This window comes from Nannobrachium achirus, assembly GCF_963921795.1.
Source record: "Nannobrachium achirus genome assembly, chromosome: 6".
Lineage (NCBI taxonomy): Eukaryota > Metazoa > Chordata > Actinopteri > Myctophiformes > Myctophidae > Nannobrachium > Nannobrachium achirus.
The window spans coordinates 39,531,919-39,588,369 of record NC_137815.1 but is presented as its reverse complement, the minus strand read 5'-3'; the positions used below and the strand labels follow the sequence as shown (position 1 = coordinate 39,588,369).

Below are 56,451 nucleotides of genomic sequence, written 5' to 3'. Positions count from 1 at the left end.
CTGGTCAAGCAGGGTGATGAGAGTACAGTTCATATATTGTAAACCTTGTTCAATAAAAGACAGGAGTCCAAATTGGCAAAATGAACATTTTAGTTTCAACTCAACCCTGAATTAAAGTAGCTGTTACAGTAAAACTGTTATATCGAACTATAGCTGGCTTCAGAGAATACACTAAAATACTCAAAATATTATATTTTCTTAAGCAGGCTGGAACAGCGTGATCCATGAGCTCCTGTTTAAGAACATTGGCATGGCACGTCTAGTCAGTAATGGATGCCATGATCATGGACACTTCAGAGACATCACCAGCTAATGACTGTCATGGAAAATGTGGGCGTGCTCATTGTGGAGACCAGTAAAATACTTCAAATGAAAGCTGAAAACAGGCAATAGTGATGTATTTTTGTAAAAGGCCTAAAATAAGGCTCTACCTGCTGTGTGACAAGAAAGCTCAGGCTATGCAAAGCAAGCTTACTTGATATGGTGCAATAGATTAAAAAATAATGTATTTGCACCAATAATAGTTGTAGTGACCTGATGAAGATGAAATATCTAGCATTTATGGATGAATGTTTGATACTTCCTGTAGGATCATCTTGATTGTGAGAAGGTTGCACTACGGTGTGAGCCTCATGCTCAGTGGGTGTGGTGTAGTGGCAGAAGACTACAACCTACTACAGCATGCCCTATGGTGAAAATAAGCACTTGCAGCTGTCAATAGAGCCCCAAATGTCTTTTCTCTCATTGTCGTCCAGCTTCATGGTTACCCACAGTTCGCATGAATCTTCTGAGAACTCTTTCTTTCACCAGCCTTAGAGCTGTTTTGTTGCTCTTCTGATTTGTTGGGTTTCCGACTGAATGTTGAATCACACCCCAGTTTCAACTTCTCCTCTTCCTGATAATGACAAGAATCACTGTCATTACAACGGTACGGCCAGGAGCAGGCTGACAGCTCACTGTGCTGTCCATGGCTTAGTGATGGCCCATAGATATCTGCCATCAGTACACAGTTCTCTGTGATGTGTGTGTGTGTGTGTGTGTGTGTGTGTGTGTGTGTGTGTGTGTGTGTGTGTGTGTGTGTGTGTGTGTGTGTGTGTGTGTGTGTATGTGCGCGCGCGCGCCTGTACGTGGGCCTGTACGTGTGCCTGCAAGCGCATGTTTGTGTGTGTGTGTGTGTGTGTGTGTGTGTGTGTGGCCCTATCAATCATGGCTATCTGTCCTTAAAAGTGTTTGTCATTGCAGCTACTCTCGCTGGGGACACAAATAAGAGTCAGCCAGCTCAACACATTCTGAGAAGGGTTTCACATAAGGAAATGTAATATGCTCATTAGTGCTCATAGATGGTGTGAATGTGTAGACTACAGTAGCCTATACATGTGTTTGCAGCATCAGAATATAACTCTTGAGTTCCTCAATTAAATGTTAAAAATGTTTAGTGAGTGAGTGCTGACATGTGGCATTCAATGCTAAAAACAAAACAAAAACAAGGGCCATTGGCAGCACATTCAGTTAGTCACTAAATCCTGCCTAAAGTGGAATGCTAATATGCTAACTCAGAGAAACAGGCAGGTAGACATTCCCTTGGCAGTATGACCAAAACAAAGGACTAACAAAGGAACACATGGCATCGGGAGACTACTGTAGCTCATGCAGACATTAGGCAACTGATAGAAAGAGGAAAGAGAGGGCAAAGCTGTAGTTTTATGTGGCTGTCGAAATTCTATCCTAAACAACAACAAGCAAGGAAAGATGATGAAAGGGTGAACTCAGAACAGAGAAATCAAACATACAGCAGCCTACCATTATCTTTCATTCACAAGCATACAGGCACACTCAGAGCTTACTCGTTGAACACTGTCACGATTGCACATCTTACACACATTTGCAGAAATTCAAATCTACCATACCACAGTCAAAAAGATCACACATATTGGGTGGAAAAGTTAGGTAGAAAGTAAATGCATGGGCACACACACTGTATGAAACACACTGGTCATGTACACATATTAGAGTGGTGGCCAATGTCTGTCTGTCTCTCTGTCTGTCTAACTCTGAGAGGAGCAGCGCTGAGCACTGTGAAACAATATAGGTGTTTATGCTGTATAGCGTGCAATACATTGTCCTATCAGGGCTGTGAAGGTCAAAAGAGACAATAAGTGACTGTGTGAGAATGTGAGTGGTTAAGTGCGTGTGTGTGAGGTAAATTAAGGGCCTGTTTCTAAATGTGCACCAATAGTGGCTGGGTCTCGCTTTCGGGGGGCTCACCCTCAGCGGGGGGCAGGTGGTACACCACGCAGAGGGAGGAGTACAGACAGCCCACGAATGACATCACGCTGGAAAAGTACATCACTCCCTGGGCCCCGCCCACCAGCGAGGTCAGAGGTCCCATCAACACCGACACCAGGATCTGAGCCAGGAAGTACTGACAGCTCAGCAGAGAGATGTCCACCCCCATCCCACGCCTGGTCCCTTCTTCAGTGGAGCCACAAAACTAAGACAAACACAAATACGCACATGCAATTCCAGTTAGCATTGTCACTTTATATACAGTATACTGTATATGACTAATATACACTTATACAGACTCCATTGGTACTATAATATACTGTTGCAAACTCTTAAGCACAAACCTACATGCATTGGTATTTGCTGTTAATGATGTATCTCACTTGCACAAGTGACAGTGATTCTATATCTGCTATACAGTAGCTTCTACCTGCTGCAGAGTTGCGGTGGCCTGCCTTTTTCATTTTCTTTTTTGACCATTCACCTTAGATATTTGACATTGTGTCTTGTCATCTGTCTTTGCTTCCTTTGTTTCTTTCTCTATTCTCTATTATATGGCAATTTATTTTAAACTGTTGGGAGCTTCAAAAAATGACTTCACCCACTCTTTATACCTGCACACTTGCAATGTGACAATAAAGTTCATTTACACATGTCATCTGCAAAGCTGTGCACAAATGACTCTAGGCAACTGTGACAATTGTATCCCTGAAAATGACATAAAGATGATTAATTGTGTACCGTAATTATAATACTGTACATCTTTATATTGACTGACCTGAGGGCTCTGGTAGTATTCACACAGCAGCGAATAAGGCAGCGTGCACAGAGAGGAGAAGAGCACCCCGTAAGTGACACAGAGAGACAGTACCACGTAGAGGTTGTTGGAGAGCGTGGCCAGGCCCGTTCCCAAACCAAACGCCAGGTAGGCAAAAAAATAAAGAGACCGGAGAGAGAAACGCTCCTCCAGCTTCTCTAGTATGGCTGGAATTAAGCAGATGAAGAAAGGAGAATTAGAAGAAGCAAAAGGCGAATGGAAAGTAATAGGTGCCAGCTGCACTTATTAAGGAAGGAAAATTTAAGTCTAACTAGGGTAATAACTACCAGACAGGGGTCATCAATGTGTGCGTATACGGACATATGTGTATGTGGCAAAGACTTGGTCTTCATGTCCGTGGCAAATTTTAGATCTTATTTTTTTATCATTATAATGTTCTTATTTTGATCATAAGACCCCATTACTGAATGTCAAGTCTCCAGGTTTTCTTCAGAATATGTATGACAGTGATTTACTACGACACTATAGCACATTAGGAGTCCATTAGTACTAGTGGTTCTCAAACGGTTTATTTGCAAGGACCCCCACAATCCCCCTCTGGTCACAATCTTTTATGGCCAGTGGTGTTATATTTTATCTGTGCTCCTGGTCTAGCTGAATTAAATACACACATTTAATTTTGATAAATGTAGAAGCCTGTCTGTTATGTTTGATATTTATATTATCACAGTTTAACAATTGCAGTAAAACCACAATAACCATGTTGGGTTAAGAAAGTGGCTAAGGAAATGTATCCCCCCACTGTTTTATTTTATTTATTTTGTATTATTTTGTATTTATTTTTTCAACTCGAACCCTGATCATTTCCCTATCCAGGCCAGCACTAGATACCTGGGGGGGCTCTGTACCTGAATAGAAGGCAGCACTGAATGCATAGATGCACATGCCCCAGCAGCCCATGCTGACCCCAGCATTGTAACGTTGGTAGGCCTCTGAGTCGTGGGGCGCTTTGGGGTCTCCTTCAAACACCACCTCCCCCATGAAGTCAGTGTAAAACAGCAGCATCCCCTCAAAGGACAGCCAGCCTATACAACCCAGACAGAAACTAACAGGATTTAGTTACATTTATCTTGTACATTTTTTTGTTGTTGTTGTGTGGTACAAGGATGATGAGTTTCAACATAAAAGGCATTAGACACATACTGTGAAATACTGTATGAGTGTAAAAAGTGATTTTTGCACTCTGAGTTAAAGTAACACTGATGGTTTTATTGTATTGTAAATATGTATCAAATATGATGCCATATTGAATAAAATGGCATCATATTTAGCTACTTGCTAGCTCACAAAGCGTTGCTTGTTCAAGTTGTTCAACACGATACACAATCAAGTATAAATCAGGGATTATTGTTCTTACCCAAGAAATGATTAGTGCACAAGCTGCGAAGTGAGGGAGGCATTCTGTAAATGGCCACACACAGCAGCCTCATTGACATCTGGGAGTCTGCTGTCTCCACATGCTCACTCAGATCACTCTCATAGCGGACTCCATTCAGCAGAATGTTTGCGACCTTCATTAAAAAAAACAGTGATGTAGGCTGCAGCATATGTAGAATGTGTATAGAACTTATCAGAGGAATAATAATAATCGATAGATAACTGTTTGACGTGAATTGTACATCAAAATTAAATGATGTAACTGAGAATGTAAGAAGTATTTCACTGTTTAAAAAACGCTTAAACCCTATATACAGTATGTAATTGAACAGCATGCACCAGGGGTCTGAACTTCTCTCCTTTTGTCCCTCTACACAAAATCTCTGCCGAAAATAGCAATATATAGCCGATCTACAAGCTAACAATGCGATGCGTTATGAGCTTGTAGATCGCTGAATGTTTGCCTACTTTCACTGAATATTCATCTATTATGACATGCCAGAATAGGAATGCTAGAATTCATGCGGCTAATTGAAAACACGGCAGACCTGCTGACTGAAGGTCACCGTCCTTCTGCGTCCATTTTCCAGACCAACAGTCTGGGTTGCCAGTGCAGGGTCCTCCATTAGTGCAAGACTCTGGGGACGCTTCAGGATGGAGCCTCGCTGCGAGCCTTCTCCGGGCTGAGAGCCAGCTCCACTTTGAGCGTCTTCTTCAAGCTGCTCTGTTTCATGCTGAGCCTCTGCACCTGGCTGAGTCCTTCCTTCAGGCTGAGCATCTCCCAGAGAAAGGGACCCTTCTGGCCCTTGTGTACTAGGCTCCTGATGAGGAGAGTCCCCTGGAGGCAGGGCTCTGGCTGTAGAGTCAGCCTCCATGGGCTGTGGTGTCTGCTGACCTGTGTAGCAGTCTATCAGAACACTGTCTATATAGGAGGTTCCCAAAGAGGAGGCAAACTCATTGATGCCAGTGAGAGAGTTGTCTCTACTTATAAAGCTGCCGTACTTAGGAGTCAGGGGGCTAAGAGGGGAAATAGGACTAGTGAGGCCGGCACAGAGGCGCGCATTGGCACTGCACGAGTGACCCATGGGGTCAACATGACGTGGACGGGAGTCAGCGAATTGATAGCTGTAAGGCTCTTCATCTTCCCCTTCAAAGCCGCCTGGGGGCACAGGGGGCGAAGGAGGAAGAGCGAGGCTGGGGCTTTTCAAGTGGTTTTTGCCAGAGGTTTTCTGTGGCTGGGTCTTTGGCAGCTGGCGTTCAGGGATACTGGTCAGAGTCATTGCCGTGGCAACCACCAAGGTTACACTAGTGAACATGTATATGACCCGAAGCTGACCTCCCATTGACCTTCCAAACTCTGTGTGGTCCCAGTTGATTCCACCCACAATGTAGCCGAATCCGCCACCCAGTCCTGCGAAGCATTGACACATGCAAGATACACACACAAAGCATATAAGATTAATAAATCTAGGACTACCTGCAACTGTCTGCAACTGATTATTTTCTTACTGAGTATTCTATTGATTACTTGTTTGATTAATTTAATAATTGAGAAGCACATTGTTTCTATACTTTATTATATATATTTCTTTTTGTATAAATGAATCAGCACAAAACTAAATTGATTGACTTTTATTAGAATGTATATTTCGAAATAATTAATTCAATCCATAGTTCGAGGAGCTGTTACACCCCTAAATAAATCCATCTGAAATGTCCAAATTACAATGCTACTGATGACAAAGTAAATATAAGTTTGCATGATTGCTACTTCAGTATAGTTCTCTCTGACCTGCCAAGAGTGCATGGATGTTTAGCCCTCTGTCCTGATCTTCTGGGCTACACACATCCATCATGTATGCATGGCTTGGGTTGTCAGCTGAGTCAGCGCTGAAGTCCATTAGGACCACTCCACAAATGGTCAGGACAATTCCCCACTTGTGGTTAGATGCTGTATCTGCTATTGCACCGCCAATGTCCCGCCCATTCAGCACCAGAGTTAGACCAAGTAATGCTCCTAGAGTGAAAAGGCAGAGGGAGCAAATGTTCTAAATCCATGCTATAGTTTAGTGCTGTGGTTCTCAAAGTGGGGTCCGGTGGGGATCCAGGGGGTCCCTGAAAATGATATAGTTATGGGGACCGTAACTCAGAGAGTGTACTCAAAATGTATAGTCTCAGTTATGGGGGTCCATTGCCTAATGCACATAACTGGGAGTCCTTTAAATTAAAAACATTTGAAAATCACTGGTCTGTTGGAAGAGCATTATAGGAATATCAACAGCATTTCTCACCTATGGCCAGAGCAAAAATGAAGGGTCTTCTGCGTCCAAATCGGGATGTGCACCGATCACTCCAAGCTCCAAGGAGAGGCTGAACAAGGAATCCTTAAATCCAAAATGAGCATACAGTTATGGGCCACTGAATAAACAATAGATAAGAACAGAGTTATTCAGAATCACAGTGTATCAGCTTTCATTCTTGTGCAACTCAGGATATATGATAGTATCGAAGAAATGTTACACAATGAAAACTGATACACTTTGAACATAGATACGTATATTCATATTCTACTGTATCTCAACGCTCACTGCCTTTCATTTACCCAGAATAGGGCTAATGAACCACACAAGGCTGTAGAACTGGTCAGGGAGACCCATCTGCAGGAGCACGGGCGTCACATAGGCCGTCTCCATGGCATAGCTGAACTCGATGCCGAACAGGACGCAGCCGTTGAAGAGCAACTCGGGGAAAGTTCGTCTTGGGGGGAGCTCGCTGAGGTCCAGCTGGTCGAGGGGGCAAGGCGTGTTCGGTGGCGGAGGGGGCGAAGGTCTGATCAGTTTCCGACGCTTTGGGTGTCTTTGGAAGTTGTTGGCGCGGTGGCTGAGGTGCCGAGTGGTGGACGTTGGGAAGCTGGCCGTTTTGGGTAGCGTGCTCCTCCAGATGCCCTCCAGAGGTGCAGCGGACCTCCCCCCTGGGCTGGCCAAGAGGGGGTCACTGGAGGTACCCATGCCTGGAGATGACATCACTCTTGACCAAGCTTACTCTGCAAAGCAGACAAAAGGTGATTTAGAGCAGTGGTTCTCAACCTGCGGGTTCCCCAAATTATTTTGGGGGGTCCCCAGATGATTAGCTTAATGTGCAATTTGTTTTCTCACTCCACAGTAAACAAACCAACATAACGTTTAAGTGTATACTGAGGGTATCTGCTCATCTCTAAAGTGACAAGGACTTTTAAAACCTCTAAAATGACAAATTAAACATTGGCCAACGCAAGGCGTTGTGAGCATGTAGATCTGCTATTTTCACAACAGAACCATGTTATCCAAAATGTAATGCCTCAACTCTTAGTGGTCATCAGTGTGGGAGGGTCCCCAGTTAAAACATGATTAATTTGGGGGTCACGGCCTGAAAAGGTTGAGAACCACTGTCTTAGAGCAGGATGATAACATCATCAACCTTACATTATCAGTAAAATGCTTGTTTGATACTGCAAGTATAGCCTAACTACAGTGAATTAGACATGCATGGGCTGTGCTGCTAAAAGGCTGATTAAGACATTATCATATTCAACATCATTGCACGGCTCGAGGCAATGCTAACTATTTTTGCTGACATAAACATTACCGTCCATAACATAGCAAAGCCACTGAGGACACTGCAGTCTCTATCAGGCAGCAGAATTGGCAGCACTCCTCGTGGGCACGAAGCACTGCAACCTAATGCGCATGTTGATAGTGAACAGTGGTGTAAAGTAACCAAGTACTTTTACTTAAGTACTGTACTTAAGTACAATTTTCGGGTATTTGTACTTTACTTGAGTATTTCCAATTTCCAATATACTTTTACTTCTACTCCACTACATCTCGGATCCAAATATTGTATTTCTACTCCACTACAAAATATTTGACAGCTTTAGTTACTTTGTAGATTTTGATCATTATCACAAAATATACATGACCACTTCGGCCATTTGAGAATAGCTGATCTACAAGCTTACATACAGTGAGTTGCAAAGCGATGCCATTGTTGTGAGCTTGCAGATCTGCTAGGCCTATGTTCAAAAGATTTGAAAACTTGAATATAGGAAATTCTGCCAAATGAATACTTTTACCTTTGGTACTTTAAGTACTTTTGATGCCAATACTTTTGTGCTTTTACTCAAGTAATTTTTTAATTCTGGACTTTTACTTGCAAAGGAGTATTTCTATATTGCAGTATTGATAGTGTACTTTTACTTGAGTAAAAAAAGTGAGTACATATTTCCACCACTGATAGTGGAGAGCGGTGCGCAAAGCCCATGTGCTCGGCGTGGCAGAGGCTCAATACAGCGGTATGCGGCACCACCGTCAGCACCACATCTCTAGACAGTTTCCATTTTAATTTTTCATGGAGGAAGAACAGAATCGGAAACAAAGGAACCGCTGGGGGATGTGGTCATGGTTCTCACAACATATTACAATGATAGAAATGTGAAATTATGGCACAATTTAAAATTGAAACGTTTAAGTATAGGCTTATAATGATAAGAAAGCTCGGCTGTTATGTAGCCAGTAGGAGGATTTGTTGGTTTACACTTTTCTATAATGATCCTCGATATCTTGCTCGAATTGACTTGACATCTGGCGGTCAAGGTGAAGATCATAGCCTACAATCGAAATGAAGTTATTTCCCTAGTAGATGAGGAAAGGACGTGCAAATTGAAACGCGTAAAGATAATTACCTTATCGGGGTGGCTGGTCATTTATTGCGGCATACAGTGTAGCCCTAGTTGTAGGCTATGGTGAACAGATCAACCACATTTAATAATGCTTTATAAAAATGTCAGATGATGAATAACAGGAGTCATGCTTTTTATTTTCCTTTGATGCAGTCATCTTTCTCCTACAGCCCCGTCTTCCCCCTCTTCTTTTCTCCCCCTTCGCCTGGTCCTCCCGGTCTCTCCCGTGACGTCACGCCCCCACCCGTGCGTGGCCGAGACCTGCAGCATCAGCACCATGGACAGCAGGTCTCATCATCATGTAGTACACAATTTACACCACTGTTCTCAAACACTTTCGAGTCCAGTGGACCCCCAAAATTGATGCATAAGCTATTTCAGTGGTTCTCAAACTTTTTCATGTCAAGGACCCCCAAATGGCTACTTAGGCTATTTTCCCGCCGACCCCCATTTGAAAAGATATTATGCTTGGGACCCCCGTAAGAGAAGATTTTTTACGGCTATAGCAGTGATTCTTAACCATTTTAATTTCAAGGACACCCAGTTTGACATGCATCTGGCTACGGACCCCCATTTAATGGCATTTCTATCTCTGGAACCCCATTTTATTTATATTGTAAAATCAATGTTAATTTAACTCTGAAAGTGTACATAACATGGAGCTGAATGAGTTACAGACCCATAAGGGTCCATTTGGTTCCTAACTATCATTTAGCTGGGGATCCCCTGGAACTCCCTCAAGGACCCCTGGGGGTCCCGGGCTTCACTTTGAGAACCAATGAGCTATTTGGCTGCGCTAGTTAATGTTAACCTACCGGCTGCTACATTAAAGATGAAGCTAATTTTGAATGACTGGATAACTTAAATAACCTATACAAAATGTTATCTTAATTTATTAGTTCATACAAAGTTACTAGTAACTAAAGCTGTCAAATGAATTAGTGGAGCAAAAGAAGTAGCCTACAAAATGTATTTCTGAAATGTGGTATTGGCCTAGGCTCAGGCCTACAAGTTGGCTCAAAATTGCATACATTTTATTGTATGTACTTTAGTTACAACCCACCTGGCCAACACTACTGGTACAGTTGGACAATAAACATCTTCACCTTTGAGCCCACCATCTCTGGCAGTTTGTGAACCCAGCACAGACAGTCAGGTCTGTTCAGATTTGGAGACTAATGTTAATTTATTTTAAACCGAGCATTGGCTTACAGACTATGGAAGCGGTACAGACAGTAGTGGTGGTGGTGGTGGTAGTAGTAGACTGTCAGTCAGTCAGTAGTACAGTATACACAATGTTTGTTTGTTTACAAGGGAATCAAGGAAGGAACATTTGTGACAACCGGTAGACTTTGCACGTGTTCGTAAACCCCGCCTCCAGTCAGTAAAGGTCCTGTGATTGGAGGGGCTTGGAACACCAGCCGAGATCTGACTGGACGTCAGTGTGGAGGGGGCGTGTCAAGGTGTTGTCTGTTGTGTCGTGTGTGTGTTTAACAAGAGTTGCTCCCAGTCCCGACCTAACCTAAATAACATTCTAATATTTGGAATAATAACTTATTTGGAATATTTTTAGCTACATAATAACGTGTTACTCATTCGCTGAAGATGGCAACGTTCGACATGGCGAAAGTTGGAGCGAATGTATTGAAGAATGCAGCTACTGGAGAGGTAGGGAACAGAGATAACGTTCAGACAGGTTAAATTGATTGATTGATTGAAGACTTTATTAGAAGTTTGCATAGGAAAAGGTACAGTTTCATGACGGTACAGTTCACTGGTACAAGGTCTACTAAAAGGAGATCCATGAAAAGACTAAGCTTATTTCCACTGGAAACCATTGAAGTATCTCATATAACATTGAATGACAGACAAATAGAACACAGTACTATGCAGTAGATATGTAAAGAAAAAACAAAATAGAAGACAGTAAGTCAAAACAAACAGTATATACAAAGAAGGGGCAGGGGAGGGTAGGGTTGGGCTAGATTCTTTTTTACCAGTTGCGAACGGCTGCTGCCTGTAAGTGGTTTTTCAGGGCAATTTTAAAGGATGCTAGTGATCCACACTCCTTTGTGGCCTTCGGTAAGGCTTTCCACATTTTGGTGGTATAGCAGAAAAAAGAGTTTGACCCTTTGTTGGTTTTGACTCTGGGTTGAAAGTGATCTGTGGCGCTGCCTCTGGTGTTGTAATTATGGACATCCTTAATGTTTATAAAGTATTTTGACAGGTAGGCCTACTTGGGTATCATAGTGGTGTAGTGTATCTTGTACACCAGGCCCATTGCAAGTTGCTGTACTCTGTCAACTACTCTGAGCCACCCCACTCTTAACTGGTGAGTAGCGGTGAGGTGAGTCTGATAAAAAAGTCTGATAAAAACCTTTGTCATCTCTGTCGATGTCATTTCAGTTTGATCATGCTATAGCTGAAATGAAAACTTGCCTGGTATGATAAATGCACCATACTGAGGTTGTTAATATAGCCATTCCCAGTTCCACCGAGAAACAGGAAGTCATGCTCCAATCTTATCTAACAGTGTGTTATATTGGTTGCAGTTGAACGTGCCCGCCGCTGGGTGGCGCAATTATCATAATGACATTACATTCTGCAGGGTATATAGAAACTACAGTAATAATGTTATACATCCTATGATGGTGTAGGCATGGTTTGTGATATAGCTCTATGAGTTTAGGTGGCTTTTTTTTTCAATTTTGTTCTTTTTGCTTCAGATATCTGAACCCTCTTTCCCTGATTACTAAATCCAAGGACTACACCCTTTTGCATTTTCCTGAGCAGATTTAATCTAAACATTCCAGTTAAGTCCAGTGGTGTGAACTCCAAATAAGTATTGCTTGCTTTTCAAAAGTCTGTTTTTGATTGAGTTTGGTTTAACGATCAGCATGTCCATGTAAAGTTTGTCAAATGTTTTGTCATCACAGGTGACAACTGAACAGTAAAATAAACGAAATAAACACATGCCACACGTACCACATGTAGTAGCTCCGCATACCCCCTACTAGAGGTACATGTACCCACATTTGAGAAACACTGACGTAGACTACACCTATTTACTAAAGGCATCAGTGCATCTCAGACTCCACTGAGTGTGTTGATGCCTAATCTGATAAGTGTGTCAACTCCTTCCTGCGTCCAGATTGTAGAACTGCAGTCTCTATGGCAGAACCAGACAGTGGTACTGTTCTTCCTGCGAAGGTTTGGCTGCCAAGTATGCCGATGGACGGCGTCAGAAATCAGCAAACTAGAGCCAGACCTTAAGGCCAACGGTGTCGGGCTGGTGGGCATCGGACCAGAGGAGACTGGCCTCAAAGACTTCAGCGAGGGAGGGTTCTTTAAAGGAGGTAAGCAGCAATATTGTAATGGTAAACAAACAAGTGTCACATAAAACTCTAATGTGAAAATAATTAAATTACAATTTAGCAAATATGGTGAAATGTCACATATTTGTTTTTAACCATCAATGTAGGTAACCTGACTTTCGCCAGATAGTTGCAGCAGTGCGTAACGCTCTGCCTTACATCTGGGCTCTCTCAGGCAGACTCGATGTAAGGGGCGGGCCATTTTTTGAATTTCTGTAGCAGGTGATTGGATGTGGCCGTTTCTATCACAGTCTGGGAGTGCCAACTCCAACCACTCATATTGGCCTGTCTGCATGACGTTGCATCCAGAATCCGCCTCCTGGGTTTCCACGTGGTCTGCAATCAGACTCTATTGGCTCAGAGCCGCTCAGAGCCCGCCCATAGCTGCCGCTGATTGGTCCGGCCCGGGACTTTACGAGTGTTATCAACTCTGGCCGAGCAAGCCCAGATGGTAAAAGCAGAGCGTTATATACGCAATGCTGCCACCATCTGGTGAAAGTCAGGTTACAATGTAGGATGATATAGGATGATATAAACAGAATATGAAAAGCATAATTCCAAACTACTGATCTCCATATATGAGAATACAATTTGAAAGCATGTTTTTCAATTACTCCTTCAGCCAGCTTTAGCAATTCCACTCATACAAACATAAATGTCAGGAGTCAGGACTGAAACCCAGGTAGGACCCATGTGCAGAGCACGAATACAAGAAACAGGGATAACCCAAAAGCAAACTTTTACTTGGAAATGTATCTTAAAGTACACCTTTCTCAGGGAAACACAACACTCAAGGACAACTCACAACTTGGAAATAACTCTGTCTGTCTACCTGTGTCCCTTTTATGCCAATACTGTATAGGGAGATCTCTATACGTCTATCTATCTGTATCCCTTTCATGCCCATATATGGAGATCCCTGATGTCATCAGTATATGCCCATTATATTGGCATGGCGATATATGGGCATATCGGTTGGATCTGGAGAACCGTGTATCCGAACGAGTCGACGGCGGGCACCACACTCCATTGAGTCCTTGCCGATGTGTGCACATATATGAACATGACCATATATGGGCATAGCGGTCGGATCTGTGGTTCTGGACAACCGGGTCTCCATATATGCCTTTATATGGGCTTATTGGGTGCTACTGCTAACATGTTCAGACAATGGTGTATTGATATGCATATAGGCTCATCTCTTTGTTAAATCACCCTGCGGTGACAAAACGTTGTTAGGAATTTGGGGGTTATTTTGAATCGACACATGCCCCTGTGCGTGAGAGGCGGGACACTGGTCAGAAAAGATATGGGGTGGCGCGTACGCAATATAAATAATGTCTAGGATATATGTGGTAAGAGAGGTTTGGAACTGGACGTGTGTGTGCTGGTTTATGGACAATAACAGCCTAGTATTGCAGGATTATAAGCAGACAATATTAATTCATAGTCATCTTTTTCTTTTATAGCTCTTTACATTGATGAGAAAAAGAAAAGCTACAAGGATTTAGGCTTCAAGAGGTAAGCATGGCAGACCTGTGTGACTGTGTCCCCTGCATAATGTGCATATGACAATGTTTAGATTAGATGATGATACGTGCTACGCATGCTGAGTTTGAAATCGATCGGTCGGGCAGCACACCCACACACCCACACACCCACTCACTCACTCACCCACTCACTCACTCACTCACTCACTCACTCACTCACACACACACACACACACACACACACACACACACACACACACACACACACACACACACACACACACACACACACACTACAGAGTAATCAGGCTTCTTAAGTGTGCACTGACGTTGAATAAAATGTGTTCCTTTTTTCAAAGTTTGTTCATCAGTACTAGCAGAATTGTCAGAAATATTAGGTTTTCCATAGTGTATATTTTTTGTCTTTTGCAGAAACTACACTGCTTGGTTTTGTATAATTCATGAATAATAGTTGTCTCCCTCAGGTACACTGCCTTAAGTGTAGTCCCAGCTGGACTGGGGAAGAAAGTACGAGATGTTATTGCCAAAGTATGTATCTTCACAACTGTGCCATTTTTCATCATGTTGAAAACATTTTAGTTCTTTGTTCATCACATTGTAGACATGGTCAGAGAATTTGGCATTCTTTCTTGGTTTAGACCTTGTACTTTGCACGTCTATGCTTGTTAAGTCTGCTATTTTCGTCCAGTGACATAAATTAGGCCTGAATGCACAATTGATGAAGTAGATTAAAGTTTAAAACGCTGACTATGTTCTTTCAGGCCAATGCTGTAGGAATCCAGGGGAACTTCAGTGGAGATCTGCTACAAAGTGGAGGCATGCTCATTGTGGCCAAAGGTAGGTCCCAGGCGTAGTGTAGGAAGGTTGAAGTTCAACTGAGATATGCACCAGAGGAGGCATATTATCTGAATGGGACAGTGGTATCTTATTGGTGTTATGACCCATGGGATTTAACATAAACAACAATGGAAGATTACACTAATGTTAGCAGAATACAAGCAAGGGAACCTAATCCAAGTAACACAAAACTATAAATCTAATCTAAACACAACCAAACATATTAATACAAATTCAAGGGCAACATATTACTACAACTATAAAGAATCAAAGGCTTGATTTTGATTAGCAATTGTAGCTTCTCCACTAGAGGGCACTGCAGTATTACATTATATACCTGTATTTCAAAGTGCCAGTTCAAAGTATTATTTCTTGTAACATCTCAGAGTTACCACCAAATTACCTTAAAGTAATGGAGTTTTTAATATTTCTTTGCACGTTGAAGGTGGGGAGAAGGTCTTGCTGCATTTTGTACAGGATTCACCAGGTGACTATGTGCCTTTAGAAGATATTGGCAAGGCTCTTGGTGTCTCATCCAACGCACAAGCAGGGAAGATGCCAGTGGTAAGTCACTTTATAAAGTCCCCACAGTCAAATTTCATTACTTGTATGAGAAATGCCATAGACCGGTTAACATACTAATAAAGTCTGCAGTTTATCTCATGCATAAGTGCCTGTTGCACCAGTTGTTACTTTTCACAAAATTCATATTCATGTCTTTATTATCATTCTTTAATTTATCTTTCTTGTTGAATGTAATTGAGACCAAGCTTACTATACTGAGGGATTTTATAGGGTAATGGCAATTCATGGTATCTTCCATGATCCTTGTCATCTGCAAAAGCACAGAGTGAAACCTTGGCTTCTGGGTATGACATCTGCTCTTGACCTGCAGCTCAAAGATAAGAGTTGTCAAGAGCCAAATGTGTTCATATAAGCCGTGTGGTACAGGAAATGTGAACATTTATCTATTTTCAACCTGGTGTTGCTATTTTGGGCATGACATTATTATAGGGGGATTAAAAAGAATTTGCATACCTACAATCTCACAACGTGTTGCGTTCTGAGCATTTAGATGGGCGTAGGTATAAAATAGGGCATAGCATGCATCAGAGCAGCTCCGTTATTGACAGTTTCACATTTTATTATCCCAAGAACGTTTTCATTTTAGTGTCATATGCACCACATTCCTTTAAACGTCAAATGATTGGCACGTCCGGTTTTGCCAATGTCTTGTACAAAACAAGAAAAAACAAAACACCAACAACAACAAAATGTCATTAAAAGCTTCCCATATAAACCTGATTACTTACCACTGTTATGGAATCTAGAAGAATATAGTTATAGATAAGCTTCAAGTTTGCATACTCTCACATTATCAAATATTTTGAGAATGAGACTCCAATAATGTTCATGTAAGAATGTAGTATCTTACAGAGGAATTAGATGTAATATGTAATTATTCACTAATAAAACCAAAAGGCTGTTTTGTTTAAATGTGTGAAACATTAAGATGAATGATAATGTGAACGTAAGAGGTGAAATGTGGAAATCAAAATTAGATCGCAATGTGCTGTACATTACATTTCCCTGGATTCGTTAAAACAAACCAAATAGCAACATTTTGAAGCTAATTGCTGAAAGCCCAGTCCAGAGTTATAATGTCATAACAATCAGCGGGTCGCATTGTGACGAGACGCACTTCAGCTTTTGGATCGTCTAATTGCTGTGCAGGACACTATCATATGCTAAAGTATAACTCAGGCTTAACGGTGACCCTGTATGTGGGCATCCAGACCTTTGGCAGAACCTTTGGACCTTGTGCGTTCCCCAAACCGTGACAGGTCTGAAGATAAACAGATGTCCCACCATCTAGCCCCTATGGTTTGTCTCTCGCAAACCATAGGGGCTAGAGTTTCAAGACTTGGAGAGGAGGTTCATAATGATTTCAAGGATTAAATAAAAAAAAATTGTGTCATTTGGCCGCATGGTGGCGCTATAACACCCCACTTTACGTTTTGGCCTGTAACTCTTGAACCGTAGGTCGGAAAATTAAAAATATTTTTTCCCTGGATTCCTTGGGTCATGACGCATCTCCCCATATAGGCCACGCCCATTTGCGCCATGATAGATTTTCCGCCATCTTGAATTTTCTCCAAAACACACTTTTTGCTCCTTTTCCTACATATTTTCTTCAAATGTCACAAAAATCGGTACACATGATCCACACACACACACACACACACACACACACACACACACACACACACACACACACACACACACACACACACAGCTCCACTTCACACGGGTGTGATTTTTTTATTTCAACTTTGTGTCCCTATTTTGGGTCAAAATAGGCAATTGTATAATTAAAGTTAAATGTTATTTTAACTCTTTGAGTGCCTATCCCGAACTAGTTCGGGATATTCGGGATCAAAAACAATTTTTTATTTGCTATTTTACTTACCCCGAGCTGCTTGGAGCAACGTGGGTGGTCCCGGCTCGCCCAGCGCTCACCAACGAGAGACGCTAGATGCTCCGACGATTTATTCCATTAAAAATGGTTTAAAATAAAGTTTAGACCCCCCCCAATGTTCACCCAATGTTCATTGTAGGCGGCGCGACGTATTCCAGGGTGCCTATCCCGAACTAGTCCGGGATATTTAATGAAATGGAATAAAATGATAAGAGGCCTTCTGAAGCCTGGCCTGATTTTTCTAGCTACTAGCCGAAAGCTAGCAACGTCCCGGCCGGACGTTATTTGCGAACGAAATCGCCAATCGCCGCCTAATCCAATGAAAGACCACATCTTTGAAGGCTTATATCTCTGGATTGTGGCTTTAGGGAAGCGGCGCAAGGTTTATTTACGGCGAAATCGCCCAAAAATGATCTTTTAGATGACAAAATGGGAATAGCCATTCTGTTAGCATTATCATCCGGGAACTTTCCATGACGTGCATGAACGTGAGCACGTGAGGTCCTGGAAGGTGAGGTCCTGGAAGCTAAAGCGCTCGCCTATGAGAGATACCCTGGCATTCTATGGCCCCTAGAGGGCGCTGGCACCAAATGAGTTAATAAATTATATTGAATGCTAATATACTTTATTTATGTATCAAAAAGGCATTTTTTTTGTTATTTTTTTTGTTTGCTTTAAGTGTTCTCAAACCTAAGATTTTCAAATACATTTCAATAGTTTGCAAATCTTTACAAAATATCGGTCAAACCATCTGTGATCTGTGATCTAGGACTCTAAAATCGGGGTTGGCATTGGGCCCCAAATATCTGGCAAGGGTCGGCCTCTAACTGTAACATCCCTGACTGTGTTCTGGCTGGGGAACTGTGATGCATGGATGTGGTTAAAGCAGGCACCCACCTGCAAAAGCCACTGTGAATCGTCACCTTTCGTCACTTTTAGTTGCAGAGCTATACAATGGTGTGACATTTGAAATTAGATAGCCCCCTCTGTCTCTGGTTATAGGAGACAGTGATGAAATGCGTGCAGTCTTGAGTCTCCCAGGGTGGAATATATTTCAATGCTGTCCTCCTATAAATGCATGGTAAAATAACTCTAGCCTTCCACTGTTTACTGCTATTTGACCCCTATAAAACATGATAAAGAATGGTCCGGGTCAAGGCGGCCCGTTGTGTTTCTGACTGCAAGATTCACTGTATTTTTAAGCAAAACTGGCGGCTCTTCCACTGCCAGTTGGCTTTAAATATTCCCTGAAGCTTTTCTTTTGACTGCAGAGAAGAAATACGTAAGTCTTAAAGGGGCCCCACCATGAATTTCACATTTTTCTGTTTTCTGTTTTTTGGTCTTCCCAGTGTCTCTTCCAGCCCCCAAAAAACCCATTCATTATTTCTAAGCCTTGCTTTCATTTCAGTGATTTTTTTAATGGGCTTGTGTAGCAAGTAGCAACTCATAATGAAATAACGGCTCATAATGTAATAAGGGCTTATAATGTAATATTAAAAAAATAAATCATAATGTAATAATCAGCTCATAATGTAATAAAAAAACAAGCGCGTACAGCGTGTTTGACCGGTACTCTTTTGAAATCGGCCCCATGCTATGTCACAGGGGGCTCATTTCCTATTGGCCCCCCTTGAGAAGGGGGCGGTACTTTTTGGGAGGCTATATTCTATTAGATTAGATTACGGTTGGTTGACTCTACTTGGTTCTCAACGTGGTTCTCTAATATTTTCTGTAGCGTTCCAATTTTAGCCCAACGACAGCACCCCGTTTGGCATTTTGGTATTGCATCTGAAACGGCTTGGAATTAGAGACAGACAGAACATGAAATTTCAATACCAGAGTGGTTGTTTAGGCTAAAACCTGTATAAAACCGTATTATCGACCAATATTTATATAAAATATATATTTTGAAAAGCATGGGGGGGGGGGGGCCTTTAAGTCTCATGAGGCCACATGCTTTACTGCAATTCTATGTGAGCTCTTGAAGCTGAACACAGGCGTGAGGAGTTTGGAGGCACCATAGTAGTGGGAGCTGTTTCATTCAAGACACTTTATTTACAAGGCCCCTACTGATACGCATATCAGTCTCATGTCATGTGACGTACGAGAGAAGATAAAAGTGAAATGAAAACGCCTTTGAAAGACCCCTCATGTTCAGTCACAACATTTTCAAGACATAAACAAAACTATAATTTTACATGATGCCTGAACATCGATTTTAGCTTTTTTGCCATTCTTCTCTGAGCCAGAACTGTGTGATTGCGCAATGTGAAGCAGACTACATGCTCCAAGGTGTACACAAAACTAAATAGGATAGCCTGCATGAAGCTGAACACAGCTTCAGGAACAAAGGGAAGGATATTTTTCACTTTTCTGATATTTCTCGTGTATTACACCGACTCGTGCCTCAGCTCACCATGGCATGCAGAGAAAATGGATACAGTGGATTATGTGCAGAACAGAGAGGAATCTCACTGTGATTTTTACCTCCACGATGGATCGGAACTGAAACACCTCTACAAACTGGCTATCCTAGGCTCGCTGATAACACCAAAAAACAGACCCCCGGTTGGTAGAATGGACAGACGGTCCTTTATTTACTTTTTTCTACTACTCTCGGGTGATATTCACGTTCACCCAGGCCCAGCGATCACTCGACAAACAACCGCTCGTCTGGCGAGAGAACAGATGTTTTCCCTGACCAAGAGTGAATCCGTAGCTGAGACAGAAGACCTCCCGGCCGCTACGAGGTCAGCTGGTGAGTCCTATGCTAAAAACAATGGCTCTCCAGCCGGCTCTCTGCAATACGATCGCCCAGCGGTTGCCGTGGCTACATACGACGACGCGAGAGAGGATCCCTGCATGAACCCTGCACGCATCGGCGAGGTTTCGGTCGTTGAGCCGCCTGACAACAGCAGCGCCGAGGCGCCTGGCGGCAAACCCCCGGTTCCCGACGGTGTCCAAGTCACAGACGACCCCCCGCCGACTTCCCCACTAAACACCCAGGGACCACCCGACCCACGGAGCGACTCGGACGACGGCATGTCCAACCCCGCACCACCAGACATCGAGGCTGCTGGTGCCCAGTTCGCGGAGATTACCATCGAGCAGGATGCCCCCCCGCTGGCCCCGTCACCCCCCAGGGATCATAACCAGTCGTGGCTGTTGACACGTCTCGGCTTTGATACAATCTGCGCCGACACCTCCCCCCCTCGTGCCGTGGAGAGAAGCTGGATATCCTGGTGTCTAGGTTCACAGACAACAAAGGGACATGACCTCCCCCCCCTACCCCCACCCCCACTACCACTACAGACGGATGTGGACTCACACACAGCAGAAACCCCCAGCCCTGATAATGGCTATTTGATCACCTCAAATATGAAAGAAACATTTGTAAAAAGAGGACTGAAAATGATCCATCTCAACGTCAACAGTTTGGAACCCAAACTGGAACAAATCAAAGCTATGTTTTTTGATGGTAAGGTCCAAATTTTAACCTTCTCAGAAACTAAACTCGATGACTCATTCTCAGATGCTAGAATTGAAATAGCCAATTACACTGTCATTAGGAATGATAGGAACAGGAAAGGAGGTGGTGTTTGCATGTATATTCACAATGATTTAAATTTTATCATTCGCCCAGACCTACACCACAGCTCTCTTGAAACTGTATGGGTCGAGATAATTTTTGAACATGCTAAAAATATACTAATATGTGCTGTCTATAGACCCCCTGACCAGAATGATTTCTTTGAGCTGTTTGATGAGAGCTTAGCTAAGGTGGACGGTATTGAGTACTACGCTCTGGGCGACTTTAATTGTGACGCTTTACGTAAAGAAGCACCCCTGTTCAAGTCCTTTAATGGGTTATGTAATCAATATGGCCTCACTCAGCTTGTTACTAGTGATCATTACATGATCTACTGTACGCGTAAAATACACAAACCCAAGGCTAGTGGCCACAAAACAGTTGTAGCTAGAAGCCTCAAAAACTACTCCAGTGAGGCTTTAAATAACACTCTAGCGAATACAGACTTTTCCTCTGAACTGCAGTGTACAAATGTCGAAGGAGCATGGTGTGGTTTTAAAACCAAATTGACCGATGCTCTAGACATCGTGGCCCCCTTGAATACCACCAGGGTTAAAGCCCGCCAAGAGCCATGGTATAACTCAGATATTGCTGAATCAGCTAAACTCAGAGACAAAAAGTACGATGAAAAACGTAAGTGCTGCAAAAAACTTAAAAAAAAATTCAACCCTGACCTCAATATCCAAATCAAGCATCTTACTGCTCAGTGCAAGAAGCTTAGAAACCAGACAACTGCCTATATTAGAGCCGCCCAAAAAAACTACATTGATGAAAAAATCGACGAATTCAAAAACAAACCACGAGACCTATGGAAGTTGCTTAACAACACATTAGGCTTAAAACCTAAAACCATAGGCCACAGCATAAACATCAAAACGGACACCGCTCTCATTTCTGACAAATGTGAAGTGGCTACCCATCTTAACGAAACCTTTACCACCGTGGCCCGTTCGCTGGTTGAAAAACTGGTCGCCCCATCTGGGCGGTATGGTGTAAAATTTGTTAAGAAATTCTACAATAAACTGGGCGTCAGAAAAGACAGTTTTAAACTTGCCACAGTGACAACTGATGAAGTGTTTAAAAAACTGAGTGCCCTACCTCAACACAAGGCCACTGGCCTTGATAAAATTCCAGCTAGATTTCTCAGAGATTCAGCCGCCACCATTGCTCCAATAATTACCCACATAATTAACCTTTCCATCGAACAGGGTCATGTCCCACAGATTCAGATTCAGATTCAGATTCAGATTCCTTTATTTACCATTGTGTATCACACATAGGAATTTGCTTTGGTAACATACCAGTGTGCATTCAATATTTTTTTCACAGATAACATGAAAAACAACAAACACAAAACAACACCGTGCAGAAATAAATAATAAATAATATAAATAAAGTGCAGTAGTGTTCAATAGTGCAACATATTGCTGATGTCCCTAAGGGGCAAGGGAAAAAGGGAAACCAGCGTCATCCAGCAGCCTGGCAGCTGAGGGGAAAAAACTGTTTTTGTGGCGCTCTGTCTTGGCCCCTAGGTGCCGCATCCTTCTCCCAGAGGGGAGCAGGGTGAGGAGGCCGTGACCAGGGTGGGAGGGGTCGGCCATGATCTTTCTTGCCCTCCTCAGCGCCCTGGAGTCGTGCAGGGACTTGAGGGAGGGCAGGGGACGGCCAATCACCCTCTCTGCAGAGCGTATCACCCGCTGCAGCTTGACCAGGTCTTTTGCGCATGCAGCGGGGAACCAAGTGATGATAGAGTGAGTGAGGATGGACTCTATGATGGCCGTGTAGAACTGCGTCATCATGGCCCTCGACAGTCTGTATTTACGCAGCTGCCGAAGAAAGTACATCCTTTGCTGGGCCTTTCTCAGGAGGGCAGTGATATTGAGTTCCCACTTCAGGTCCCTGGAGATGATCATCCCCAGGAACTTGCAGGACTCAACATAGTCCACCTGAGTGCCACCCAGCATGATGGGAAGGGGCGGGGCTGGGTCCTTCCGGAAGTCCACCACCATCTCCACTGTCTTAAGGGCATTTAGCTCCAGGTTGTTAATTTCACACCAGCTTCGCAGCCGCTCGATCTCCCCCCTGTAGGCCGACTCGTCCCCCTTGGAGATGAGGCCCACCAAGGTGGTGTCGTCAGCAAACTTGAGGAGCTTGACCGACGGGTGGAGGGAAACACAGCTGTTGGTGTACAGGGAAAACAGTAGTGGGGACAGGACACAGCCCTGCGGGGAACCGGTGCTGGTGGACCTGGAGCTGGAAATGTTCTTCCCCAGCTTCACCCGCTGCGACCTGTTGGTTAAAAAGTCCGTAATCCACTTGCGAGTGGAGGCAGGCACTTGCAGCAGGGACAGCTGGTGCTCCAGGATGCATGGTAGGATGGTGTTGAAGGCCGAACTGAAGTCGACGAACAGGATCCTGGCATAGCTGCCGGTAGTGTCCAGATGTTTTAGAGTGTGGTACAGAGCCATGTTCACGGCGTCCTCCGTGGATCTATTCGCTCTGTACGCGAACTGCAGCGGGTCCAGCACAGGATCAGTAATGCCCTTCAGATGGGCCAGGACAAGGCGCTCCAGGACCTTCATGACCACAGAGGTCAGGGCGACGGGTCTATAGTCATTTAGGCCTGTGACCTTGGCCTTCTTGGGGACGGGAATGATGGTCGAGGCCTTGAAGCATGCTGGTACCTGACCGAGCTCCAGCGAGGTGTTAAAGATGTTGGTGAACACCGGGGCGAGCTGGTCAGCACAGTGCTTCAGGACGGAGGGGGAGACAGAATCCGGGCCGGACGCCTTCCGGGGGTTCTGGCTCCTGAACAGCAGCTTAACCTCTCTCTCTGTGACAGTGAGAGGTGGTGGGGTTGGGGGGGAGAAGAGTGGTTGTGTCCGGGGGGGGTGGAGGGGGAGGGCAGGGGGGAAACTCTCCCTCTCAAAGCGGCAGTAAAACTCATTGAGCTCGTTGGCGAGAGGGAGGTTGTCAGACGCCTGTGGGGACCTGGACTTATAGTTGGTGATGGTTTTAAGTCCTTTCCAGAGGACAGGACTTCAAACTAGCAAAAGTAACCCCCCTGCATAAAAAAGGTAGCAAACTAGACCCTGGAAACTACCGTCCCGTTTCCATTCTTAGCTCCATATCCAAAGTCATGGAGAAAATAGTCTACGAACAGATAGCAAGATATCTCGATGAGAATAATCTGATTTACGAGTTCCAATCTGGATTCAGAAAATCTCATTCCACTGACACATGCCTTCTCTATTTGACTGACCAAATCAAACGCGAAGCGGATGACGGCAAATATAGCGGCATGGTCATGATGGACCTCCAGAAGGCATTTGACACCGTAAATCATTCTATTCTGATTGAGAAACTAAAAGCCATCGGTCTTGACAGCGCAGCAGTGAGGTGGATGCAGTCTTACCTGGTGGGGAGGGAACAGGTGGTGGAGATTAACGGTACCCTGTCCCCCCCCCTCCCGGTAAACTGTGGTGTTCCTCAAGGTAGCATACTGGGACCTCTGTTGTTCCTAATATACGTGAACGACATGGCATCTGCTTGTGACTGCAACCTGTTCCTGTTCGCGGATGACTCGGCTCTCCTAGTCTCGGGCAAGGACCACTTGCAGGTTGAGAAGACACTTAACTCTGAACTAAGTAAGATCTGCACATGGCTTAACGACAACAAATTATCAATTCACCTGGGTAAAACAGAGTCCATCCTCTTTGGATCAAATCATAACCTCAAAAAAGTTGATAACTTCACAATCAAAGTGGGGGACAAGGTCATAACACGAAAAAACGAAATCTCTTACTTAGGATGTATCCTTGAAGCTAATCTTTCCAGTGAAAAGATGACTTCTAAAGTAATAAATAAAATCAACCAACGAACTCGTTTCCTACAGAGGATCGCCCCGATGGTCAATTCCAACACACTGAAGACCATAGCTGGTGCAATAATCCAGCCCCTCTTTGACTACGGAGTCCACGTATGGTATTGTGACGCCCCACAAGCCCTGAAAACTAAACTTCAAACAGCCCAAAATAAACTAATTAGGGTCCTGCTTAGACTTCCCTATCAGACTCACCTCACCGCTACTCACCAGTTAAGAGTGGGGTGGCTCAGAGTAGTTGACAGAGTACAGCAACTTGCAATGGGCCTGGTGTACAAGATACACTACACCACTATGATACCCAAGTACCTGTCAAAATACTTTATAAACATTAAGGATGTCCATAATTACAACACCAGAGGCAGCGCCACAGATCACTTTCAACCCAGAGTCAAAACCAACAAAGGGTCAAACTCTTTTTTCTGCTATACCACCAAAATGTGGAAAGCCTTACCGAAGGCCACAAAGGAGTGTGGATCACTAGCATCCTTTAAAATTGCCCTGAAAAACCACTTACAGGCAGCAGCCGTTCGCAACTGGTAAAAAAGAATCTAGCCCAACCCTACCCTCCCCTGCCCCTTCTTTGTATATACTGTTTGTTTTGACTTACTGTCTTCTATTTTGTTTTTCTTTACATATCTACTGCATAGTACTGTGTTCTATTTGTCTGTCATTCAATGTTATATGAGATACTTCAATGGTTTCCAGTGGAAATAAGCTTAGTCTTTTCATGGATCTCCTTTTAGTAGACCTTGTACCAGTGAACTGTACCGTCATGAAACTGTACCTTTTCCTATGCAAACTTCTAATAAAGTCTTCAAAATGAGGAAGGATTATGTGCAGGAGGTAATTTGCATGCAGATACGAGGAGACTTAAATGTACTACATTTTATAAAAGTAAAATCCTCCTGGCACTGGCACTACCCCTGGGTTATTGTCTACACCTGTGTAATTGTTAACACACTAGCATGTTGTAGCCCTATCCTGTATTTGGCCAAAAATAACTGCCATTTTGACATTCTCTTCAACTCACTCTCCTACGCACAATCTGGCTAGTGTCCAATCCAGCATAGGAAAGTTCCTACTATACATCTAGGATTACCATATCAACCCGCAGGCTGAATCAAATAGATTGAAGTTGCCTTTGATATTTTTGTAAAATTCCAGACTCTGTAATTTAATGTACTGCTCTCTCTCTTTTCTGTTTATTTGTACATCTTGTCTCTTTATTGTGATTGCAGTCCATATGCTTTGAAGTTGCTTAAGCCAATATAGCCTTGACCTTGTCAAACTGCATCAGAAACAGTATCATTATCTGACATCAATGAATATACTCACTGTCTAGTACATTACATCACATTTGATTTCTTGATTGATTTGCCCACGAATAATTACTGTTTGTATTCACCGTGAGACAGTCATATATTCGCAGTCTCCTCCTTCAGCAAATCATTGCTGTCAAGTGGAAACCTCATACAGTATGTCCAAAACTGTAGCAAAATTTGCAGGCCTGCAAGCTCAAAACAGGTCACGATGCGATGCGTTTTGGACTTGTAGGTCAGCTATTTTTGCTATGTTTGTGTGACACTGTAGGATGACAAAGTGGGGCGTAAATTAATTTACAAAAAAAAAAGAATAAAGAAAACACATAAAAGGTTGAAATATGGAGATAAGGTTTCTCTTTGACAGAAACGAAATACATTATAGATTTGTAGGTCAAGCTCATTCAACCTTTTGTTCTGCCCCCTGCAGTGCAATGATGATGTTTGTACACTATGATCTATGCTCCATGGACACCTGCCAGCCTGGGAGGAGTGGGAATAGACAACTAGAACCTCATCAAACAAGTCAAAACTGTATGTTTGAGTTTGATAGGATTGTGTTGCACTACATTGATTAAATCAACCTAGAGTGTTCATTACGTTTTAATTACTTATAATTGCCTTTTGTGGAATATGCCTTTAGCCTTCATTGATTACAAAAAGGAATTTAAATATATGAATCTCTAATGTTGAGAATTGTTCATTTTTGCTCACATTCTTAGAAGTGCATTACTTGAATTACATAACATGTTAAACTGATTTGATGTTTTATCTATTTAAATTGTACATGTTTGTGAATGTGTAAATTATACAAATTCCTTTGTTACATAAACACTACCAAAGAAAAAACACAAAATGTCTCTGACAGTATGAAAAAGGAACACATCTCACAGTGGAAATGAGAGGCTGCCAAAACTGTAGTACAATTACAATATTGTATTTTAATTGTACAAGATTATAATGAAACATTCAAAAGATACATTTCAGATCATACAAGTAGAGTCACTCTAATGGCAATAATTACATATTTAAGTCACAAAAATAGCTGTCAGTCTAGATAATTACATAGCAGCATGAACATTGATATACCATCTTTTACGTTTACTGAATTTCTGCAAAGCAATGAGTTTATTTTATAAATATTCATGTAGATAAATAAAATGTCTCTGGTTTGGTGGGTGCTATGACAATATGGCAGTAACATGTTTACATATTATACAGTAACATATTGGTCATACAAGTATTTTCACTTGCTAATTTAAACTGACACAATTTCACCACAGAGATATAAAGCTAGAACAAAGGTAAGAAACATTTCTTACCTGATTTGTGTAATTTGTGTACTGAACATGTAGCATTTCTACAACATCACATCGTACTTTACGCACACGTTATACTATGCGTAATTTAGAACAGTTTCCTAATGTTTAGGGAAAACTAGACAAAATATTTAAGAATTGCCAAAATGTTGCTCTTAAAATATTGTATTGTAGCCTAACTATGTTGCATCCTAGTAGGGCTGGGCGATATGGACAAAATCAAACATCAAATCAAAGAGTATTGCGCACATCTGACCTGTTGAAGGCAGGTGTTGGCTCTGAAGAACACTGAGATCAAAGAAGTAAAAAGTAGACCCGCACACTGTAGCTCCCTTTGCCAATGTTTAATTTTTGCAGTTTCAGACAGTGACGTTTTGAGCCCATGCTCTTTAGGCTAAATGGACATGACATAGATGCATCTTATACACACAATCCTAGTCATGCGATTAACACATGCCAGGTGACACCGGTGTGTGGAGACCAGTCTACAAGATGAAAGCATAATACAATCAATGTTGCACGTATCTACAGTGGTGTAGATTGCGTGCAGTGCACTGCGTAGGTTGGCTCTGGCTGTGGTGCTGGAATGTGTTTGTGGGGACCCTGAGGTGGTCTCAGGCCCAGGGGCCTGCAGACTCAGGTTCCGGCCATCCGGCTTGATGTTTGTCACATGTGCAATGTTGATTGTTGTATTATGCTTCGATTGAATTTCATGTAGATTGCTCTCCACATGTGTTAATCAAATGACTAGGGTTGTGTGTACTACTTAAGATGGATTCTATGTCAAGTCCATTTAATCTGAAGAAGAGTATAGGCTCGGAATGACTCTCTGTAACTGCAAAATAAAAGATTGGCAAATGGAGCTACAGTGTGCGGATCTACTTTTTACAACTCAAATCAAATTTCACTTTATTTTCGACCAAATACCCCAATATTTTGGCGGTAATATCTTATGGTGATGATCACTTTAAAATCTTTAAATACTGCCAAAAACAACTGATCTACAAGCTCACAAACATGTGACATGTTGAAAGCTTATAGATCTGCCATTTTGCTATTTTCTGTCCATTTTGTATATAATAAAGCCTAAGTGATTAAACCAGGACATTCTTGCCATATCACGATATGATATCCAAAATCCTTGATGGTATCTAGTCTCATATCACAATATCAATATAACATCAACATATTGCCCATTTACCCAGCCCTACATTCAGGCTAGCCTCTATTTCTTTTCTTCTTCTTTTTCTCTATGTATTGGATGGAGCAACATACTACTGTATCAGTACATACAGGATATTCCAAGTCAAACAGTCCTTATTAACAGTTTTTGCCAGTAGGTAAAGTAAATAGCCGGATAATGTGAAATATCATGTAAATATATATACGCTTCAATGTGCACATTCAATTCAGAAATCTCTGTGGAGACCTAACAGTCGTGTTCATTTTACACAGTCCATTGTGAACTTGACCAGCGACAGAACAAACATTCAGCCACATAAGTGTTTTCTCTGCTGTCTCTCAAAGCCCTCTCTCTTCCATCCCCAAAATCATAGCCACTAGTAGCAGACAGTAGCAGCTTGATTGATCATTTAGTCCACTTGGCTCCGCCGCCATCTCCCCAATGTTCTGCCCTTTCGTTCTGCTGTCATTACTTGTTAATCAGAGATAGAAAATAACAGTCCTGGCCCTGGCCCAAGCCAGCTATTAAATGACAAGCCCCATTCCCCATAGCTTACATCGGCCACAACATGCTGAATGTAATCCTTTCATCTATACCACGCTGATCAATGAGCGATAAGGAGGTATTCTATTTCATACAGTATGTCGGCTGCCTAATCGTGGGTCTTTTCATCTCGTCGACTCATCCCTACATTCAACCTATAATTGGTGTTGCCCTAAAGGCGTGGGTCTCATGTAATTATGCTCAAACCCAAAGACGGAGCAAGTCGATCTGCTCTCAGGAGATCTCGTGGTCAAAACTAGTCTTTTTCCATAAAAATTACATTTATAAAAGTGTTGGATGTAACTACTTTTTGAGGGAGAAAAAGTTATGTACTGAAGCTTGAACCAGCGAGGTATTTGATATCAATGTCAGAACAAGTAGAAATTATTTTGTAGAAGCCCTGAACCCCCCAAAGTCCTGTGCAGGGGTTTAATTTATGGAGTGGGAGTGATGAGGCACTATAAACTGCCTGTGGCTGGCAGGTTTTTCCCTAATTCAAGCAAAACGCGGTCTTATATCTTGTACTGTAGGTGTGTGTAATGTATGCCAGATTAAGACTTGGTGTTCCTGCTTATGTGACACACGTATAGTATTACCACTCCGTTCGTTTATGCTGGTGGTGGTGACATCATAAACAGGAAGTCCAGGCACTGTTCCCAATTATAGCCATTTACGCATGTGTGCTGTAAATGTGTGCATACTAAGAATACTCAGTTTAACATGTTGTTTTAAGACTATAATCATTATTGTTAATATGTACAACATTTGGGTTGATCACATGTCATACATTGGGGTTTCCTCATCATTCTTTTAAGCCTCAGGTTCTTTCTACAACTTTGTGTATTACTGAAAAACGCTTTCCTGAAAATGACAGCCCAGTTTAGAATAAACATGATTGCCCAAACAAAAAGTACTCGACCAGAAACAAATCCACGTCTTCAAATCCATGGCTAAAGAGCTTTGTACATTTCAAATCCACTCCATAGCTGTAGAAATATTGTAAGCTGTCACTTTTACATTACGTTTACAATTAAAGCTGCAAAGATTTAACAGTCTTAGAGTCTTCAGGTAAAGTGTTTCATTTAAATGACAAAACCAACCGAGAGTGACTAATTCTTCTCTAGCCCTACTTTGGTAAAGAGCTAAGAGCATTCATTTATTTCATTCTTGAAGTCAGAATACGATTGTTCACTGTTCCCAAAATATTATTTTTTGTGGCACAATGTTAAAATAAAAAAATAACAATAACATCACAGAAAAGATACCGAGGCAACTTACTGCCAAATGGCAACGAATCAGCACAAGAGATTATTTTCAGGGATTACATTTTTTTTTAAAGGCTGCAAAAGCATTTCAAGCCTGCTATAGGCTTTAACCTTTAGAGAAGGTCATGGTTTTCACCTTTTCACTTACAGAGCCACTCGTCACTCACTGCAGTACGAAGCAAAACCACTTGTAAGCAAGAACAGGTGACCTATTCATCCACAGACAATACTTCTAGATTGAGAAGCTATAGATACTCAAAGCAAGTGTCTATTTTCATTATCCAATCCATATACTACATTTGCGTGTAAATATCTATTTTGTTGATGAATTGGATGCAGAATGCTCTCTGTGGGTTAAAGATGTTAACCATGTTCTTTTGAGACATGCCCAGATCAAGTATTAAATACAAGAAGGACAACTTTCTACCAGACTCGACATTTCAATTCAGGATTCATTAGACTACCTTTCTTGCACTGGAATGCTTCAGAGAAGGCCTCGAAGTTCTGGAGGGACCCAAGTACCCTGAAAATGAGAGTAGGAGAGCTCAGAGCTGGGAAGAAACATATATTATAGTGATTTTATCAATGGATAATCATATTAAAGGGCTTAACCTATATTCTAAGGGACTGTGTGAGTCAGTCTTGATGGACTGGCTGGCATACTCAGGCCGATAGGCACCACACCACACCTGGAAAGAGAAATGTATTCCATTAGGAGCAATCCAGCTCGGAAGCAGTGACATGGAAGATAATGGAGACACTCACAATAAAATAATATTAATGCAGCAATAGACCCTGACATCCTGACAACAACATCACTGTATTCTATGTGGTTCTTCAATCTTCATGATTCCCATCTGTAGCACTTTAAATCTTAGACTGTATTATTATTATTATTATTATTATTATTAATAACATCTGTTCCATTTATCTTCAGATTTTATGCATGGTTTCCATTTGTATGCCTTGAAAGCACCTGGATGTTTTAGTCCACACACCAAACTTGGTCATAATCCCTATAGAGTGACTGTGGGTGTTATATAAAGTTATGCTGGCTGTTTGACCCGTTTGTCTATCCATGACAAACAGCCTTATGTTTTCTTTTCTCTGGAGCCACACTAGTCTTTATTTTGGCTTCCCCCCAGACCCCCAGGATCTCAGTGCCACATAGTGTAGAAATGATCTGGAATGAGGTGGACCTTTCAGCCCCCCTTTTCAGATGTTTGACCCGTTTGTTTTCTTCCTGAAAACCAAGCGTGCAGGGGGTAAAACAAGTCCCCTGCAGGCTTTTGTTCTTGGCACCTCTAAATGGAGAAATGGTTTAAATCAGCCCTTTGTCTGCTGATTTTACGTATTCAGCAATCACAAATTCCTCCTTTTTTCATTTTTGTTACTCACTTGAGCAAAGTTAAGAAAGAAAAGTTGCTTGTGATCCATGTCTAAACCAGGTAAACAAAGCTCTTCGCCTTCTCGCTCCACCCATTTCAAATAGGCCTGTGAACACAGGTAGATGCGTACAGTTCACATACAAACACATTTCAAATGTTTAGGAAAAATGTGTGTGGCTAAGCGGTGCTTCCCGAATGTAATGATTGTAATTCTCATATTTGTGGCATGTGGTTTTGTGTTGTTGTGATGATGACAAAAAGACAACCTTATAAGCCTGACGAACTCCTCCATTGTCCGCAATATTCTCTCCCAGGGTGCTGATTCCACTGACCTGCAGTCACACAGATAAAACCATGAACACACAAACATGAAAATACTCATGTTTGAGGGTTACTTAATACAAGGTGTATAGTCGACAAACATAAAATGTTTAATGTGCTACTTATCTCACCAATGTGCCCCATGAAGTGTCTAAGCCTGATTGATACTTAGTTGACCAAAAATATCAGGTCTTCGGGGTGCCCGCTGGCCTACTGGTCCGCATAACACTTAGGCATTGCCACATAGGCATGGATGCCTGGCCGCGTCGCTGGTTCGATTCCCAATCTGGACGACCTTTGCCGCGTGTCACTCCCCATCTCTCCCCCCATTTCCTGTCAGTCTACTGTCCTATCAATAAAGGCATACAAGGCCAAAAACAAATCTTTAAAACATATATATATATCAGGTCTTCAAGCTCACAACATGTCGCAGCGTGACACATTCTTAGCTTGTAGATTGACTATTTTTGGTACTCGGCTCGTACCCGAGTATATGGAATGGGATATGGGACTTGCCAAAAAAGCAAGTGTAATATTTAATATGTAATTGCGATTATACAACAGTTACCATCAAAATAAAAAGTATGTATGGTATTGTATGCCACTCAGGATCAGCACTATGGACTGACTGAGTGGCAAAACATAAAGCAGCATAAAGCATTGGAGTTAGGAAGCACTCCTCCTCACTCAAACTGACTCCTCATGACTCCTGCTGACTCCTCATGATGACTCCTACTGACTTTTTTTTTTTTTCTCCACTCAGTAGGCGTTCCTGCATAACTTCCGAGTACGATGATGTCTCTCGCATACCCTCTATTGCGGGACATTTCTCTCTCAAAATAACAAGCAAGTGTTATCTCTCTCCCTGTCTCTGTCTGACTCTGGTGGCTCATACAGTTAGGCGGCGGGGTGAGCCTGACAATTGGGAAGGCTAATATTTGACCAATTTATACACAGGGCCAGTATGAACTGGCTGATAAAAACAGGCATTACTCACGTTCTGTCCACCTGCGAGCTTCCAGTTAAAGCTGCCATATTGTTGCACCATGCACTGTGACTGGTCTTTAAATTGCTCCGCAGAGTAGTTACTCCACCAGTTGAGCATATTACCGTCCTTGTCAAAATTACGCCCTGCAAAGCAAACATAAACCAGCCAAGTCAGATCTTATTTATGAAACATGACGCAACATTTTGCTGTTGGACAGTACTGTTGTGATAACAAATTACTATAAAAGATTACCAGTAAGACTCCCTAATCGGGAGATAAGCGGCTGTCTGGTCGCATGTATACACAAATTGGCCTATAAGTGGCATTGCGTGATTTTTAGGCAACATCCGTAGGAGCAGTGTCCATTAATATTCAGGGGGGAGGTTGTGGTTTGCCATGCCAAGGAGTGTGTGTGCAAAGTTTGGCATGGATAGTGGCAACGGTGCCGGAGTTAAGAGTAGGGCCAAAAGTGTGACGTGACGTGACGGATAGACGGAGGGACTGACGGAGAGACAGCCGGTGAAAGAAGCCATTATGATGAAGTGCATCTATTAATGCTGATCTTCTAAAATGCCTGTGATGAATCGCCACGGTGTCTGGAATCATGACGTCTATTAAATAGCGGTGATGGATTACCATTATCGTCGAATCCGTGTGTGATCTCATGTCCAATGACCATGCCTATTCCACCGAAGTTCAGGGCCTGGAGCTGCTGCTTGCTGAAGAATGGTGGCTGCAGAATCCCAGCAGGAAATACTGCACAATTACAAAAAAATCATTAACCAATGAAACCCCATTGGTCTTTAGAGACTTGAGTTACAACTGCACCAAATCTCTTTGCCAAAAATAGTCGATCCACAAGCTCACAATGCGTCACGTTGCAACTCATTGTGAGCTTATAGATCTGCCATTTTTGGCTAATGTTCCCCTCAAAATAATTATGGACACTGGGGTTCAAGTGTTTAATTATGTTGAGCGAAACCTTGGACGACAGCACTGATCCAAACTGATGAATGCAAGCAATAGATGAGTGTGGTCATTTTTACACTAAATACCACCAGCAACATGTGTTTTATCGGGGTATATTTTCAGTTAGTTAGTTTAAATAATTTGGAGCCTTGTCCTGCAGCAAGAAACATAAGAAAAGTTTTAGAAAAGAGAAAATGTCGATTTTTTTGGGGTTAGGCCTGTGGCAGCCCAAGTATTGCTTCATGGGCCAAGTCAGTGGCCGCAGACCTGCCCCCTCCCAGTAGGAGATTCTTAAAAAGCCATTTAAACCCTGAAAATATCAACTATTACATACATGTTGCAGAATCTCATTCCAGGTTACTGTACTACCATTACAGTACAGTAAAAGAACGATCGATACCAGGGATGATGGATCACTTTTTGGGACCCATGCACCAATCTCCTCTAGGCACAACACCTATGTGCAGTGGAGTGTGAAAGTTGGTTAACATGGCAATCCAGAACTTATTTTGATTGATTGATTGACTGACGGATTCATTCATTGATTGATTGATTGATTGATTGAAGAATGTATTAGAAGTTTGCAATAGGAAAAAGTACGGTTTCATGACAGCACAAATCATTGGTACAAGGTTAACTAAAAGGAGATCCTAGTCAGATTTACGGCTTATTTACACAGGAACCACTTTATGTATCTCATATTTATTTAATGGGGGGAAAGGAAAAACATGTTAATTTAACCAATCTCTATGGTAGACTACGTTTAATTTAACTGGCACATATGTACTGGTTGGAAGGAAAGTGTCTACACTCTCATTGAGAAATGTAGACCTTGGCCCAGGTACACACTACTGGTTGACAAATAGTATTGCTGGAAGTTAGTGAGGACAATATCTCAGGGATTCTGTCTTGGAAGAGTGTTAGAAATCTGCTCTCTTGTGCAGGACATCTGGCTTTGAATTCCAAGTAGGATATAAAGTATAAGTTAGAGATGTTCTCAATGGCAGAGGAGTCTTTCTCTCAGACTTCTGTATTCATCTGTCAGCAAGTGATTGTGCCTCTAGATAAAAAAACATAATGAAAAACTCTTACCAATCTGGTTTCTGTTTGGCGAGTAGAATGCATTCACTACGGCAGCACCAATGATCCACCTTAGAGAACATTGGAAAAAACGAATTAAAATCAGATCAAAGACCAGATTTTGTTTTGTTACAGGACGTTCTGGTGGTCTGAACTTCATGCAGTGAATATATTTCTGTGTTCACAGTTGGGACTTATTGGCATTGAGCCTGCTGCCTGGACTGCATGCGGTGAATAGAGTTCTGCAGGTTTTGATATCTAAAAACAAAACAAAGGGTGGAATTTCCTTACCCCCAAGTGGTTAAGTGATACTACTTTGTACGAAGAATTTGAATAATTTGAATTGGTTATTTCGGTTTTCTGAAAACAAGGGGTCACAAGGGGTAGGAAAGTGGGACTGAGTTACTAGGGCCCAAGGTGTTGGAGGGGCCTTAATTATTTTATACTTTAGCTATTGAAAAATAGCAGATATACAAGCTCACAGCGCGGCACCGAGTGCCGCGCTGCGAGCTTGTAGATCTGCCATTTTTGAAAAGTCGTGAAAATGTGCACAAAACTTTGAATATATGTATTTTTTAAGCGAACATTTGCAACTCAAATTTTGCTTCTGGGGGGTCCCTGGAACAAAATATTTTGAGATGGGGGTCCGTGGCCAAATACATACCATTTTGGGGGTCCTGCACATGAAAAGGTTTGAGCTCCACTGACATCGAAACATAGGTTTTTAAAAAAAAAAAACTTTTTGAAATATTCAAAGATTTTCATGATTTTTCAAAAATAGCAGATCTACAAGCTCGCAGCGCGGCACTCGGTGCCGCGCTGTGAGCTTGTATATCTGCTATTTTTCAATAGTTAAAGCACAGGGGCCCCACAGTGAATCCTTGTACCCAGGGCCCAGAATTTGGTGCGACACCCGTGAAGGTGACCATAATACAGCCTGAAGGGCTGGATGTACAGCAGCCGCTCACGTACAAGTCAGGGTCAACCGGCTCTCTGAGCTTCTTCAAACTCTTGTGCGCCTCGGCCTGAAGGTTTTCAAGGGTGTTCTCAAAATAGTTATCCTCGCTAAAGTTTAGCTGAAATGAGAGACATTAAAAACGTGATCAGGGATTACAAACAAAAAGCATCTCTCTTTGTAGTGTTTGGCTGTGCGTTTATAGGACAGTCCTTACTTACATGGGCGTACTCTTGGTCAAGTTTCTGATTGTTGTCCTCCAAAATATGGTCTGGATAGCCTATGTGCTCCTTAATGGCCATTGCCTGCAAGACATAGAGTTTCGATCATGGTTCAAAGTAAGCATTAAACTGATAATCCTCTCTTACCCACGTAGGCTCAATATAATTTATTGCATGACTAAGTACGTATATATTTTTCACTGCACAATAGGCACAATTTGCATAGCCTAAATAAACTCTGTTTTGTAACACAAGAGCCAAATTCAAAATATCATGTAAATGCTCTCTTTGTTCACGTATCTGAAGTATTGAGGATTCACCGAATGCGCCGTGTTTCGAGCTTGTAGCTTCATTTATGGAATTTCTTAGATTTACCCAAATATGAAGATGACTGACATCTTGATGCCATAGACCACATGAGACTGACACGGTATGTCCATATATGGGCATTCCCAGATATGGGCTTCTCCATATATGGCCATAAAAGGGAGAATTCATTTGCAACATCATTGTGATGTCAGAACAGATCAGATTATCCTTCTGCTGAGCTGCGCACACACACACGCACGCACGCACGCACGCACGCACGCACGCACGCACGCACGCACGCACGCACGCACACACACACACACACACAAAATATATTCCATACCTTCTCTCTTGCCTTCTCCTTAGACAGATTGTCCATCCAGCTCAGCTCCTCCAGAGTCTCCACGTAGGCCTCCTGGATCTTACTGATGAGCTCACTGACCTGCGGTGGTGGGAAAAGTACTCACATTCATTACTCAAGTTAAATATCAATACTACAATGCAGAAACACTCTGTTACAAGACCAGGTCTGGTGGTGTTCAGAATTTAGGTATGGGCATAAAAGGGATTCTGTTAGTGTGGTTCCCCTGACATAGTGAAGTCAGAGTGTGATGTCAGAGCGGCAAACCCATTCTGTTAGAGTGGTTCCCCTGAAATCACAGTGTTGTCAGAGCCTGATATCAGAGCGGCTAATCTATGGACTGTATCCCTGCTCTGAGGATCTGACATCACTGTGACATCACATGTGATACGGTCAAGCTGTGACCGTTCACATACTAACTTGACGCCTCAGGGCGACATGCAAGGCGACATGCAGTGATATATATCGGACCAGTTACCCATATATGGATACCAGCTGGTACCCATATATGGAGATCCATGAACTGTATATGGAGATATGCTGTGAGAGCCCAAACATGCTTACTCAGTTATTCGTTATGTGAAAGTCCTATGATGTCTATGACATCTGACATCATACTCTTTTATGCCCATACATGGAGATCCCTGTATTCCCATATGAAGTCCTGTTAAATATGGGCTTAAAGGATTAGTTCACCCCCAAAATGACTTTTTTTCTATTGATTACTCGTGCCGTGGATACTTGAGTTCAATAATATTTCTTTTGTTTTAGTCGCATTCCTAAGACAAAAATGTAATCACAATATATTTACCCCCGGAATCAATGGGAGTATATTTACTAAAATATAATTTTTGTCTTAGGAATGCAAAAAAATACAAAAAAATATTATTGAACTCAAGTCTCCATGGCATGAGTAATCAATAGAAAAAAAAATCATTTTGGGGGTGAATTACTCCTTTATATTGATGACATCAGGGAACTCCATAAATGGGCATAAAAGGGATTCTGTTAGTGTGACATCACAGTGAAGCCAGAGCGTGATGTCAGAGCTGCAAACCCATTCTGTTAAGAGTGGTTCCCCTGACATCACAGTGACGTCAAAGCATGATGTCAGAGCGACAAACCCATAGAACCACAGTGTCAGGTGTTATAGACAGACAGGGATACGGACAAGCTGTGACCATTCACATACTAAACTGTGACCAACGGTTGCTACTAAACTGCGACCTACGATTGCAAATAATATTTAAAATCTACAAAGTACCAGTAACTAGTAACTAAAGTTGTCCAATAATTGTAGTGGAGTAAAAGTATTATATTTGCCTCTGAGATGTAGTGGGGTAGAAGTAAAAGTATAGAAAATTGGAACTACTCCAGTACCTCAAAATAGTAAGTACAGTACTTGAGTAAAGCCCTTTGCACACAGGACAGTTGCGTTTTTTTTCGTTTGCGGCATGAATAAAATGCATTGGATTTGGTGTGCAAGGCTGTGCGGAACGGCGCTGCGGATCCAAAAAGGAGTCATAAAAGGAGTGATGAGTTTTTTACCGCATGCGACAAGACGCACGAATCGAACTGGGTTCGATCGAGAAAAAAACGCACGGCGGCAGCCACTCGTCGCACGGCTAATTCGGAGCCGGTGTGCATGAGGTCATAGAGAATCATTGTTTTCTTTTCAAAAAATTATATTGTCCGTTTTATCCGTGCGGTTAAACGCGCCTGTGTGCAAAGGGCTTAAGTGTAACCTACAGTATTTTCTGGACTATAAGGCGCACCTGACTATAAGGCGCACTGTCAATGAATGGTCTATTTTCAAACTGTTTTCATATATAAGGCGCACCTGACTATAAGGCGCACATAATAGACGCTACCGTTGCGTTATGCATCAAACAGATGGAGCTGTGCTAAAGGGAATGTCAATGTCAATGAATGATCCATATATAAGGCGCACTGGACTATAAGGCGCACTGTAGTTTTTTGAGAAAATTAAAGGCTTTTAAGTGCGCCTTATAGTCCGGAAAATACGGTACTTAGTTACTTGACACCACTGCTGACCTGTACACATGAAGTTAGATTAGAGTAGACGTGACATTCCAATCAATACACAACCAAACTCTTGTTAACTCCAATCAGCACTGATTGGTTTGATGTCTCGTGTGTGAGGGCTTTGTCTAAATCAGGGGTCGGCAACCCAAAATGTTGAAAGAGCCATATTGGACCAAAATAACCCAAAACAAATCTGTCTGGAGCCGCAAAAAATTATAAAAGCCTTATATATCGTCGTTATCGGGTGGAAACCTTGTATGTCTAAAGGCCCATTCCCACTGGGCCAGATAACAGATATCTGGAGATATTTCTCCAGATATTTTTCCATTCAAAGTGGATGGTAGATACAGATAAAAAAAAATATATACCACAGATATTTGCCACAGATACTTTTATCTGTGGCAAAACATTTTTTTATCTGTATCTACCATCCACTTTGCATGGAGAAATATCTGGAGAAATATCTCCAGATATCTGTTATCTGGCCCAGTGGGAATGGGCCTTAAAACTTCGTTTTGTATTTATCATTTAAAAATGAACTAAACTAGTGAAAACAGCCGATCAGTGATCTGCTGTTTTCACTACTTTTGTGCGTCAGTCTTGTATGATGAAGCAGGGCTTTACTTTGCGAAAAAATAAAAACATACACATTTGAAACTTGGAGATACTAGGTTTCTGCCCGACAGTGACGATAAAAAAATGTTTTTTTTCCCCCCATCTTTTTCCATTTTCAAACATTTTTGAAAAAGCTCCAGGGAGCCACTAGGGTGGCGCTAAAGAGCCGCATGCGGCTCTAGAGCCACGGGTTGCTGACCCCCGGTCTAAATGTTTGGCATACCTAGGCCTGAAACAGTTGTTACACAATCGTCTGATCACAGTTATTTGAGCTTGCAATAATTTTTGCACAATCGTCTGAATATTTTCTTTTCATTGGCATAACACATCTGGATTAAACCAACAGCAATGACATATTTCCATCCTTATTTCCACGTCAATGTCCACGTTTAACCACTTTCAACCTGGCATCCCTATTTTGTATATTTTTAGGCAAAATGTTGAAACGTGTTTTCAGCAATTGGATTTGTATATTTAGGTTCTTTGTCATATCTGCCTTGTGCAAATTGCACAAGCCATACCCTAATGTAAACTGCGTTGTCAGATCAATCAATTTATTAAGGATTCACAGAGATTTTATAACAACCAGGGACTCAAACTAATAAGCTGGGGGGGAACAGCAGGCTCATGCTTTGTCTTTCAAGGCTGAGAAAGGTTTTCTACTGGCCTTTATGCAACTTTAAATGAAGGGCAAAATAAAAGAAAATTGGTATTTGATCATTGATTTCTCTACCACTCACCATGCGCTTACTTTCTCCAGCAAAGGTCTCACGCACATACAAAGCCCCGACGGCGTTCTCCATGCTGTTCTGGACGTAGCGCACGCAGTCACGCCACCGAGCCTCCTCCACTGTGGTCCCATATAGAGACTGACACACACACACACACACACACACACACACACACACACACACACACACACACACACACACACACACACACACACACACACACACACACACAATCAAATGGGCATCCGCAGACATATCAATTTGGGGGTCCTTGACATGAAAAATGTTTGTGACTGTTTTAAGGTATACCTCAAACCACTGTTTTAATGGGTCCCTTCTTCTTGCATGGTTTGATTCTCACCTTTCTGTACTGAGCTCTGGCGTCTTTGAAACGACGGCTCAGACTGTTGACCCGGTCCATGATGAGCTGCCATGTGAGGTAGTTTTGCATAGTTCTGGAAGCATAAAGGTGAATATACTGGTCACGCTACAGAACCCATACAAAATGTAGGTGAATCTACCCGTCATGCTACAGGACCCATACAAAATGTAGGTGAATCTACCCTTCATGCTACAGGACCCATACAAAATGTAGGTGAATCTACTGGTCACGCTACAGAACCCATATAAAATGTAGGTGAATCTACTGGTCACGCTACAGAACCCATATAAAATGTAGGTGAATCTACTGGTCACGCTACAGAACCCATACAAAATGTAGGTGAATCTACTGGTCACGCTACAGAACCCATACTTCGTAGCTGTCAGGTGGAAACCTTGTATGTCCAAAAAACAATGTAGTTATTATTTAGTCACTCTGTACTTTTCATTGGTTAATATTTATGAATCTCTCAAGACAGATTCTCTTTTTTTTCTCCTTTGTTTTTACCAAATGGGTTCCCAGATTTAATTAATATTATAAAACCCATAGACAGACTTAACCACTTTCACATTCAAACTTTTTCAAAATACCACTTCTACAAGCTCAAAACGTGTAGCATTGCAGCACGACGTGAGCTTGTAGATCCAGGGGCGGATTAACCCCCACGAGGGCCCTGGGCCGATCATTTTTTAGGGCCCCCCCACCCCCCACCATAACCCCCCCCTCCCTTCCGACGCGCACTGCAGTTCGGATTTTAAGCAAAGATGATCATCTGTGGGTCAAGAAAGCACCTGTAGACAACAGAGATGGGGCCCACACATTTGATACATGATTAACTTACACATTTCATTTTAGTATATTGTCGATGACCACGGCCCAGTTCCCCCAAGGGCCCCTGTGAGCCAAGGGCCACTGGCCACTGCCCTGTGTAGATCAGCTGTTTTTTTTTTTTTTTTTTTAAGTAGGCCATTAATGCCCCAAAGTGAGGCATTAAATTCCATACTGTATGCCGTACAAGGCTTCTGCCCAACAGAAACAATATAATGATAAATAAGATCATTTAATAGCTGCTATGAACAGGCTGACCTGACGCTATGTCTGGAGAGAACTTGGTTCATCTTCTGCAGGTAGGGAGAGCTGTAGACCACCACCTCCTCCTCCTGCTGGACTTCAACAGACACGCTGGACATGACACCTCGCACAAACTGTGTCCAGTTAAAACCCTGCAGATCAAAATAGGGATGCCAGGGGTTAACATGCATTGTTAACGTATAATTGTTAAATTGTGATAGTTACCAAGCATAAATATATGCAAACATATCAGACAGTCTACATCTCTGTAATTCCCAAAGGAACTGCATGTACACCACTGTATTTAATTTGTTCTGACCAGAAGCAGGGATAAATCCTATCCCCCCTGGTTCGCGTCCCGGCCCTGGTCTACGTGTCAAAGTGTCCCTGAGCAAGACAATTAACCCTTAACTGCTCCCCGAGACACTGACTCTGCACAGTCTGCAGCGCCCACCGCTCCAATACAATTTAGGCATTTAGCATTTAGCAGACGCTCTTAATCCAGAGCGATTTACAGTAAGCAAGGACAACACAAAGTAATACATCAAATGCATAGATATAGTAATCTGGGATCATATTTAAACCAAGAACCTATCATCAGTCTAATAGTAGAATATCCAAAAATCTATAAACTGCACATTGAAACTATACACACTATAGCAGGGGTCTTCAATGCTTTCAGGCCAAGGACTTTATTATTTTTGGCTAAAGTTCTCAGAATAAGGACGTTAGGGTTCGAGTGGTTAATATAAAAAAGGAGAAAAAAGGTTTCTATCACACAAAGATTTTAAGGACCCCCTGTAGTAACCCCCTGTTGAAGACCCCTCGAGACTATAAGTGCTATGGGCTAAGGTGGAGTCTGAAGAGACTTTCTGGCTCCTTTCTGGGAGCCAGAGAAGAGTCTGGGACATGTGGAGTGTTAAATACAGATACCACATTTCGCTGGATACAGTGACAAATACAGCAAAAGACCAAGTTATTATTATTCTCAAATCAAAAGCAGATGCATGGGCCATGTGTGTATTCAGGCCAGGTTTCTTGTTCATGGTTATGTTTTGAGCAACACTCAGCTGCAATGTCCCACGGTGACGATCATTTATCCTTTCACACAGAGAAGCTGTCAGTGCAACCAGGTGATGGAACAAGTACTCAATACCACAATATAAAAAATACTTGTAAAAGAGTAAAAGAGTTAAAGTACAAAAGTATTGGCATTAAAATATACTTAACTTTTAAGTTCTGTTCGGAACTTCGGATTCACTTCACCTTGGTTCTGTTCGCGGGTCATTTTGACCCGGGGGAAATTTGGTTTAAAAAACAATACTAATATATAATTTAACTTAACAAATCATCATCATACATTGACTTTGTCTCAATTCCAAACAATTCATATGATATATATGGTAAATGTTTGCATTTATGCTTTGCTATATCACATTAAACACTGCGTTTTTGCTGATAGCTGAAATTCATGTAAAATAAGAGCTGAACATGTGAACACACATGAACGTCACATATGAATGCACACTTGTACGTCTACACTAGGAAGCAAATGCTTCAGAAACACGGACTGCATGCGAGGCACATACAGTATCAGCTTCTTGCACCTCTTGCAAGTAGTCTGTCCTCCTGTCTGCTGTTGTTGGACACACTGAACAGAGCTTTCTCTTGCCAGATGCTTCACTGTTTATTTTACCATATACATCATATGAATAGTTTAGAATTGAGACAAAGGCAATGTATCATGATGATTTGTTAAGTTAAAATGTATATTATTATTATTATTTTTTTTTTACCAAATATCCCCTGGGTCAAAATGACCCGCGAACAGAATTAGAGGGTCAAACAGACCCAAACAGAACTTAAGGGTTAACCACATAAACCCCATACGGTGTCCCTCAGGGCTCTAAACTAGTGACTTTTCTCTTCCATATTAAATATCTTCGCTGAAATCTGCTAGTTTCGGCAAAGGTCTTCCCAGAATACGGATGCTGGGGTTTAAGTGGTTAAAGTAATAAAGTAAAAGTAAAAGCAGATCCAAGCTCACAACTCGTCGGGTTGTGAGCATGTAGACGTTTACTTTACAGCTCATGTGAAACATACAGCTTAAAGAGATAGTTCACCTCCAAATCAATTATTCACCACATGGAGACTTGAATTCATGGATATTTTTTTTTCTCGCATTCCTAAGCCAATACTTTGAGGAGACTCTTTGTGTCTCCATAGGGCATCACTGCACGGCATCAAATGATTGGCTTAAGAATGCGACAAACCAAAAAAAAACTATAAAATATCCTTGAATTCAAGTCTCCGTGGGGTGAGTAAGTGAGAAACAAAGGATTTTTTGGGGGGGGGGGGGGGGGGGGGGGGGTGAACTATTTTATTTTTTTAATATAATAATAACTTAAATCTGTAAAGTAACAATTAACAATAGGTGTCACATAATTGTATTGGAGTAAAATGTACAATATTTGCCTCAGAGATGTAGAAATAAAAGAATAAAGTATTTATTATGGAAATACTCATGTAAAGTTGAGTACAGTACTTGAGAAAATGTACTTACGGTAGTTGTCTTCCGCCGCTGCCCCACAGTCATATATCCAATCACAGCCAAGAAATTGTCAGTTCAAACACAGTTTTATGTGGTGTACTGAACTATTTCACAAGGTGATGGAGGTTAACCACTTACATTGTTTATGCTTTGTTGTTGACTATGGTCCCCCACAGGTCTCTACAGTTTTCTAGGCCAGCTCCCCTTTTCCCTCTACACTAAATCTCTTTTACTGAAATACCCGAACCAGGCACCTAGTTGTGAGCTTGTAGATCTACTATTTTCACAGAATATTCTCCTAGTGGTCAATTGCCTTGCTCAAGGGCATTTCAGCAATAATCGTCTCCACCAGGCCAGACGCCTGCAGGCCAGAGACTAGCACACTTTTCTAGTTGTTTATGGCCAATAATATTTCCCAACATTCCATGGATTTGAGAGCTAATGACCTTCCATCTCTAGTCTAGACTGTTAGCACTGAGTTTAATCAATTAGAATTCACACTCATGGTGAATTTGAGGAGTAGAAGCAAGGCACACTTACATTGAAACCGAACGTGTCCTGTAGCTCAGTGAGGGTCATCTTGTTGTAGAGAACGGTGACATCCTGACGCTCTTCTGCTGGGGATGTAGCCTGTTACAGAATAAAGACAAATGTATGCTTCGTCACACACCATTTGACGAATGTCACTCGAGAAAAATAAATATAGAAAAAGACATTGACATACACTGAAAATGTGTCACTTGTGTGAAAAGTGACACATGACATGAGCACAACTAAAGAGTTCTGTTGATGTTTTGCCTTTTACTAAAACTTGGAAGCCTGGTTCTATCTGTAAAGGAAGAGGTTTCTCATCTGGCATCTTGTCATTGTTAGTTCCTTTTTTCCCACTTTTCCAACAATAAAATGTCCTGTTTTATCTGGTACTCACGTTGGCAATGTCTGTCTCCAGCTCCAGCACCTGGATCATTTCCTCCCAAACAGCGTCGTCATCCTGAGTTAGGTTCCTGTCCTCACGGACTATCTTGGCAATGGAGACCATGAAATGCAGGTAGGCCTCTCGTACCTGACACAAAATTGTGAGGAGAGAAAATTAACGACAAATAGCAGAAAATCTGGGGAATTTGTAATAACATTTCTGAAAATGTCTGCCTATAGACGGGTTTCCTGTTTACAAACTTGAGACTAAATGCACAGGTGACTGTATCATGTAATCAATTCCACCAATCCCCAAACCTGTTGTTTTGGGGAGCGCTGGTTTCATTGGCTAATTTTGGTACAGACCTGCGCGCGCATCTAGTTCTTATCAGTGTTACATGGACCAGAAACGCATTAATAATGACATGCCAGAATAGGAACGCCAGGTTGAAAGTAGTCCATAATATACCGGTAGTTGTTGTTTACCTTTGCTTACTGATAGGTCTGGGGAAATTTAAACTCAATGGGCTTGGACCCTGGAGAAAACCACTGGTAACAAACCTTCCTTCGCCCACTGCTTTTGAAACCAATACTGATACCATCCAATATGAAGGAACTTGCCAACATTTTAGCATTGATTCTGTGAAGAAGTTGTTTTCTTTAGGCTAATTTCCTAATTGTTTTCACACAGTTTTAGTCCTTTCACTGTATCAGTAGGCAGAGATCTCTGATCGTCTGGATAGGGGCCGTATACCTTATGCGCTGCCTTATCCCTTATGCCTAAAATGATCTTATAAAGGCACGGTCACACCCAAGTTTAATTCTACCTATGAAGACGTATTCTGCCAATGCTTTTCAATGGGAACGAGTGGTTTGCTGTTATTTGCGGATTTCTGCAAAAAAACAACAACGCTCTGTTCCCATTGAAAAGCATTGGCAGAATTAAGCTTTTATTATTTATTAAAATACATTTTAAAATTGTGAAAATAGCCAATCTACCAACTCACAACTCGTCGATGTACATGTAAAAATGTAAAAAAAAAAGGGCCCTAGTTTATTGTTTATTATTATTATTATTATTTAAACTCCAAAATCATGTTAGCAGCACAACATTGGATTCATCACCCTTTTGTAGTTTCCATCGTTGAAGTAATAGTCTCTGGATGGCATCCCGAGTCCTGGCTGGTCAATCTGATGACAAATGAGGGATAAACAAAGCATAACTTGGATTATGTAAAAAGATATACAGTATATGGAGATACGATGAAGATCCTTATGTGATCAAAACGTTGATTGATTAAGCAATAAACACAAGCTTATTTTGTCAGTGTGCGGACCAGTGTTAACTTGCCAGGTCTGCCTATTACAAGCGAATTTGGGCTTGTTTGTAAAGTTGCTTGTAAATATTGGTAGTTGTGGGTTTTGGGCTTTTTCTAAAGTGTAGTTGCTTATTTGGGCTTGCTTCCTAAATGTTGTTTAAACCAGTGGTTCTCAAACCTTTTCATTGCAAGGATCACCCAAATTAATATGTAGGTGACAGATCTGAAAATAATTTGTGCCAGCAGGGACCCCCATTTGTGTATTTAAAATATTGAAAACGTTACTTTTCAAGATTTTATTTCAAAAATCGCTGTCTTCAAATGGTACGCACTGTAGGTTCAAAGTGTTTATGTGGCCTATGTGCTTCTTTTGGTCTTGTTTTTATAGACCTGCATGGTTGCTTATTCATCTGGCAAACACTGATTTGTATTGCTGTTTGTCCTGCAGCTGGGCACTTTGGATGTGCGTGCCCTGTCCTTTCAATAACTTGGATTATGATTACCACCCTGTTGTAACTTGTAATGAGTGTCTTTGCTGTAAACATTACGTAAGCTCCATGTGTTGGTGTCCAAACTCCTTACGTAAATGACATGACGAAGGGAGTCCCTGTCATCCGTCCACACATAAATGTCCAGCACAGACTTCTTGTTAAAGCGAGTGGTGAGCGTCGCCAGTGTGTCCTCAAGGCTCCACTCTGCCTCTGTGATAACAGGTAGAAATTATCTCTTAATTTAGACACAGCGGCCTAAGATTACAGACCTGGTCGACATACAGGGTCTCATTAAAAACACGGCGCTCGTGGACGTAAACACGGTGCATACGAAGCAGGATATACTCATAAATCTGTGTGCGCAGATGCCGGTTATGCGTGGTTAATTCTGTTTGAGCCACTGTCCTTGACTACATTTAATTACAGAGGCAAGATTTGGCAAATAGCAGAGCATTCTATTTAAGAGACCAGTCACAGGCCTGATTGAGAACCTTCTCCACATATTTCACGCTGGAAAAAAATCTGTTCTACTTCTCCCGCTCTCTCTCTAATCAATTAAAGCATAAAAGACAGCCACCTGTTTGATGTCTGTCAGAGACACAGTTTTGTCAACAAACACTATTAGACAGAGCAACCTTCACTTGTAGTCGAGTAATGTTTGATAAGGAGTATCCATACTTTTGCTCAAGTGCCAGTATTGAGTACTTTGTCCTCCACAACTGATGAGTATGTGCTACTCTACTCTACCCCACTCACTACCACATGCATGCTGGACTGAAGAACCATAACAGCAGTAGTGGTTAATGTATGTTTTGTAATAATAATGCAAATCTACAAAGTAACTAGTAACTAACGTTTTCAAATAATTGTAGTGGAGTAAAAGTATAATATTTGCCTCTGAGATGTAGTGGAGTAGAAGTAAAAGTACTGAAAATTGGAAATACTCCAGTAAAGTATAAATACCTCAGAATGTACTTAAATGTACTTATTTACTTTATACCACTGTATAACATACCAGGGCTTATGAGCTAATATAAACAGCATGTACTGTAAACTCACACATACAGTAGTTTGGGTGAGTGAGAGAGCAACAGGCACCCTCTGTCTGCCACTTTGTTTATGTTTTAGTGACTGTGTTGTTTTTCTGTGTTACCTGTAGTGGTGTTCCAGTCTTCTGAGGCAACAGGCCAGTTTCCGAAACTATCTATGAGCTTCATAAGGGGCTGGGTGTCACGCTCTTCTATGAGGCCTGCCGGGGGAAAACAACGCCCATCAAACTCAGCACATGTACTGTAAGAATATATTACATTTGCTCTGACATTGAAGCGACAGGACATTATGTTCTATCTGCACACATTTTCTTGTCAATGACCCTCACATTGCTATGCATTTGGCCGCCGGACCCCAATTTGAAAACTTTTTGTGCCTGGGACACGCATAAGAAGATTTTTCAACTTTTGTCAACGATTTTTTGGAAATAGCAGATCTGTAAGCTCACAACGGATCGCACTGTGAAGCGTTGTATGCTTATAGATCTGCTATATTACCCAAAACCTAAATAGGGCTTAGGTTGAGTTTAAACAGTTCCTCATGTTGTTGTTGACCCATGGAACCAGTGCTCTGTAATCCGTTGCCTCATACAGAAGATACACGTCATTAACAGCTGATGTTTGATTGAGACTTACTCTCGTTCATGCAGGACCTGTACAGTGTTTTAGCCTTTCTGATGGCATCCCGGTCCTGGTTGTTCTCCATCTCAAGGACTCCTGCAAAAAGAAAAAATATATACAGTATATATTAATGATAATATCTTTTGCCACTAGAATGCTTTGGGTGTTTTCTCGTTTGTTGAACTTTTGGGTTCTCTAGAAAGAGAACCTAAATCACACATTTGAACTTCCGAGCTCTCCAGACCTTTAAACAGACTGTCATTTTAAACAATATGCAGACTTGCTACAAAGAAGGTTAAACTCATAATTAACCCTGCAACTGATTATGCTGTACAAGTTGCACAAGCTCACAATCTAGCCATTGAACTCCACATAATACAAAGTACAGCCCACACAGTTTAAATCCTTGACCCTGATTAGCCAGATTTAAACGTTGTTATACTGTACGTACAACAGTGATATGTGCCCGGGAATAACCAATGTACAAGCTCGCAACACATTGTGCCTGCAACACGTTGTGAGCAATATTGTGAGCTTTAGAACTTCTATTTTCAGCACTATTTAACCCCTTCAGAACGGGTACACTATATTGTGTATCATTATTTTATGCTTTAACTATTGAAAAATAGCAGATATACAAGCTCACAGCGCGGCACCGAGTGCCACGCTGCGAGCTTGTAGATCTGCTATTTTTGAAAAATCGTGAAAACTAGAATTTTTACCCGATTCTATAAGTGTCTTTTGAATCCTAAGATTTTTTGAAAAACCTATGTTTCTGAGTCAGCAATCTGGCTATAGCCATCGTCAAAGAAAAGGTCCTTTTCACTTAAATGGAGCTCAGTTAGTCTGTTCTTGAGAGACTACTATGTCAGTGGTTCTCAAACCTTTTCATGTGAAGGACCCCCAAAATGATATGGAACTCAAAATATTTAGTTCCAGGGACCACCCAGAAGCAAAATTTGAGTTGCAAACGTTCGCTTTGAAAATACATATATTCAACGATTTGCACACATTTTCACGACTTTTTTCAAAAATAGCAGATCTACAAGCTTGCAGCGCGGCACGTGAGCTTGTATATGTGCTATTTTTCACTGGTTAAAGCATTCAATAATTCTAGGCCTAATTCTAGGCATAAATAAAGGCAACACACTGCAGTAACAGCGCGAAACAATGCTGATCATGACTGACCTTTGAGGACAATCTCCAGCTTGTCCCTCAGAATGTCAAAGACACTGTGACGGGAACTGGTCTCTGGGATGACATGGTGCTCCAGCCAACCCCCGCAAGCATACTGGTAGAAGTTCTCACAAGGCTTCACAGACGCGTCCATGTTCTGCAGGAGCCGCGCAGCTTTGGGGGGCGAGGAAAGAGTGAGACCAACCATTATGCAGTTAGAATGCTGTCTTTTTTTTCTATAAACAAGAACAGATGGACAGAAGTGCATTCAATTGAAAGAGGGAGAAAGCAAAGAAGTCCCATGTTACCTGCTGTAACACACTCGGCAGTTGTGCACACGTTGTTGATGTTGGAATGACGGCGCTGCCCTGGAAGTGCCAAAGTCAACAGTTAACGGAGCACGTGTCCACCGTCCGAGGATTTAACACTCCCACCAGTCCCAGTCTCAGAGGTGTTGGGTTATGTTTGGTGTGTTTTTTTGGATGCATTTGGTATGTTAAACAGGAAACAGGAAATGTCCTTATCCGCAGTGATTCCCCCGCGTTGTGTGACACTGCTGAATGTGTTTTGGACACTATTGCCACCATTGCTTCAAACAGCTAGAGGGTAGTGAAACTCATTCCAAGCTATCCTTTCAACATCTGTTTAGTGGACGAACTCTCGAAATACTTTGGTATTATTGACTCTACTAGGCTGGTTGGGTGCATGACTTCCTCTCCAACAAAACCGAAGTGCATGTCAGGTGAGGTATTTTTCTACAGGTTCACCCCAGGGGTTTGTTCACTCACCACTCCTTTATATTCTGTGTACAAATGACTAGTGTCAGAGACAGTTTGAGAAGTGATATATCCTTAATTTGCAGGGTTAGATTAGATGGTATGATTCAGTCATAGTCAGTCTCCTGCATGATGACGAATCAAATTGTGGCCCTGTGGTTGATTATATTTTAAACTGGTGCAAAAATGCATTCCTTCAACTCAATCTATATATATATTTATTTTTTAAATCATCATCATGACATCCTCATCCCAGGGCCTGCCTCCCACGACACGTAAGACCAAAGGTGAACAATCTCCCCCTTGACCTTAGAACTGTGGCCTCTGTGGACATCTTCAAAAGACCGTTAATAAGACTCACTTGTTCAAACAGGCTTTCACATAGCTCCTTTGTAATTACAGCTCTGTATGTTGAGACATCTCCCTTATTCTGAGTTCTTTCTTTTTCTTTAACTCTTTATGGTTGATTTTCTTTTTGGTGATTGTTTTATTCTGTTTTTGATTATTTTATTGACATGCTTCAGGTTCAGTGCTTCAAGTTTCAATCCCTACCATCTTCACCAGGAGTTTCAATCTCTGCCCTCTTCAACTGTAGTTTCAATCCCTGCCATCTTCAACAGTAGTTTCTAGTTTCTTTTTTGTTTTAACTTAATTTTTATTTGCAATCATCACACATACATAGAATGCAGGGTCAACATTTTTACATCGTACATGCCGTAGCCTGCGGGGAGTACCCTCACAGATTCAACTGTAGTTTCAATCCCTGCCATTTTCAACTGCAGTTTCAATCCCTGGCCTCTTCAACAGGACTTTCAGTCCCTACTGTTTGTACATCACAAGTATAGCCAGGCTTACTTGTAAATTGAGTTTCAAGCAGATTTCTGTTTATAAAGTTGTGAAGTTGAAGTTGTTTGTCTGCATTTGAGAGGACAGACGGAGGCAGTACTTACCTCCACCTGAGGAGCCCCATGATTTACCTGGCCTGTTCGATTGCTCTGTATTGGGATGCAAGAGATCTGAATTAAAGGATATTCACACAGTAATAGCTACCAGCTACCTACCATCATTAAATTATTTTATATCTTAAGGGGGGAAAGGTTCTTAAACAAGGGCAAGAAGTGCAACATTCAGATTGGAAGCTAAACTTTTTGATCAGTTACAATCAGTTATAATGTGCAAACTCAGACTTTGGGTTTAATTTATTCAAAGACATTTAGGTATGCTATTATATATTTATGTTATACTACATTGTATTGTATTAGTCTACTATAGAAGGTTTGTTACAAACAGTGAAGAACAACAATAAATCGGGGAGGACACCTCCTCGACAGCAATCTGAGTTCCCAGAGGTAATTTTTTCCGCAGTAATGTAACCTGAGCCTACCTTTCACAACAGATGTGTACAGGACTATGAGTCCGGCCAGGGCACAGCTGACCACCAACAACAGCACAGACAGACTGATCTCAGCCACGGTCCAACGGCACTTCCCAGGTTTAGTTGATTTTTCCATGATGTCCGTTTGACTTTCAGATTTTCCCATTCTCCTCTGGGACACTGTGTCGTGGAGTGAGATGGTCCACACAGGTCCAGCCAGGCAGGGAGCTGGTGTGTGTGGTGTGCTGTGCTGTGCTGTGCTGTGCAGCGCGTTGCAATGATGTTGTGCTAAATGACCTGGAATTGAGTGATTGCACCGTGAATAAACACCTAGAGTACAAGTAGTTACATAGCCTACACGGTAAAGAGTTGTTAGAATAGCTTATCTTGTGTGGATAATCCTTTACTTCTCCAACAACAGGGCTAAACTGTAGGTCATAATTTAAGCCTTAATTTATATGTCGCGGCATGACGGTGTCACACACTGAAAATAGACGATCTACTTGCTGGATGCCAGACGTTGGCTGCTTGTAGACTGGCTATGTTGGTGCGAGACACCGTCATACGACAGGGCATAAATTAGGCATTAGAGTCACTGGGATGGCACACGTGTTTGCAGGACAGAAAGTCAATCAATCAATGCATAAGACTGATCTGATGAGATGATTTGTTCCTGGTCACTGAGCCACATCTGCTATGGATGATGGGACACAACCTCATTGTGAAGGACTTTACCGAGTGTGACATTTACTCAGGCAGGAAATAATAGGCATGGCCTAATAGAGTAAATCGACCGTTATATTGTCTCACGAGACCGTCATTATCATTTTTTGAAATATTTGTGCAGAGGAATTGAACACAATTCCCCCACCCACTCCATGCCCCGGACAAACCTAAACCCTACATCAAGAGCGCCATTATCTTCCCATAATTACTACTTAGGTGTGAACAATATGGCAAATGAGCATTTGTGTGGGATTAAAAAAAAACACAATCACCCATGGCAACACTTATTTGCATCCATTCACTCCCAGCACCTGTTTCTCCATAAGCAGCATCTATTGCCCTGTCATTAGGCCTGACAGAGGACAGGCTGTAAATCAGAGGTTCGTGCTTCTGTGGCCCATTAGCTGTTCCTGATGAATACTCATGGGCACATCATGTCTAGCACTGCCATGATGGACAGGGTGCACATACATTCACTGCCATGCCCAGCTGCATGTTGGCAGAACAAAAACTTTTCTTTGCAGCATAATCTTTTGTCGATAGTTTGTGGTGCACATTCTTTATGGGAAACTGTGACACATTTACACTGACGCACTGCCACTTCAAAAAATCAATTTGTCATTGTCACTGCCTGACAATGACTATAAAAGACAGTGACAATGACTAATTGTTGAGAGATGATTTGGGATATTTGATTGGCTGTGGTATTCTTGAAGTGATGCTTAGGCATAGATGGTTATTATTGCTTACCACATATAAAGTGTTATCATATGATATCACATGTGCTGTTGCTTGCGTGACCATTTACACTGTTGTTTGTTGACTAGGGTTTATGCCACGATCCTGCACAGTCACCCTGGATAAGAGTGTGTGCTAAATGTCTAAATTGTAAATCGTAGATTGTAATCACATGTTTAAATGTTCCCATATGGCTTTGTTCCCTTTCCTCTCTCCCTCGCCTACTCTCTCTCTCTCTCTCTCTCTCTCTCTCTCTCTCTCTCTCTCACTCTCTCTCTCTCTCTCTGACACGTGTGGTTTTTAATTCATGACGTTACGGTGCAAAAAATGCCAGAAGTCATGAAATAAAGTCATCATGTCATCCAATAGATTCATGATTTGTGTGTTGAAACAAAAATGCTTTGATTGAAAATAAGTATAGCATATAAGATAAAAAACTAAATAGGGGATTTTATGTGGCCTAACTTTTCCATTTAACAGGTAGGATTACTTGTGATTGTGATATGCTTTGGTATTGTACTTGAGGAGATCAAATCATATTTCTCATTCATTTACTGGACGGAAAAAAGAAGCAAAAAAAAAACATGCATGGGTACATTTACCTAAGCTGCTGGATATATTGTATCTGTAATGATACTGATACCAATATCTTGCCAATGTTGTGCTAAGTTTGGCCTCTGAGTCTGCTTTGACTGCTTTGAAAATGTTGTTTGGGACCACTTATAAACTAAAATTAATGGTACTTAGAGACACACTTTCAACTTAAGTCAAGGGTCTTCAACAGGGGGTCTGGGACCCCTAGGGGGTCCCCTGAGTTACTACAGGGGGTCCTCCAAATCTTTGCGTGATAGATTCCCCCCCCCCCCCCCTTTTTATATTAACCACTTGAACCCTAGCGTCCATATTCTGAGAACTTTAACCAAAAATAGCCGATCTACAAGCTCACAACGCCTCGTGCTGCGAGGCGTTGTGAGCTTGTAGATCACTTATTCTCAGCAAAGATGTTTGGTCTAGAGCGGAAAAAGAGCAGACACAGAATACAGAATGAAAGGTCAAGTTTATTAAGTATTAACAGTTCAAGTGGTTAAATATCTGAAAACACACATTGACATGAATCCAAAATACACTGATGATTGTGCTGTCAAACAATGAAACAATATGGAATCTGTGAAAAGCTTGTGAGGGTCCCTGCTTCATCTCTCTCTCTCAACTAAGGGGTCCTTGGCCTGAAAATGTTGTAGACCCCTGACTTAAGTAAATGGTACCTACAGAGACCACAGCTTCAAACTACAACTTTCTCATCTTCTTATAATAGAGTTCCCAGTTGAAAATATATTGCCCCACAAGGCTAAGCTTACCTTTTTTTCCGTTGATGCTGGAAGTCCCTGAGCTGAGCTGTCCCCCACAGCGCGCTAATATCCCAGACACCCCTACTGAGCTTCCACTCAGAGCTGGTGTGTGGAGAAATGAGACTGTGCTGCCGGATGAAGGAGAGAATAACCTCTCAGCTGGACGGCTTGTGGAACGACTGAGGCAAGAGAGTGAGAGGAGGTAGAGAGAGAGAGAGAGAGTGGGGGGAGAGAGAGGGAGAAGAGGGGAGGTTGGGACTTGGGAGGGAGGAAAATGGGAACCGATAGTATCAAGCTGACAACCTGATTGATTGTGAATAAGATAGTCATTATAAAAGATAATGGTGTGTGTGTGTGTGTGTGTGTGTGTGTGTGTGTGTGTGTGTGTGTGTGTGTGTGTGCGTGCGTGCGTGCGTGCGTGCGTGCGTGCGTGCGTGCGTGCGTGCGTGCGTGCGTGCGTGCGTGTGTGTGTGTGTGGTACTGGTATGGGTGATGGATAATGGTTGTGTGTTATTGGGAAGGCTAAAATGTCAAAGTTCAAGAGACCATATGGTTTGCTGTAAACATCAACACGTTGCTTTATTTTCACTATTGACAGATCCTGTGATGCCGTACAGAATGTACAGTTCCTGGAGGATCTCATAGATCTGTAGAACAATGTAAAACAAACAAAGTATAGGGAGGATTTCAGAAGGGATGTAAAATAAAACACAGCATTTCTCAATCTTTTCTGTGTATTTGTCTTGGGAATGGGGACCCAGAAAGATACCATGCAGCAGCGAAGTCCAGGGAGTTAATCTATCATGGGTACATTCTTACATTTTATATGAGTTAAATTAATACCCTGGATTTTGCAATGCATGTGGCATTGCATGCCCTCGGGGACTGATTAAATGAAAGCAAACAGATTATTGAAATTGACGCAACAGCAAAACAATTCCCAGGGAACGGTTAGCCAGGGAATGAAACTGATACTCACCACAAGTTTGGGAAACATTGTAGAATAACATCTAGTGGCGCGTCGTCGGTAGCTTATCGGTCAGTGCATCGACCACATAATCACAATATAGAAGTGGCTGGAGTCTGGAGAGGAAATCTGTGTTGTTATCCCTTTCGCTTTCTCATAATCTCTATACGCTCCTGTCCTGTCTATAGAGCTATAGCACAAACCTGCTCAAAGACAAGGTAACAAACAAACCAAACAACACAAACAATTAATAGCATTCTTGAGCTACACAGTAACCAGGGTAAGGACCATCATCACCGTTCATTTTATACGTATAGAGCAGTGGTTCTTAAAGTGGGATCTGGGGACCTTGAGGGGGTCCCAGGGGGTCCCCAGAAATCAAAGCATCAGTTTAACAACTTTAAACCATACATACAGTCTATTTGGAAATAGCTGATG

At 42.0% G+C, this 56,451-nt stretch overlaps 3 protein-coding genes across 3 annotated transcripts; 1 reads left to right on the top strand and 2 right to left on the bottom strand.

Annotated features, from left to right (window-relative positions):
• Positions 1-2,218: 2,218 nt before the first annotated feature.
• On the bottom strand, positions 2,219-7,524 carry slc45a1 (solute carrier family 45 member 1; the record flags this gene model as incomplete). Its single annotated transcript, XM_080727890.1, has 8 exons — positions 2,219-2,491; positions 3,065-3,270; positions 3,973-4,149; positions 4,482-4,635; positions 5,050-5,912; positions 6,294-6,518; positions 6,793-6,885; positions 7,104-7,524. 8 exons carry the CDS (start codon positions 7,522-7,524, stop codon positions 2,219-2,221), a joined length of 2,412 nt encoding a protein of 803 aa, XP_080584016.1.
• Positions 7,525-10,722: 3,198 nt separating this feature from the next.
• Positions 10,723-26,916, top strand: prxl2b (peroxiredoxin like 2B). Its single transcript, XM_080727916.1, has 7 exons — positions 10,723-10,886; positions 12,370-12,574; positions 14,062-14,113; positions 14,568-14,631; positions 14,865-14,940; positions 15,386-15,504; positions 26,644-26,916. The coding sequence occupies exons 1-7, from the start codon at positions 10,824-10,826 to the stop codon at positions 26,668-26,670; spliced, it is 606 nt and encodes a 201-aa protein (XP_080584042.1). The 5' UTR covers positions 10,723-10,823; the 3' UTR covers positions 26,671-26,916.
• A 3,502-nt stretch (positions 26,917-30,418) lies between these two features.
• Positions 30,419-52,399, bottom strand: mmel1 (membrane metallo-endopeptidase-like 1; the record flags this gene model as incomplete). Its single annotated transcript, XM_080728600.1, has 23 exons — positions 30,419-31,046; positions 31,136-31,212; positions 31,922-32,017; positions 32,178-32,243; positions 33,230-33,363; positions 33,857-33,976; positions 35,282-35,340; positions 36,242-36,345; positions 36,446-36,529; positions 37,098-37,196; positions 40,517-40,645; positions 40,869-40,962; positions 41,976-42,112; positions 45,052-45,141; positions 45,440-45,574; positions 46,552-46,617; positions 47,328-47,446; positions 48,390-48,485; positions 48,922-49,002; positions 50,095-50,256; positions 50,391-50,450; positions 51,809-51,853; positions 52,243-52,399. The coding sequence occupies 23 exons, from the start codon at positions 52,397-52,399 to the stop codon at positions 30,947-30,949; spliced, it is 2,310 nt and encodes a 769-aa protein (XP_080584726.1). The 3' UTR covers positions 30,419-30,946.
• Between the last annotated feature and the right edge of the window lie 4,052 nt (positions 52,400-56,451).

Excerpts from the sequence above, each read along its gene's own strand:
- prxl2b (XM_080727916.1), top strand. The coding sequence starts at position 10,824 with ATGGCAACGTTCGACATGGCGAAAGTTGGAGCGAATGTATTGAAGAAT. Across the intron at positions 14,114-14,567 it reads AAGGATTTAGGCTTCAAGAG|GTACACTGCCTTAAGTGTAG; the intron begins GTAAGCATGGCA and ends TGTCTCCCTCAG. Across the intron at positions 14,632-14,864 it reads TACGAGATGTTATTGCCAAA|GCCAATGCTGTAGGAATCCA; the intron begins GTATGTATCTTC and ends ATGTTCTTTCAG.